At 40.6% G+C, this 72,089-nt stretch overlaps 3 protein-coding genes across 9 annotated transcripts in view; 1 reads left to right on the top strand and 2 right to left on the bottom strand.

Moving 5' to 3' along the window:
- slc24a5 (solute carrier family 24 member 5) overlaps nt 1-4,444 on the bottom strand; it is an 8,067-nt gene extending 3,623 nt beyond the window's left edge. Inside the window, exons 1-5 of the mRNA XM_028014769.1 lie at nt 4,093-4,444; nt 2,546-2,725; nt 1,215-1,298; nt 923-1,026; nt 672-772 (exon numbers count right to left, since the gene is read on the bottom strand). Of these exons, the coding sequence (XP_027870570.1) occupies nt 672-772; nt 923-1,026; nt 1,215-1,298; nt 2,546-2,725; nt 4,093-4,249 (626 nt within the window). The 5' untranslated portion in view covers nt 4,250-4,444. The remainder of the gene's footprint in view (nt 1-671; nt 773-922; nt 1,027-1,214; nt 1,299-2,545; nt 2,726-4,092) is intronic.
- A 2,793-nt stretch (nt 4,445-7,237) lies between these two features.
- rnf128a (ring finger protein 128a) lies at nt 7,238-9,943 on the top strand. Its single transcript, XM_028015400.1, has one exon. It carries the CDS (start codon nt 7,673-7,675, stop codon nt 8,756-8,758), a length of 1,086 nt encoding a protein of 361 aa, XP_027871201.1. The 5' UTR covers nt 7,238-7,672; the 3' UTR covers nt 8,759-9,943.
- A 25,395-nt stretch (nt 9,944-35,338) lies between these two features.
- sema6d (semaphorin 6D) lies at nt 35,339-58,010 on the bottom strand. Of its 7 annotated transcripts, none has more exons than XM_028015393.1 (20): nt 57,826-58,010; nt 51,569-51,737; nt 51,007-51,118; nt 48,680-48,740; nt 48,406-48,468; nt 48,206-48,307; nt 47,972-48,062; nt 47,618-47,737; nt 46,345-46,433; nt 45,346-45,563; nt 45,136-45,267; nt 44,376-44,531; nt 43,165-43,338; nt 42,720-42,860; nt 42,433-42,510; nt 42,259-42,317; nt 41,631-41,687; nt 40,970-41,152; nt 39,198-39,454; nt 35,339-39,102 (listed from the first exon to the last, which is right to left on the bottom strand). In XM_028015393.1, exons 2-20 carry the CDS (start codon nt 51,687-51,689, stop codon nt 37,972-37,974), a joined length of 3,345 nt encoding a protein of 1,114 aa, XP_027871194.1. In that variant the 5' UTR covers nt 51,690-51,737; nt 57,826-58,010; the 3' UTR covers nt 35,339-37,971. The 7 variants fall into 7 exon arrangements, with proteins under 7 accessions (XP_027871194.1, XP_027871193.1, XP_027871195.1 ...); XM_028015392.1 differs by lacking the exon at nt 57,826-58,010 and adding an exon at nt 56,889-57,168; XM_028015394.1 differs by lacking the exon at nt 57,826-58,010 and adding an exon at nt 56,889-57,167 and having other exon boundaries at nt 39,213-39,454.
- Between the last annotated feature and the right edge of the window lie 14,079 nt (nt 58,011-72,089).

Raw genomic sequence — 72,089 nt, 5'->3', positions numbered from 1 at the left:
TATCTTTTGACCTTTTACTACACGTTTGTAGTTATATTGTCATGTTGATTGTTTTATTTTTGGACTGACAGTCTGTAAGCAATCAAAGTAATACAAGAAGGGTAGGAAGAAGACTGTGCATTTCTTTTGACTTAGACTTAGACTTAGACTGACTTTATTGTCATTTTGCATGCACAGGGTGTATACAGAACAAAATTTCCTTGCATACGGCTCAGGACAATGTTTTGAGGTTCCAATGTTGTGAGGTTACTCCAGAATAAAATAAAATACAGTATAAAATTGAATATAAATATGAATATAAAATATAAAGGGCAGGACTGACAGTAAAATGGAAGTTATTTAGCTCTGTATATGTGCAAGGTATGAAGTGGAGACCAGTTTTTGAGTGCAGTCCAGTTAAGAGTTCAGCAGTCTGATGGCAAGTGGGAAAAAGCTGTTTCGGAACCTGGTGGACCTGCACCGGATGCTGCGGAACCTCTTTCCAGAGGGCAGCAGGGAGAACAGTCCATGGTGATCTATTTGTGATCTATTTTCATATTCTCTAGGTCACAGGTTTGCAATAAGCATCTGTATTTGTCTTTTATAACCAACCATTGTATGTTGTGCAAGGTCTGAAGATCATGTAGCCGTCAGGTGCAGTCACTGCATATAAATCAAACACAAAAACTCACCAGAACACTTTGTTATCGGAAATGATCCCAATAACAGCGGCAACACTGATTCCGTATGCCAAGCAGTCTCTGAACAAGGGCCAGCAGGTGAGTCGCCCTGCCTGATAAGGGAAACAAAAATAAATGGTTTATATTTTATACAGAGCAACATAGCCAGACAATCTCTGACCTAGTAAAGACGCTGCTCTCACACACAAGGAGGTGATAAGGAGGTAATCTCTACTGAGATCTTTAGGTTTGTTAAAATGTACCATAGAGGCCAAAAGTCCACAGGCTGCACAGATTCCGAGCAGGTTGTACACGGCGGATCCTACAATGGTGCTGATTCCAATGTCCCCCTTGGTTACAAACACCCCTAATAAAAGAAGCACACAACAAAGTTTGATGTTGGATCCAGGAGCAATGAGGAAGTATTTCTAAAAATAGTGAAAAAGACAAAGAGCATGCAAGGTTACTAGGTCACACCAGACCAGGTCGGGGAACATATATCCAAACTACATAAAGTATAGTGTATGTACAAATGTTGTCCCTATGCATGATTACCAAGAAAAGCTGTGACCAATTCAGGTGCAGAACTCCCTGCTGCCATGAACGTAGCTCCTGCCACATCCTGAGAAAGTCCCAGACCTGAGAGAGACCCGAGAAATAAAAAAATAATAAACTATTTGTCTAAAAACAAATAGCTAGCAAGAAAGATAATGTATAGATTTCTACTGTAATCCATTTACTTAAGTAGGAATACTGAATTTCTATCTGCAGTGCCGGCCCAAAACATACTGAAATCTGAAATTAAGCAGGGGGAAACAAAGATCGCTTTGGTGTCACATATATTTTAGAAAAAGGACGACTTTTAAGCTCGATGATTATTGTATAGCAGATTTTAAATATTCAGAAGTATTTTAAATTATATATATATATATATATATATATATATATATATATATATATATATATATATTCTTGACAAAACGTCCAAATGCATAAGTTGTAAACTTACAAAGAAAAATGTTCATAGTTTGATAAGTACGCTCTAGAGGTCATAATTTATCGCTACGGCTGTAGTCAGCTCTGCTGCTTGGATTTCTGCAGGGATCAGATTTTCCTAGGCAATTGTCTTGCAAATCATTGTAATAAATAATTTACAACTTGCTATTTGAATAATTGGCTTCTCCTTTTTGAAGGAGAGTAGAAACCTGTACTGCCACACCAAATGATTATATCAGAAAAACAATCTTATCTTCACAAATATTTTTACAGCTGGTATCTTCCAATCACTGCAACTGAGTTAATAAGTAAGGTGAGCTAATAATCACAAGTGCTTCACAATAACTTTATGCAACATCGATAATTTAAGTGGTTGTGTGAAATGCACAATGGGCAAATGGATTGAGAAACATCGGCGCTGTGGTGGCTGGTGAGGGACGAACAGGAACTTCAGCGCCAATAAACTGAGGTTAAGCAAAAGTCCTAAAACAATGCCAAGGACAGCGAGCAGCTTACACAACCAGCCTCTGTAAAACACGCTGGCAAGCACTTTAGTCCTGGCGCAGCAGTTATCAATGAAAGTCACGGGGCCGCCAGGCAGATTGAACACTAAATCGTTTTTAACTTAATAAAGCAAACATAGTCTGATTTGCACATGATATTAGGGTAATACAACCACTCCAAAGTAAGACCATTTTAAAGTTTTTGTCTTACTTTAAATAATAAATACTTTAAAAAATTAAACAGGAAATTATTTATTGATTGAAAGTAGAAGTTGATAAACTCTTGCTTGCCTAACAACTTAAGGACTAAATGTGTTACAACCACATGATGTGCCATTCGCACGTCTTCAGCAAACACATTTTCAATCACATATTCATGGCCCTTACGTTCACTTATTACTTCTAGAGATGGCAGAAAGTAATCGTCACAGACTATGGAAACGGCCAAAAGCATGTAGAATATGAGCATGAAATATATGACCAGGCCCCCATCTTTCCTCTCCTGCACCGTGAAGAAGCCTTCAGGAAACTCAGAGGCTTGTGGTGCGATGCATTCTGTTTCATTCTCTAAAACGACAGAAAACACACACAAACACACTCCTTTAGAGCCATTACTGGGAAAATCTGCTCAATCAAACAACTCAAGCAGTTTGGGGAATCTGGGAAGATTGTCTGAATTCTTGATGGAATTTACTCTGTGCCAAATAAAATGTCTGATTAATCTTTAGTCCATGATTAAATCTTCTTACAACGATACATTTGGTTATGTTTCACGTGTTTCTGATGGAAAAATCTAAATGTGCTCTTTGTACAAAAGGTTTACAAACTAGCTGTGTTATTATACAGAACTCTGCTGATTTTAGGTTACATGAAAAGTCTGTGATAAGCGATGACAGGGGTATTATATGTTTTGTATAGGACACTGATTTGTTAGTTATGTCATCTGATTAAGAAATATGTTAATAAAACGATATTCTGTTTATGGATGCAGGAAGATTTTCACCACCTGGGGAAAAGACAGATAACAAATAATGTAATTATGTTTCCACTTTCTCAAAATTGTACAAAGCCTTGATAAATTTCCAGTCGTGAAGTTAAGAAAACATCCTATATCATCCCAAAACCTTATATATATATAGTGTAATTTGATTTTTGCACATTTCTGTTTTCACAACGAATTTATTTCACAAGACCCATTTTAAAGTACTCAATGGCACCTTACAAATAGAAAAGCAATGCAAGATTGCACCCTTCCTCTTACTGATACCTTTGTGCAATGATAATGATCCTCTATATGTGTGTCACATTTACCAAAGATTCAAGTAGGGTAACTGTAAGTGCATCAATTTAAGCCAATATGACAAAATATGGTTACTGTTTCTTTAAGAAACTCATTGAACCACTACTCCTAATATTCACCTTCTTGTAATCCACTTTTTTGTCGACTTTTATTTTACTATTCCTGGGAATATTTTGGCATTGTTGTTTGTTGCGACTTTATCTTACTATGATGAGTCTCCATGTTCCTTAATTGTTTTTTTTTTACATGCAACATTTACTGGGGCAATGCAAATCTGGTCTTTAATGTATTTAAAGGGATTTGGGGAGCTCTCTCAAAATACCTTCGTAAAAGCAGGCCTAGATGCCATAGTCTGTCTGTGTTGTTTAAACTATTAACAACAAGCTACATCAGAATATTCAATTTCACTCTCAAAAGGATGATTGAACAAACATAATATTTTTAAAATTTAAGATTTAGTCAAGTTATTCCAACTCCATTAGTTTAAAAGAAAGAAATGATGACACGTTAATTCACATGTTCCTTTAAAAAGAAATCTTATGGAATTAATTAAAGAAAATCTATTTCTATAGGGTTTTGTGAGTAGACAAAACCTTAATCTACCACACAAATCCGAATATTTGCATGTGCTTACCAAGAGCCCGGCGCACCCTGACAGATTGGTTCTCCTGAGCAGTTTTTGCTGTAAATGATACAAGATGAACACATGCATACAAAAAAAGCACAAAGCCCAAAAAGTAAGGTATAAAATCCTTCCTCCTTTTTTTCTGCACAGCTGGAGCGTTATCCATAATAATTTGACAGATCAATAAAATAAACTGAAATTAACAGCTCTTCCAGAGAACCATGTGTCGTCTTAGTTTAAGCAGTTTTCAGGGATTTAAAGAAAGTTGAAACTGCTTGTTAAAGCTGCATCTAACTCTACTCTAAACTACAAGCTGCACAGAGAGGATATCAAAGCAGGGGAAGCATCCTTTAAGGTCTGGTGGTACCACAGTGAGAGTGAGGGGGGGGATCACGAGTTGCGAGTCATTCCACTTGACTTGAACGGACTCCTGCCTGAGGCGCATCAGAGAGTGTAATTCCTCATAAGCAGGCTTTAGCGCATATCTACCACTTTTTAAACAGGCGGAAACATGTTATTTTTTCAGTGGTGAAAGAACCACAGTGAAAAAGTCTGAAGCTGAGGATTTTGGGGTTAACGCTGCCATGGATTAGATTTCACCTTTATCCCAACTGATGGCATAAACCTATAAAAATGAGGATAAATAATTATTTATGGTCTTCATATCTTCGGCAATTGGATTTATCTTGACGTATATTGAGTTGACATCCTGCAAAGTCACCTTATTGACAATAAAAGTAAACTCCTAACTAACAAGACAGCCTATCCACATATTTTTCACTACCAGTCTTGTGCCAGAAGAGGGGGTGTGTTCAGAGTCTGATGGACAGGACTTGTTTGGACATGCCTCAAGTCACCCCGAGTTTGAGCAGGTAGCATTTCCGAAGCTCTCATTCCTGATCCCTGGTAATATCAGGAATCATTCAGCTAAGAATGAAGGTCTACCGCACTAATCCACAAGAAGCAGTGGGTGAGTTTGCTTGTTAGTTCTCAATGCGAGTTACTCTTAAGATTGCTTGTGTTTTGTTCTGCAGGAGCATATAATATCAGCAAAAATATATTTTAAAGAAGTAACGTTGATCAATTTATTGTGTGTGTTGCATGATGGTTGGCCCATAAAGCGCAGCTTATTTTGTTGTGATGGGTCAGTATGGATGTACTGTATGTAAACAGCAGTGTGCAGTTCCTCCGGTTCATAAATATCTCTGAGTCAATGGCGCCCCTTAGTGGACTTGAACCGTCATGTCGCTTGGTCTGTTGCTGAAACACACAGAAATGTTTGATTCAGTGATTCTCAATAGACAGACCCCCATTGCTGGTACACAAGGTTTATGTGACTCCTGAGATCACACCATGATTGAACCAAAAAAATAATAATTCCAAAAAATATGTCTGGCACAAAAACAACACTGGAGATTTCTAACAGAAAATTATCTTTACAGTAAGTTATGGTGGTGATAGGGCATCAAGCTCTGGGATTACTGTTTTTTTTAATCAAAGCAGATAGAACAATAAACAGTTTCAATACAAGTTTCAGTCCTAGAAAGCTGAAAGTGTGAGTGCAGTCATACATATATGGGCCAGCAAAGGAATGGCTTCACCAAAAGAAAGTACATTTTTAGAATGGACTAGCTAGTGCAGCGTTAGAGCTGACAGAAAACCTGTTGGGTCACTTGAAGAGGGGAGATTTCCACACAACTTGACAGAATTTGGGAACTTTTGAAATAGGCTGTATTGTAAAATATGTAGACAACATGTGATGTGTTTTGTAGAGTCCTGCTTCTACAAGGTGCTTCAAGAAAGTATTGGTTTACAAATACAATCTCATTCAACCGGGTTATACTGTAGCTCTTTTAACATTTTCTTCTAATATTACACATTAAAGGTGGAAAACAAAAGATTTGAATTCATTTGCCATTAAACATTCTTTTATTGAAAAAAAACAAACACATTTTAACAGACATTTGAGAAACACCGTGGGCCTTTATTTAATAGGTTTTATAGCTGAATGTTGTACTTTAATGCCCAGATGTCTTTGAATTGGTTTCAGTTCTTTCACTGGTTTTCTTAACATCCAATCAACTTAGTCATTGGATCAGCTAAAGTAATTGTCTTTTAGTGTGGTCCCCTGTTTTGGTTCCTCTCATGTTGTTATAATTTGAACCAACATGGGACCTAAAAAAGAATCTGATTGCTATTTCTCATATTTTGTCTCTGAAACTGAGGCATTTCTTCACTTCTATATATCTTGCCCAGAGGAATTTCTGCTATCTTTATTCCTATAAGTGCTTGCTTCTCTTGCCTGCCCCATTTCAATGAGTCGAACTGGCTACTGAAATGTCTCTAAATATTTGGACATTGAAACCACTCCGTTGCCAAGGGTTCTTATCTGGTCAAATTGTTCTCAGTGTGGCTTGCACAACAGTTTATTGCCCCAGTCCAGACCATTAAAAAAAACCAGCAGATGCCAGCATTTCAGCAGAAACCTGTGCTGATAGTCTAAAAAGTTTTATCTAATTCCACACAACAGGAGAAATTTATTAAGACAACAAAACATTGTTGTTTTAATTCATTGTACGCCACAACCTGTGTTGTTAGGAATTTTAGGGTCATAGTTTCTTTTGTCAAGAGCTGTGAGCTGCAGTTGCACAAAGAATAAATGCAAGACTTTTTTTATTTGCAGATATTGCTGCGGTCATGTTTTATTATAAGCAAGTTATTCAGACCTGCTGCCTTCTGTGGTTTGTGTTCTTGTTGGTGGGCTGAGGTACAATATCAGCTTGGCAGGAAACCTCTCCATCTCATCTGTCACTGGAATCCTCTGTGTGTGTGTCTATCTCTCACTGCTTGTGTGTTTTCACTTGTGCGTAAGAAGATACAATGGAAACTTAAACAATGCCCAGTTCCATCTCAGTTATCACCAGCGTGGTGAGCCTCCATTCGTCTCAGTAACCTACAGTCATTTATAAAATTGTATGATTGAAAAAACAACAAGAATTTTAATAAAGTCTCAAGAGGAGGCGGTCTTTGCTTGGCTCAACCATGACGTGAATAGTCACTATACTTGCCAGTTTGCTTTACATAACAGTGAGTCTCCCTTCTGAGAAAAAGGGGAAGGAAACAAGCCAGACGAGAAAAACTGGTCGAGTTGCTTTGGTCATCATTACAAAAGCAAGTCAGGAGCTTTTATTAGTCTTAATGTTTCGCTCTGAGTTACTGATCTACGAATTTCTCCTTATCAGTGGACTTATCCCACCTTTTCTTCTAGAACATCATTCCATTCCTTTCACTGACAGCCCACCTTTGACTGTATTTTTCGTACTTGTTGAATAGCACCACCCCGCCCTCTATGTGGATTGCTTAGTGTTCAAGGTTCAGGAAGATAACGAGAGGTGAGTGGCTGACGCAGAGCTTGTGTTATGTTACCAGAGGATCATATTACCGGTGACAGCAGGTTGGCTGAAACTTTAGCTGCCTTCAGATCGCTGTGACTTGAAGCAAAACAGGAACTGGGACTAATAAAAGGAGTTATTAAGAAGATTTTCACAACTCACAGACTATTTCCTGTTGTTTGAAGGCAAGAGTTACCATGGGTGAGAAGACACAACCGTCATTGTTGCTAATTTTGCTGTGTATGTCGGGGCTTGTTCCTCGTTCTGCTGCTTTCGTGTTTTGGACAGCCTTGTTGGAGACACGCTATTATCACAGCAGCAATGACACCGTGGTAAAGCTGTGTGAGTGTGGGGTGTATGGCCGTAACTCTGAAGTGGAGAAATTCTCAGGCTATGTGGCTGTTCCCAAAGGAGATCCCACAGGCTGTAACCCAGACACTTCCTACGGCCGGAACTCCAGCCAGGAATGGATCGCGCTGGTGAAAAGGGGGAACTGTACTTTCAGCGAAAAGATCAACACTGCCATGTACCAGGGAGCAGCTGGGGTAGTGGTGTACAATGTGGACGGCACTGGAAATGGCACCACTTACATGTCTCACCCCGAAACAGATGACGCTGTCGCTATCATGATTGGCAACATTCAGGGCACAGAGATCGCCAACTTGGTGAAAAGTGGAACTGTTGTGTACATGGACATTAAAGTGGGCAATCCTCACGGGCCTTGGATGGACACGTACTGGCTCTACTTTCTGTCTATCGCCTTCTTCATCGTGACAGCCGCCTCAATCGCCTACTTTGTGTTCATCTCCGCAAACCGTCTGTACAGCATGAACAGGCACAGGCGCACCGAGAACAGGCTGAAATCTGAGGCCAAGAAGGCCATTGGGCGCCTTGAGGTGATCACACTGAAACGAGGGGATGAGCTCACGACGTCTGACGCTATGTGTGCCGTTTGCATTGAATCCTACAAAGCGGGCGAGGTGGTGACGGTGCTGACCTGCGACCACGTCTTCCACAAAGCCTGCATCGAACCCTGGCTGCTGGAGAGGAGGACCTGCCCCATGTGCAAGTGCGACATCCTGAAGGCTCTGGGAGTGGAGGAAGAAGTCAAAGTCGACATGTCTACGAGTTCTCCACCAGAGGTCACTGTGATCACAGTGACAGGAGGAGACTCTCTGTATGAAGTCCCACTGAACGAGCCCATGAGCCATGAACCAGAGCAACAGCAGAATCTCTATGACAACATTGCCTTTGTGGAAGACTCTGAGACTGCTAGAGGATGAGCAAAAACAACAGGAAGGAAACAATGAACAAGAACAACTGTAACCCTTTACAGTTGAATCAAGGTTCCAATCAAAGAAAATGATCTTCCAATCCAGACATACTTAAAAAGAAAACAACTTGAAGAATTTATGTGAAGAATAAGCATGAATTAGGAATTAGGTTTCTGTTATTTTATTCCTGTGGTTATAATGCATGAATGACATGTTTTCACAGATTTATCAGTAGATGGCTATGAAAACCAACAAGCTGCAGAGTGACTCAAGTGTCACTTTTCTGTTTTGCATAGCAAGCACAGTCATTGTTTATGGACTCAAGGTGTGTTTTAGGATTTGAATATCTGTTTGCTGTTGGGGCCAAATTTCTTCCTGTAGCTCGAGTTACTCTCAGCTAATACACTGATTCCTTATGAGCAAACCAAATGTCTGTTCAACTTGATTGTTTCACTTTGTTTCTGTCCCTGTTAAAACTGGTTTGGATCTTTCCATTTTCACTCAAGCAACAGGACATTATCTACATACACTCCCTCATGACCACGCCCTTGAGTGGAAAAGCAGGATGGTTCACGTTGCACTGCTACGACCAAAAAAAAAACAAAAAAAAAAACAACACCTGAAATCTGTGAAGCTTTAGTTAGAAATGTTTGTTCTGGAACTGGCGTAAGCCTAAACACGGCAGTGAAATGAATGTCTTTTAGACTTTAGAAGACCTTATAGAATTGTTTTCTTGGGTAGTGGGGAAATAATGCATTATTGTTCTTTAAATTATGTATATTTAGACCTGTTTGTAATTTATAATATACATTTTTTTTGTTATTATAAGACGATGCAAAATGTTTGTGTAATCTTCCATGTCTAAAGAACAGATTTCCAAGCACAAAATCTTTGTCTTCCTGGTTTTCATTTGACATTTTAGAGTTCATTTGGCGAATCTGGTCTACCTCTTAATGAGCCGATATGAATCTCAATACAGGCATGTTTCTCTGTAAATGATGGAGCTTTTTCCTTTCTTTGATTGCTATGAATGTGCTGAAAATGGTACTTAACAGCCCTTTTCTATTGCTGATTTATTTTCGCGGGTACAAGTCTTAAATTGACTTGTAAACACAAATATTACTTCTGTATTAAATCACATTGATGTTTATAAGAATTCAATAAATCCCTCAAAATGAGGCCAACTCTGAACAACAGATGTCTGCATGGATCTGTGTGTAAACGAGGGGAGAGTGTATTGTGTGCATCAGAAAGGTGTGTGCGTGTGGTGACGTTTGTACTTATTTAGCGAGTTTTGGGTTCAGCCGTTGGAGAGGAGGGAAACAATAATTACCTCTCCCCAGGTGGGAACAGAAACCATGAACTTGAGCTGGATAATCATCACACTGCACCAGTAAAGGGGGCCTGACAGGACAGGTCGAGATATGCAGCTGCATGCCGACCGAATTATTAAACACAGAATGTTTCCATGAGCTTTCTGTCAAGCGTTTGAGTGTCCTCACAGTCCAGCCGCTAATAGACCTGAGTGGTTATGAAAGCCTCTGGTAATAATTTATTAAAGAACTTTAGGTGGGTGGTGTTTGATCTTCAGACTATTTATCTTGTAACGTCATGAGTTGTGGCCACAAATGCGAAACTCTTTGAGTCATCCCTTACTTCCTTATGTTTGGCTTCCAGAAAGTCCAATAACCCCAGTAATCCCTTAATGTGACCTTCAGTAACAGTTCTACAGGCTTTCTTATGGTCTGGCGAAACATTTATTTAGAGGTTGGCAGCTTTCTTTTTTTTTTTTTTACTCCGTAAGCGTTAGCACATGGCAGATTATGATCAAGTAAAATGACACAGCTCTCAGGTGATGTGTCAGATCTTTTATGAATTTCCCAAGCGCATGACTTTAAGATGCGGTTCATGCGCTGTAGTCAGTTTTTTTTAAAGCTTTATTCTTCCCCTTTTTTCCTGCACTTCTGTAATTTTTTTAAGGTTTTTTTTTGGCTCTAGTGACCATTACTTGAAAGTGCTGAGACACTTTTAAGTAATGAGAGAGAAGGAAGACATGTGGTAAAAGTCACCAGGCCGGGATTCAAACCTGCGACGGCCACGTCAAGGACTAAGGTCTTCTTATGTGCCATAACAGCACCAACTTTTCTCATTTTTAAGTGTACACTGCAAAAAACAAACAAACTAAAAAAACATAATCATGATCATGAAAAAGATGTACTTTGAAAGATCTCCAGAAAACTCAGACAACTTGTACTTAGGGCTTCTAATTAGGATTTGTCTTGGAAGCATAATAAAAAGGGCTGATTTGAAACTTTTGCACAATACTCTGCTCAAGTGTGAACACAAAGTGAGCAGTCAGACAGTTAAGGGATGTTTCTGGCTGTTAAATTCTATTTAAACATTTTATTGAGAAACATAAAGAAGGAGCCACAGTTTTAAAGTTTAGAAATGCACCAATCAGGCGTGATGAATGAATAATGGAATTATAACTATTTACATGTCTGCAACAACTATCTGTTTATCCATAAAAAAATAGGATAAAGAAGAATTACAACCTCTCGCTGATTTATCTGTGCTTCTCAACTTAACCAATCCTGTCACAGATTCTAGGCGAAGATCACACGCACAATCATTTCCTATTAAATAGTACTTTCTGTGCCTCAGGGCCTTTCGGTACAAGTCAGATGTTGATTCATTTCAGCGCTACCTGTGCGAGTGCTGAGAAACGCTGGCTGAGAGGTGTTGAGGCAGCAGCAGGTAGAATAACAAGCCAAGATGTTTCCTGTGACAACACTACAGTCGGAAAGCACAGATGTGGGTCTCGCCTCTCATGGTGTTTCCTCTTCCTTTCTGGGCAGCATGTTCTGAATTTCAGTTTTCTGCTGCGAGTCTTACGCTCCCTGGTCAGATGGTTATATTGGCACAACATCAAGACAGAGAATCGATAGAGAACTAACTGGCTGGGTTGGAAACAACTGGCAAGCTCCGAGTTTAGAGGCACTGCTCGGCTCAGCAGTGTCGCTCCTCTGATTTATTGCCGTTGTTAAGGAGAAAATTGAGTCAGAAGGTTTTCATTTAATGGCACAGTGGTTGGTGGCTGTGCCTTAGTTCCAAAACTTGACCTTCAGTTTCTTGATAAGAGTCAAAATGCTGGAATTAACTAGCTTATCTGCTTTTTTACAGCACAGGAAATTCAGTTGTCAACAAATAAACTTGAATGGTGGCTTGCACCGGGGTGACAAATACAGAAAATGGAGAAGTGTTTATGTCTAAATACACTCAAACCTAGGTCTTCCTTCTCTGTGGATGCAGTTATGGCTGTCTTGCAGCACCACCTAGTGGAAAATGACTTGCAATGCATTTAGCTGCCTGGCCTTCCTATTTTTGCCATGCAGGAATACCAAGGGATTTTCCAGTCAAAATGCACAGAATAATCACATTTTCTGCAGTAAAAATAGAAAACTTAATTTTATGTAGAGTTTAATGGAGTTGTGCCGGTCTTCATCTTTTTATTTTTCTCGTGAACTTTAAATCAGCTCACAGGCCTCCCTCATTTTCATCTCTGCTTGAGCGCACACCCGCGCACACACACACGCACACACACCCATATTTGCGTGCGGTCTCTCTTTCTACTGCACTGCTTCAGCAAGGCAAAAAGACAGTCTTCCTAATCAAATTACAGTAAGTCTTGTCTCAGCCTCTCTCGTCCCAGACTGTCTTAGTAATTATCTAAACGAGGCAGAGAAATTAGATTACAAAAGTGCAGTAAGACCTAAATGGATCCATTTTGTCATGCACTGAGTAATTTACAAACCCCAAAAACATTTATATTCTACTCAGATAAACTGATGGATCGCAAGCCTCTTGTTTGTGCGGAACCAACTTATCTTAGTAATGAAGTGAAAATGCACAGAAATAAAGTTACAAAGAATGCCACACAAAGCTTTTGCTCACATTGTCGGCTAAACTGTAGCTTTGCTGCTGGTATCATCGATGCATGCATTTAATGAACCGACTACAGGTGCTGAATTTCAGGTTTGTCCAGGAGGGAAACTTATAGCCTCCACTTGATGTCTTAAGCTCTTCCTTCCCATTGTTATCTGTCCAGCAGAACAGATACTGCTGAGTGCACCGGACAGGGCAAATCTCATCCGGTGTCATTGTTGCTACTTCCCCCTGCTGCCCTGTCCTTTACATGTTTCCCGCCTCAGTCCGCACTGCTCTTTCTTTCCTGCTGACAGAAAAAGGGCAGGAGAGCAGGGTCAAAGCGAATCAGAGGATGTCTGAGGAAGAGACACCTCTTCCCCTTTGACTCAATGGAAGGAAGTATTGTCACAATGTGAGAGGACCGTGTAGTAGGTGGAAAAAGCTGGCCCTCATCGTCTGTTTGTCTGCTTCTTATCATTATTGCTGCTCTGTATTCATTTGAATTAAATCTAGATTATTAGGAGTCCTTAATAGACTACAGATATTTCTAGCCTGCCACCTACTGGAGAAAAGTAATTGCACCTCTTCTGGACTGAAAAGGTGTTTTCCACCTTACAAATGTGTTGTTTTTGCTTTTTGTCATACTTAGATCCCCTAAATGTTTTAGATCATCCAACAAAGTTTTAATATGAAACGCAGGTCAGCTGAATTCGATTATCAAGGGAATAAACAAGCCACTTGAATATGACCCTGTTAGAAAAAGTAATTGCCCCCTAAACCCAAAATGCGTCCTGGTTGACAATAACTGATATTAAGCGCTTGAAGTAATTGGGAATGAGTCTTTTCCATCGTTGGTTTGGAATATTGACCTACTCTTCTTTGCAGAATTATTTTAATTCAGCCATTTTTTAGAGTTTTAGTCAATATTAGAGTTAAAGTAAAATAAATCCTTAATATTGATTAAAAAAAAGTTGTAGTTCCACAGGCAGATTTTTCACTTATGAGAATAATGTACTGTTATATGTTGAGCTGAGATGTTTTGGGCATTTGATCAGGAGGCCTCTCCCGTTCGCCTGCCTTTGGAGGTTTTCCCAGAGGTAGGAGACCCCAGGAAAGACCCAGAACTCGCAGAGGGACATTACATCCGTTCTTGTCTGGGAACCCCTTGGGATCTCCCAGGTTGAGTGTCGCCAGAGAGAGGGATTATTGGGACTTGGATCTGTGACACCCAAGATCCAATCTTGGATAGTCGGAAGACGATTTATTAATGGATGACTAACTTAAAATAAGTCCAGCCAAATTTCATGACAAGCAGTGAAGAGAAGTAGGTTATGTATGTTTTTTTCCACCTGTATGTGTTGTAATTATGTGGTTTCAGCTGTATATTTACACTGCAGGTCATTATTAAAATGCTTCCTGGTGTTTACAGATAATGTAGGGGTTTTACAGCAGACTACTGTGATAGTTAGTTTTGAGATTATGACCAGGCTTAAACTGTGTAAAAATTTTGAAAATGTAGTTAGACCCTATATGGTGTCTTTCCTGATGTTGTTCACCCTGCTGATGCTATGAAAGCAGCATGCCTCATCACAGATAACAATGAGCAAGAGGAAGTGAAGCTGCAGGTCATGTGGTGCTATGAAAACAGTTTCTCCTTGAATGGGACGAAAACAGAGGTTGAGATTCATGGAGTTCAGGAAGCTTTGCAGGGTGCACACGCCCACTTAGCATCAGGTGATACCGCTCTGAAAAACGTCATTAGCAACAAGTTGATGACGGTTCCGTCTGTCACGACTTGGACTGCTGTACCGATATTTAAGTCTCTACCTAGAAAGCTCAGATTGCTGAGAATAGAAAAGGCAAAAAAAAATACTTTTTTCATCAATTTATTACAACAACGTATAGCTCTTAGGAGCCAATGTCTCACTCATCATCTCTAGCTGTCACAGAAAGCATAATGAGAGCAGAGGACAAGCACACCCTGACATGGTAGGGGTGTTATAAGATCAAAACATTTGGGCTGACCTCTTTCACCATTCTCATTATGCCTTTTCATCTTCTGCCTTTTGGAGCCGGGCAGTCCAACGATGTGGACCAATTAAAGTAGTTTTAAAATGGAAAATATAAGCTCCAATACACATTATTCATCTTGTATCAACTTTTAATTAATCAATGTTAAGTAAATAGGAATGTAAACATCCATTACCTTTTACTGAAAAGCAGACTTGGAACACGCGTTTATTAAAATTTATTAAAATGTATATGTGTGTGTGTGTGTGTGTGTGTGTCACTGGTAGCAAAGTGCCACGAAGTAAAAAAAACCCAGAAACATTTTCATTTTTCTGCCAAATTTATCAACTGCACAATTCTTGTTAGGTAGTATAAAATAAGTAGTATTTAAAAAGAGCAGAAGAAATCTTATGTTTTTTGAACAATAACAATATTTGTTGTTAATCTGTTGCTAAGAGATGAGTCTGTTTCCTGGTAACCAAGTGCCACAAAGTAAACATCTGATTTCTACTTTTGCAAAATTTACCAAATGTAAATTTCTTGTGTCTAAGCAGATATTCAAAAAGGGCTTATGATTTATAAACAATAATTAATTTGGTGTTGAAAGATGAGTGATTTTTTCTGGTAACGAACTGTCACGAAGTATTTGTCATATTTTTATTTTTGTGTTGAATGTCTGTTTTATACTATATTTACCACCAATTAATCACTTTTTCGCAAAATTCACCAACTGCAGAAATCTTGTTAAGTACTATATAAGTAATATTTCAAAAGAGCAGAAGAAATGTTGGTTTTTGAATAACAATATTTGCTGTTGATCTGTTGCTAAGAGATGAGCGCGTTTTCTGGTAACCAAGTGCCACGAAGCAAACATCTGATTTTTACTTTCAAGTAAAAATCAGATGTTTGCAATAACATTAGCACAAGCATTGCTAATGTAGCTACTGCCCACATTAGCAGTAGCCTTTTCAATAAAGTAAACGTTTTATTATTTACTTATTAGCCATGTTTAGCACACTGAATGGAAGACGTCGATGTAAGACAACATGCTAGCGATACCCCACATGCCACTGGCAGCATTTAGGCTAACATTAGCATTTTGGCTCACTTTAGCTTACACACTAATTTTAACATACTAAATGGAGTAAGTCCATGTTACTCAACATGCGTGTGACTCTCCACATGCTATTGAGTACATTGTAGCTAACGTTAGCATTGATGCTAATTTTTAGCATCACAACGCTGGGTTCCACAGCGTGGCACACTTTAGCAGGCCCTGTTTAAATTTTTAACATTTTCTAATAAAAACCTAATCTTTTGTTTTGACCCATAAAGTTCCACATCAATTCCCAACTCAGTTGTAGCAACATGATTCATGTCCTTCTCCTTACTTTACAAACAAGTGTCTTTGCTGCTATTGTCCCAAATGGGCAAATTTTAAAAATGGACCTAATTTTCACATCTATTGGTACTTCAAGTTTTAAAGTATAAAGGTGTTTTTAAGGATAATTTTAACTAAATATATACACATATTTAAAAAAGCAACCTACATTTGTTCAGATCCCATAATAATAATAAACATAACATTTTAAGTGGATCAAAGTTTCTTGGAGTTCCTGTATAGTAGGACATGTTTAGGAAGCGAGTTAAGAAAAATTAAACTTTTCGGTCCAACCAGTGCAAACGTGGATTATGTAATTGTCCAGTTGGGTCTGGCATTTAAAAAATGAAGAATATGTGGAAAAACGCCCATGCTCTTTGTTGAGTAGGTTGGAGGACCTGTGATGCTGTGGGCCTGGTTTTCTTCCTTATAGTCTGCATAAATTCAAATCCATTTGTTTTGCATAAAGTGATTACTGTGCTTGTCATTGAGTTTGTAGTTCTGCCACCAGTCCAACCGTGACTAGCTGACAGTCGATATACTGTATCTCAAATGCGACATTCCTTGTTAAATAAAAATAAATTTTTAAAAATCAAGTGCGCAAGTGTGTTTAAAATACCAGCACATTTTAAATTAAAATCCGCAAAACCATACAAGTGGCATGAAAATGCAAGATGGTGACCCAAATTAACACAGAGATAGTTCACCAGACAAAACCTGTCGGATGAGATGAGACTAGAAAAGCAGAAGAGCGATGATCCAAAAACAAATGGTCAGCCTTATGCTAACCTTGTGAAATGTAGCAAAGTTGCATTCACAGCAGGAAGCTCAATAATTTTGCCACTGATGATTTTATTCAAGATTTTTTCAAAGTTGAACTTTTCCATTTTGTTCAGGATCTGTATTTATTAATTCATATTAACTAGTTGACCTATATGAAAGGGAAAAAAACAATTGAACTGCAAGTTTCTAAATGTAAAAAAGTTGAGATACATTTGAATATTTTTTTAAAGACACAGGACATTATAGGTCACTATTTTCCAAATAAAAAATGATCTATAGGATCCTTAGTTTGAGTCAAACTTTGCGAAAATGTTTCACAATCACAACTCTTTGTTCTTTCTGGGTGTTGATGTTCCATCTGTGATTGTCTTCTCTTGGTCCAAGTGCTAAACATTCCCAACATTTGTTTTACTGCCTCTGTCGCCATTAAACATATTTATTGCACAAATGTGATCCACATCAAAGATGGAGGGAAAGTTAATGTCAGTCAACAAAAAGAAAAGCTCTGTGTGTCTGTACAGAAGCCCATCTTTAAGTCAGAAACACTTTTAAGACATTCGTCTGCTTTCACAATAAAACTCAGCCCAAACTGATGCCTCAGCACTGAGCTGTACTAACAAGTACTGTACTTCAAACAATATAAATCCAGTCTTTAGAAATCCTGTTTGGCTTTTCCCGTCAATAGTCTTATTTGTATACGTTGCATAAAAACGATTTGTCAGCACGGTTTAGCCGTAACACTCAACAGCTGAGCCGAGAACCATCAGGAGCAAGAGAATATCTCCTTTTTACTCTGAATTCTCATGGCCTGAGGCGAGGATTCAAGCTAAATTTCCGCGTGGTAAAAACTGCCACTCAGCACAGTTTGACAACAGGAATCAATGATCAAGCTGCTTTTCATCAGCTCCTGCCATTTGCTGTAATTTTATTCATGCACATCTTACTGGAGGCTCCCTTCTCTGAAATATCAATAGTCGGCATTCGAGGGTGTGTATGTGTGTCGCCGTGTTTCCCAGCAGTCCATCCATCCAGCCTGATTAACTCCTTGTGTGTCCTGTTGCCTGCAGCGATTAATTAATGACCCATTTGCCTAATTGCAAAGAGCCGGGAGGACAAAGAGAAAAGCAAAAGAGTGATTGCGTGGGGATTAGCAAGGTAATGTTTATCCTTTGGTTTGGCTGTAAGGGAAAGTGGGTGTGATGCTGATACGGATGCAAAGCTTAAGATCAGGTGCCAGAAAAAGTAAACTGGCGTGTACAAGTCCAAAAATCTCCTGATTGCACCAGGGAGTGTTGCTCTGTCGCAGCGTGCATGTGCGTGCCTGCGAGTGTGACCCGCTCTCCTGCGAGTGTTACATTTTTATGTCTGTTGCGAAACTGCAAAAAGCCTCAGGTTTTTCTCAGCCTCCTTGCGAGTCTTTGTGCTGATTGTGCTTTTCTAAATGCTGTGCCCATTCTCAAAAGTCACCCGTTCACTCTGACCATCTGTCGCAGGCCTGCTCGGGCTTTCCGACACAGTTTGTCCACAAGCTGTGTCTGCCATTTGGTTCATCACTGGAAAAAAAACAACAAAAAAAACACAACTCTGTGTGGAGTTTGTCCTAATTTCTGCTCAGTAAGGGTCACTGCTAAGAAATGACTCTACTTCAATCTTAGCTTGAGGAAATCGGATCATGATCCAGTAACAAAAATAATGTATAGAAACAACATGGATTATTTTCTTTAGGAGTTTAATTTGAAGAAATAGATTTTTAGGTGTAATCAGACTCAGCATGTACTGTAACTTCCACACTTACTGACTCTACTAACAATTCCTATAAAATAAATGCATGCACTGATGCGCCGTCCTGGGGGAGCTGAGATCTCCTGCTAGCAGCAGGTGAAACTGACTGTGTCAACCGCAAACAAGTGGAAAACCTGTCAGAATAGATGAGGAGGGAGGAACTCTACCTGTTTGGCAAAACGTCTCATTGTTGCCCCAACAGTGGACAGGTGAATTCATTTCAAGTCAGGAGCTGAAACTTATTTACAACTCTTTCTGACCACATTAATATGCAAAACATTTACCTGATGTAATATTAAAGTATTATAAATTTAAAAAATGGTAGCAACAATAAATTCAAATTAATGATCTTTGAAAACCCCAAGATTGTTGTTGGTTTTTTCTTCATTGATGGTTCAGTGAGAGCATCAGTAAATATCAATAAATGTAGCAATATGATTAAATGTGATTGCTGTGTGTGTGTAGTAGTGGAAAGAATCTCACTTTTTTATGTCATCTGTGTCCTCAAGAATCCTGATGTGCTTTGACTGCAGTGATATGCAATTGTATAAAACAGACTGAAAAATATTTATAAATACTTTATTGCCACTTCTGTTGTAATCGCAATAAATTCCACCAAATAATAATAATTCCACCTATCTCTAAATCATGCTTTTCTTTAATTATTGCATCAACGTTTCTTAAGTGCAGGGTTATAACGTGCTATAATCTGCCAGGATCAAATTCTGCTGAAGCAGAGAGAAAGATTGTTTTCTCTCACTGTAACCTTTGTTTATTTGAACAAGGATTTTTTTTTTCTTTCTCAAAAATATCAACCAGCCAAGAAAAGAAACAGAACCTTTTTTGTTTAGGAGTATTAAGGGGGAATTTGCTCACTGGCATGAATAAAGACTCAGTTCATATGTATGTGATGAGGATTGTGGCCTTGTTTAACACTGCAGATTTTCCATGTAGTGCTGCAGGAGAAAGATATGTTTCTTCTCGAAACTGGCAGCAGGTTTGGGAGTTTGGGATTTGCTGTCCATCTTCCTCTTAAATGGGGTCCAAGCAGCTCATCCTTAATAATAGCGACTTATATAGTGCTTGTCCTCCATCTTCCTTGGGCCTGACTCAAAGTGATGCCCTCTATTCAGCCGCTAGCTCATCCATCTGCTCCTTTAGAAATTGATTTTTACAGTTTTCCAACTTTGCAGTCTGTGTGAGCTCTGTGAGGTTTTTTTTCCAACTCAGGTTACAGGTTTGCAAAATAGTAACATAAAAAGGTGACACAGTGTTAGCATGGCTAGAATGTGTAATTTAATTCCTGAGGTATTCTGTTTGTACCCGTCTGTTGTCCACTGCCCAGGTCATGGAGAAAGGTGGGGACAACTTTCAAACATGATTAAGTTATAAAGCAATATACAAAAGCTTTGAATATCTCACAAAGTGCTGCCCATTGCTTTCTATGAAAATAAAAAGAGTATGGATCAATTACCAACCAACCAAACCATGACCTTCATGGCTTTAATTGACAGGCTTCGCAAGGAGAGTATTTGTCAGAGAAGAAGCAGCCATGGTAAACAGTAGAGCTCAGGTGGAAGAATCTGCAGGACATTTATTACTGTAGCAATGCATTCCAAAATTCTAGCCATTGTAAAATTGGCATGAAGAAAGTTTTTGAAGACAAAAAACCCCCCATAAGTCACATTCGCGGTTTGCCACAAATCATTTAGGGGACAACAAAAACTTGCGGGAGACGCTGACAGATCAGATGAGATGAAAAGTGAATCCTTTGGCACACATGCAAAACACACTGTGTGCTGTGGAAAACTAACACCACGCATCCATCTGAACACCTCATTCTCACTGGAGCATCATGCTTTTATTCAGCATTATGCTTTTCCTCAGCAGGTATTGTCCCTTTACTTACCATCTGCAGCCCTGTCGTATTTTTACAACTGTAAAATGTCTCCTGTTCATAACACGAAGCATTTTCACTCACGCCGTTTCCTATTACACAGATAAGCAGAAAACAAAATAAATGAAAGAACGTTTTTGTGATTCGACTCCTGTTAAAATGATGTGAGAATAATTTGTTGAATCTGTGTGTTGAAGGTAAAATTCATAACACACTATATGGGGCAGTACCTACATAATGTCTGCCCTGTTAAACAATCGTTCTCTATGATAATGTTGAAGCAGGTGTAAAATGTCTGTTTTCTTCATCCTCTATTGTTCTGTCTCTCTCTTTTGCATCTGCCATGTGTTTCTTTTAGCAATATCAGGTTCCTCTGTGCTGATACCCATGCCGTGCCAGCCTGGGGTTATGGTTTGCAAATGCAGCAGATGCTTCCATAATGTGAGAGCTTCCTTCTGTTTTGTTTTTTTTCTTTGTCGCACGTAAATGTTTCAGATTATCATTTGCAATTTTAATATCCGGCAAAGGAAACATGAGTAAATGCAGAAAGCAGTCTAGTTTTCAAATCATTATTATATATTAAGGAAATTCTGCCAAACCTAATTGGTCTAATGTGAAACAGTAACTGTTACATTTTTGGATCACTTTCTTAAACCAGCCAAATCAAGCAGTCATCTACATATAATCTATCTAAACACATGAGGTAGACTAAAAGAAAATCTCAAAAAGACACACCATGCCCCGATTTAAAGAAATTCCTCAAACTGCAAAGGGTTACAATGTTGTTACTAATTCATTGGGACTCCGGACAATAACAGTGAGAACCGTTTTCCACAAAACAGGGAAAACGTGGAACAGTAATGAACCTTTTCAGGAGAGGCCAACCTACCAAAGTTACTTTAAGGCAGAAAAAATTACTCATCCAGGAAGTCACAAAAAAAAAAAAAATATCTGGATTACTACTGGAAGCACTGAAGGTCAGTAGCCAAAGCCATTGCTGATAAAAAAACATCAGTAAGACCTTTGGGAAAGTATTCAGCTGACTAACAAGACAAAAATGCTACTTTGTTGAAGCCTCTTGTTATATCTGGCGCAAAACTAACAGAAAAACATTTGAGATGACATTAGTTGTGAATTGGAGCTATCTAAGTACACTGCATTAAATTGAATTGAGACATGGGGGTGTTGTAATGTCTCGGACTGTTCTGCTGTTTTAGGATCCTCTATTTTCTTAACATGACAAGGAGTTTTGGTCTTAAGCAGAAAGTCTTGTCCTACCATCAGTTTGTGAAACACACTCAGGTTATGCAGCAAGTCAGTCACGCATAGTAAAACAGCAAGTGCACATTAAAAATAATGAAAGTTTTGGGATGTTCTAGTCAAGGTCTAAATTGGATTGAGCTATTGTAATATAACGTCAAGTCATGCTGAAGCAAAATGATTCAAAACTGAACAAAAATAGAAACAACTTCTTCCTCATATAGAACCAGCTTAGTTTGGATTGCTTTTCTCCTTAACAAATGTAATCACTATTTGAAAAGCAAGGAGGCAGATACTTTTTCCTCTACACTGACTGAACCCTGGATGGTGAACAAGGCTGAGGTAGTGAGGCCTTCAGTTTTGGTTTTAATATTCTGAACTCCTCGACTCATTTTTGAGAAACAGCCCACAGTGATCAACATCTAAGTAGCATTTCAAAGGGTGTTGTCTCAGGTTCTTTGTGGAAGCAAAATTATCATCACGCTGCTTTCTTATGACCTCAGCATTTACGAAGAGCAATTTCGTTTGATTCTTGCACACATTAGTACTCACGTGGCAATCAGATAAACGGCAGGTGGGAATCCAAAGTCAAAGATGAGATTGTGATACCAGAAACTCAGTGTTATTTTCTCTTAAGATATTCTGATTATATATTAAATTAGCTGATGTCTGATAAATGTGAAATGTTCTGCAGTGTTCTGTGTTGCTTCCATACCCTGATCGCTATTTCTTTTTCTTTTCCAGTAGATTTCAAATTTGTCAGAGGGGAACAATATGTGTTGCTGCTGCAGGAGAACTGGAAGCTTTGTTGTGACTTATCATAGGTGCAGGCAAAATTACCTCTCAACAAAGTCTTTGTCCAAGCAACAGGATACCTGGTCTATGGCTAAGCTGAAGCCTGGGCGGGGTGGAGGGGTGTGGAGATAAATCTGGGAAATGGATAGCTTCAGGTCGGGTCATCGAGAACAACCCTGTGATGCTGCATAAATGACGAGGATCATGGCCTCAGGCTGGGAGACCATTGTTACATCAATGTCACACAATGGAAGCGTCACCTGGCAAAGTTTGTTTGTGTTCACCTTCTCTTCACCACAACCGCAGCTATTTATTAGAGTCCCAAGTGTGGCCGAGACAGAACAGGGATTTGTGGTTAAGGTGACAATAGGTTGGGACTCAAACCGCAGATTCTCTGGGTCAAAGTTTTCTAACCACCAATAGATTTCAGGTTTTCAGTCATTATTATACAGCTAGCATGATGTCTGGAGGAGAAAATTTGATGATTTGTTTCAATTGTCCAGTATTGCACCATTAGCTTAAGAATGCAACAATATTTCAGTAACATGCAGTTAAAAAATAAAGAGTTTTATTGTTGCTCACAACTGTGTGTAGTTCAACACAACCATAAAATCTACATAGCGATAAAAATGGTTCATTTTATAATTTCAACAATGTTTCCATTATTAGAAAAATAATACCAATCACATGATGATTGATAATTTAAATTTGACAAAAAGTAATGCATCTGTACAATTAAGATGAAGGTCCAATTTAAGTCATGAAGGGTTAGATTAATTAGCCAGCATTTTACTGCTTACCATACCTGTAAGCCATTTAGCTTGCCACCTTTTTAAAAAAACTAAATAAGATTAGTGACTGTCGATCCTTTGGTTTTCACACCATAATGCTCAAATCTTCCAACTTTTTTCTTGTAAATTATAGAAACTGGAATTGCACTGAGAACAGAAAAGAAACTGTAAGAGGAACCGCTGGAAACTTGACTTACTTTGAAACTTTGTTTTGAAAATTAGTAATGGTGCTTTAACCCATAAGGAAAGTATGACCAGAATCTTTGGTGGGTTAGAAACCTTATTTATCCGGGACAAAAACTCCTACGTTTTGAGTCAACCGCCCCATGAGTAGTGCATGGGTGTGCATCCATTTGGGCAGAACTCTTCCATGGAAGCAAAGAGGAATTATGGGTAAGTAACCACGTAGAACCAATAACACGTGTGGTCTGTAAATATGACACATAACACAAGGGTCTTTTGACTTTAAAATAAAATAAAAGGAAAAGGTCTAAACCTGTTCTTGAGGAAAGTATCCCATCTCCCACTCTTTCTCTGGCACAAGCAAAACAAACCAGGCAAGCTGCGGTTCTGTGCCGCATCCTGCAATTTCCAGAGCTAACTGGGTCTTGGCTCTAGCTTCATTTTGTCTTGTAGATATGCTTGTGGATTCAGTTGTTTTTGCAAGCCAAAGAAAAGTGGTGAAAGGCTCACAGTTTCTTTAACATACTGCCTACAAAGACAAAGCGGCTGTCAGGAGGAGGAGGATAAACACTGGATGTTTTCACAACCTGGGAACCCCAAAAGTTGTTATGTTGGTACTTTAACTTTCAAAGAGGGTGACTTATTAGAAAGGGGCTCTGACTAGGCTTGAACACACACGGCGCGGACACCGATATAGCACCGGCACATTTTTCTCCTGCTCCCGATCCTCTTCATAAATAAATCTAATTTACAGCTGCTGAGAACAAGAGGTCTTCTGAGTTCAGGCACAGCTAGCCCAACTAAATCAACTTTAACGGCAACAGCTCCCGCAGCAGGCCGGTCATCGAGGAACGGTTTGGATACCAGATCAATGGCAACAGAGGAACAGATCAACAGAGGAAAAGAGGAGAGACAGACAGAGAGAGACGGCTTGAATTGTGGGGGAAGAAAGTTGGGAGGGATAGCTAGACGTCCTTCACTAACATGCACACACGTTTGCACACGCAATCTCACTCATATCGATAGCCCGAGGGTGTCAGCAAGAGTCGGCGAGGTCTCCTGCACAGAAATAGTCGCCATGGCCCTCTGCGCTTCTTGATTACTGCTTTAGATCTCAGCAGGTGAAGGACAATATTGTTCAGACACTGGAAGAGAAATGTAGCTTCAAACCCACAGCTGTACCTCACATTTGCATTTGGGTCTTTGCTCGTGAACTCATGGATCTCCAGGCTTTTGTGTTGAAATCCCCTGGGAGAATATATGTTGTTTCATTATTCATACTTTTAAAACTTGTCCTGAGGGACATTTACTCACTGATCAGCTTTGGTAATGATTGCAGGCGTGTGTATATGTGTGTGTATGTGTTGTACATTAAACAAGCCAGCCTTTCTGGGCATCCATGTGAAGTGATCTGTAACTGTGGTAACTGCAGGCTATGATGGGACATTTTCCCTGTGAGTGACTTGGCCAACTTGTCATTCCCTCCGGCTTTCTTGCCCTTCAAGTCGGGCTGCATGTGTGTGAGGGGTATCATGACTTACTTTAAGTGTGTGTGCGTCTGTGGAGGGTGAAGAAATGGGTCTGTCAGAAGTGAATGATCAGATTAATCAGGTGGAACGGAGCAGACAGCAGGATTAAGACATGGTGGAGAGGGAAAGCCCAAATACAAGCAGGAAAGACACATTCATGTGTTTGAAAGAAAGAGAACTGTAGACCCCCTAGTTATTCGCTCGATAATAAGTCCTTGTTTTCATTTCCTACTGTATGTCTTTAGGATATGTTTAAAACATGCTGAAAAACCAGCAACTGGGTCTATAGTGAAACATCTATAATACTTAACCCCTTAATTGTCACCCCAAAAACACCAAAATGTTATCCAATAGTTCCCTGAGGACACTGGCGTCAACGTGACAGTTTTCAGGTTCAGCAAGGTAACCCTTTTCTAGCAAAAGTTGAGCTAGAAAAGGAGGAAAAGGAACCTATTTACTGTTTTATTTTGTTTACATCACAGACCATATTTCTTGAGTTGGGAAGTGTTTTTCCAACTCAACCGGAACAGCTTTGGCTTTCTGGAGAGCATTTAGCTTTGTTCTAATTCAAACATAATATTTTCAAAACCATAACCAAGGACATAGTCCTAAAAAAAAACCAGAAAAAAAATGCAATTCCACTCACATTTGCTACAATAAGGGAAAAAAAGCTGAAGCTTTACTAAAAACTATGAACTCAACAAATCCACTGAAACGGCATGACGTTTGCAATTTTATTACTGAAAATCCAAAGGGTCAGCTCATGTTAGCTATGGAGGTGGCAGGTTCAGTTTATTATTAATAGTTTATGCGCTGTTGGATAACACATGAGAACTAGAGTTACACAATATAATGACCAGCAGTCTCTGGAATCTACGAGTGGGGCTATTTGATGATGGAAAAACAATAACCAGGATTATTGCTTTGAGACATGAACATTGTCTGATACATTCTGGTTGTAACTTCCCCTATATATAGATATATATATAATCCCACTTGAGCACAGATTTGGAAAATCGTGTTTTCAGGAAGATAGAAAGTAAATGTGCTGCAGCAAGGTCAGGTTCATAGACAAAACGTTGCACCATCTGGCCTTAATAGCATTAACTGTGAAGCAGAATGACTTTTACAGCAGTAACGCCTTACATGTTGTTTACCATTACAGTCAACCTGTTTAACATAAATGAACTTTGCTAGCTTAAAAGGATAGATCATCAGGCGGGGTGAGATAACAGCCTGTGTTTATCTCCCCCATCCATTTAGTCTTTAGCTGATGAATGTACACCTTGGTACATTTATTGATGCTTCTTTGTTTGTTTGATTTTTTTAATTTAATGAACTGGATTAAAAACATTCATCAATATTAATGACCAGCCTATTTTTGAGATAATGCTCACATTCATTACAATCCATTAATGTTTGTTTACCTTATTTTATTGGACTATAACCTTCACACATGCATATAATGCACTGCTCGGCTTGCCTGGATGTGAGTAATCCTGATGGAGTGGAAGCTAATTGAAGGGGAAGTTGAATATATTCTGCCTATGTTACTTCATTTTTCAGTCGGCGGGATACTATCATTTGAGTCAACCTTGATCAGATTTTACGTACTGTTGTATTCATCTAGTTACATTACCAGTCGGACCTGCCCAGAGTTGCTAAAATGTGCAAATTGATTTTTGTTTCTTTTGCTTTTCACCAGCAATTATGTTGGGTTTTTTTTTCGCTTCTTATTTTAATCTTGTCCAACCTGCTCATCCTTCTTCATCTACTTCTTCCTCTTAGGTTGTCTCTCTAAAGCTGCTCTAATTAAATACAAGGTCTGCGGTGGTGCGGGGTCTTCCAGCCGAGCCGAGGAGAAAGACTCTAATTCCAGCTCTCAGGATGAAACTGTGACACACAATGGCCCTGCCATCCTCTCTGCCCTCCCATAGATTCCCAACTGAAAGTCCTCTCCTCAGGCAGCTTTTTAATAGGCCTCTCTTTCCTTTGCTCTAGTTCATATACACACATTCATAGCCTGCACGCAAGCACACATGCACCTGTGCACCCCCACACGTGTACAGTGCGCGGCATGCATGCACACAAGCCCGTGACCCCCTGCGAGTGTCTGTCACTTGTGCTGCAGCTCACACTGCTTTGGGCTTTTTGAAGTGTTCTTAAGGCCAGACGACAGCCTTTTTACTTCCCACATCGTGCAGAGGCACAAACGCCAAGCCAGATTCGGTACTCCACTTGCCAGCATTGTAAAGGCAGCACTCAAGGGCATGCAGTCGGGGCCTAAAGGTTTTGGCCATTTTCCCTGCATTATGTAGTTTTTAAAAAGCACTTGAAGCATGAAGATTTAGCATGAAATATATTTGAAAAGCAGGTATTTGGAACTAAAAGGAGTTTTCTGGTGAGGGCATTAGGTTTTAAAAAAATCAGTTGCTGTTCTTCCTAATGGACTCCATTTATTCCAACACAGGGTGCAAATTTTGCTCTTGGCCAACATTTAGTTGTCAACAATGCTGCTTTTTCCAGGTTCAGAAGTCACTATATTTGAACACAAAGTTTTTGTTGCTCGAAATCAGATGGTGTCATGACAACGAAATGTAGCAGTGGATGTCTTTGTCAAAAAACAAAACAAAAAACAAACATTTTTTAGCCAGGTTGTACTAGTGGTCTGCTTTAAAGGGCTAGATTGTGAGGATTTGGTTTTTTAATGTGTATTCATCCCGGATCCGCCATGACCTTCGATTGTTCCTGGCTGTGTCTCATTTCCTTGATTACCCTTTGTGTATTTAATCCTACCTGTGTTCCTTGTCGAGTCCTCGTCTTGTCTTCCATCTATGTCTTTGTTGTCAGTTCCTTGGTACCAGTTTCTACCAGTTTTTTTTTTTTCCTTATGCAACTGCAGCAATGAGAGCCGATTTCGGCCTGACCATGCAACGTCCCTTAGACTTAAAAGAGCTCCAGAGTCACTGCTGTGCATGCTGGAGGCCATGACCTAAGGAAGCCATTAAAACTATATCATATTATGATATAGTTCTGATCCTAATTTTCCCAAACCAAACTATATTGTATGTGATTTTTTAAAAGAGTGCTCTGTAGTAAAGTTTGATTGGTTGACAGATTTTGAAAGGAAAACACATTCAATGATTGTATTTCATTGAATGTATTGCTTTTATCTCCTTACTTGGGATATGTTTGTCATTACTTCAAATAGGAAGGAGATGCTGTGGAAAGAAGCAAGATAAGAAATTTTCTGCCTCAACTGCAGACATCAGAATGGCTGGAAGCTTCTTTTAGATTATGTGTGGGTATGTGCTGGCGGGGATGGGGGTGGCGTTAAGCTCTATCCTGTGCACCCAGGGTTTTTGGATCTGTGTCGATGTGTTTTTGCCCTGAATGATAATGCTGCCTGTTGGAAAGACTAGGGCTTGTTGTGCAACATCTTGGCGCTCAGCTCTTCCCTCCTTTTCGTGCCATCCTCTCTCCCCTCCTTCGCTCTCTGTCCCTGCTTCTTTTTCTCCTTCCAGCTACCCTTCCCTCACTCTTTTTTTTTTTTTTTGCGCTGTCTGAGGCCGTAGATGTGCCTTAGCAGCACAAAGAGACAGTGTTCGGAGAGGGTGGGAATAGCGAGAAGGAGCTCATCTGCTCAGTGTGGCGCCCATTACGTATTGATCTGGACTTCTGGGCAGGGCGGCGAGGGCAAGTTTATGTTGGTAGCTAAATAGATAAAAGAAGAAAACCACAGGAGGATGTTGGATGTGCATTTGCCCCAGTGTGCTGCTATGATTTTGTCTCAGTGACGTGAAAGGTTGTTTGCCGGATGACTGCAGAGTTGAGGTTGAAGTTTTGGATACAGTCGCCTGCGTGTAAAATCTGCCCGTTGGTGCATGTAGCCGTCTATGAGGCTTTTGATCTGATGGGGGAATTAATTTGCTCCAGCACTAATGCAGAAAGGAGCAAACTTCATGTTACTAGTCGGCGTCTGATCAAGGCTATGTTCACTTAAGCATGATAACAAAGGGAAAGGAAAGCATTTAAGACCACTTTATCTGATCCATGGGACATAATTAGATCTTGGTATATTCCTCACTCATTAGTAAATAGTGGTTTTCTTATTTGTACAGTTACATACATTTATAGATTTGGCTAGAGTAGTAATAAAAAAGTTTTAGTTTTTTTTTTAGGTGAAGAACTATTGCTTTAATTTACTGTAAGCCGTTTATCTTCATTAAGGCGTGCTGCTCACTCAGCCAATTTATTTGATTGAAGGTGGTGTCACATTAAAAGCTCTTTATGGGTGTTTTTGTGCTTTCCCATGCGCAGGTTTTTACAGGTGATGACTGTCCGTTGCCTAGCTGCGTGAATCTCCTCGTTATCCCTCGAGGCAGGGCGTGTCTGTCGGTGCGTCTCTTGGATGTGTATCTGGGAATATGCAATTTCCCAATGACAAAGTCCCGTAATGGTAGGGTAGGTTGTAGTCATAAAGCAATTGGGATAATCTACTGGTTTACCAGCAAAGCTCTCAGAACACCCACACTGTAAATGGTCTGAGTGGGTTTCGCTCGAGGGTTGAGAAAGACCTAAAAAAAAAAGGAAGAGAGGGTTTTATATCTTGATAAAAACAGATTAATGGTCACAGTGTTATATCTTCTAGATGCTGTGTTGTGATAATCCTAAATCAGGTGGACACATGATATCTCTCACCACAAGCGTCGGACTCTGTGAGGTGTTTGAGTCCCAGCCAGTGAGTGTGAGCTTGATAGGCTTGCTGCAACTTGCTCTGCTAGCCCAGCTCTTCTCCAAAGCCTACACTTTCATCACACACAAACACATTCACACATCTTGGTGAGCAGATTAAATCTGACAGATAAGCACCTTTCCTTGCAGGTGCTGGAGCAGGTTCTGCGAATCTTAAAAGAAGCACATTGGACAGATATTAATCTCACTCTCCCCCTCTGTGCTTTGCATCGCTCCCTCGCTTTGTCTGTTGGTTCTTTTTATTCGGTCTGGTATACATCCTTGCTTAATATGTTGCAGCAGAACGTTAAATTATTTAAATCCTGACCAAATAACATTGTCAGTATGAGTTTTCCCTCTTGTTGGCTAACCTCTAGACTAGCAAAGAAGAAACAAAAGTATTTTTTAGATGCACCGATTTGGGATTTCTAGCCAATACTTGTTTCTGCCTATTCGATTTTTCAACTGTTCATTCTGCCTTCTAAGGACAAAAACCAAAACATATGTGGCAGACTTCAGAGCAGGGAATTTTGAATTCAACAAAAATGAAAGGATCACAATACCTTGAATCAAAAGAAAAGCTTTTGGTCATTACCTTCACAGACCAAAACTAGATGTAGTTCTTATGATGCTGGTAACTATTAGGGAGACAAATGGTTTCATCAGTATTTTTTTTTTTTTGAGTTGATCATCAGTCTGATAAATTCAGGGGAAAGCTGGCAAAATCTACTCTCAGGTGAATTGACTGGTGCATGTGTAGTTTTTCCAGTCATGTTTTCTGCAGAATCCGTTGTGCTTCTATGGCTCACATGTGTGGGAGATTTCTTCTTGCTCAAGGTAAAGCAGGGAAATTTCAGCTCCTTTGAGGTGATCTGTAATGAGGAGGAGGAGGTGGCGGGGGGAGCGGTGGAGGGCGTCTGTGTTTATTGCAAAACAATGAAGATAAGCTAGCATCTCACTTGCTTATTTGAATGCCCCTAGTTTAGAGAAACGGGAGTCGTTTGAATGGCAGGATCAGGCTAGGCCGACAGCAGTGGAGGGGCTTATGAACTATCATGCAATTAAAATGACATTTGTTTTAGAAAGGGCAAAATCTGATTTGAAATCTGACTTTAACTCTTCCATCCTGTTAGCTTGATTCTCCAACGAGAATTTCTGAAAACTGTTTCTAAAATGTTGTCTACCACAGATAAAACGCTTACCGCTAATGACAGCTCAGTAGAACTCCATTTAAAGAAATCTCTGCCGCATTTTGTCATAAAATGTTACGATCTATTTAAACAACGTTGAACATTGTCTTCTCCAATTACTGATATCAAAATAAAAACAACGTCAATGTGAGATATATGTGTCCCAGTTTTTTTCTCTGTCCTCTCTGTCTCACTGTTTTTATCTCTTGTGTCAAAGGAACTGATTGTAGCCGCTCATTTACAGGGGAGTAAGAAATGTGAATGCCAGCAGCGGTTTTTTTCTCTTATTAGTTTGCTTTGTTTATAGTTTATATAACTATAAATTATTATGAGTTAATTCAATTGCCTGAATTAACTCAGAAAAGCCCAGGCGGTGGGCTTTTCTCTCCGTGGTTCCAGTCCTTGCATTTCAGCAATCTCCCGTCTTCTCTCTGCCGCAGCCTTTAAAGTCACTTTTGAAAGCAATGACTGCCATTAACCAACTGTCAGCGTGAGGTGGATGAGATTGTGATGGGGTATTTTTTTTTTTCCATGGCTGTGGATGCTGTACTGCAGAAGTGTCAAAACTTTCTTCAATCCAGCTTAAAGGACTTTTGGCTTCTCCTTCCCTGTCATTTAGTTCTACTTTCAAATAACCCATTTCCTGAACACTCGGATTTTAATGCATCTAAAAGAACGAGCGTTCTTGTTTAGGCTCACAGAGAATCTCTTTTACTGTCACTGTGGCATATAAAAGTAATGGTGGGTTTTCTCCTCTGGGCTTCTGAGGAAAAAGGACAGGAAGAGGAGCAGATAGTCTGGATGACTTTTAGTTTAATCATCATCCTTTTCTCTTGAAGAGATGTGGTGGGTAGAGTCGTAAAGTAAAGATGTGGCGCTGACTATTTCCCTTGAATGCGCTTTTTGTGGCTTGCAGGCCTTTATTCTTCTATTTTTGTGTTTCGTGTTTGCAAGAGAGGCAGATCTTAATCTAAACTTTTAATGTAGACAGCCACTTTCATCTGGCTCCATTTAAATGAGTGACCTTGCTGTGTTCCACTTATACGTAATGAAGGGATGTGCTTTGATTTTTTTTTTATATTACATCTGCTCTGATGTCCTTTGGGAGACGGAAAGTACGCACTTGTCCACGCAGAAACGTCTGCATGACAACATGCACATGCTATTTGTCCGGGAACGTTCGTTGCTGGTAATGAGACTAAGTGTGGCGAGGCGGACAGACAGATGAATGAAACGGCTACAGAATCACTGGCTCTGTTTGATTTGCCTCCACTAATTCAAATAGACCATCTGATAAATTGAGAGGATGGGATGTACATCAGAATAGCAAGAGGCGTCTCTTTGTTGTTCCCCATTCACAAGCAAATCACACCCCAACCCCCGCGAGAACACCCCGAGGGGAGAATGTTTCCTTATGTGTGTGTCTCGGCGTGTGTGTGTGTGAGAGAGAGAGAGAGAGAGAAAGAATGAGCCTGGTTGCCAAGAGGTGCGAGTTTTCGGGAGGTCCTGTTGAAAGCAAATGAAGGAGTACTTGTGTCAACATTCTGACAGCAATGATGAGCCACAAAGCCCCCTGGCCAAGCAGCCGAATGGCTCCAACACCAGCCTGTAAGAAAGCAGGAGGTGCTCTCTCACGGCGCCTGACGTTCACCGCGTCCTACATCATCGGCTCATTATTGATCTCAGGCTGCTCTGCCTTTCCTGTTCTGTTTGAATAGGCTTGCAAATTTTGTAAGAGAAATGGGAGAACAAACGTTTAAACATTAGAAACTCAAATGCTTGTACTGTAGAAGAGTAAATGTCGAGTTAGTCTGCATGCTACTTTTGAAAATGGCTTGACTTTGAGGTCACTTCCTACAAAGACGCTGTAAAAACCTCGCAGTGCCTTCCCTCTCAGCATGCAAAAAATTTGGTATGCTCTTCAGGAACTTATGCAAATTTTTAACAGCAAACTTAATCATCTGCCATAAGCTTTCCATACTCTTTTTTTAAAGGATCTGGCAACTACAAGAACTAACGTATCCTACCACTGTTCCCAAGGGTCTGAAGAAGATCATCTGGGTCAGAATTTACCCAAGATATTGACCCTACTAAGGAGCATTTTGATTGTGCAACTTGTTCCATTTTGCTGTTGTTTCTTTCTCGCAGTTTCTGTTTATCAAAATTCTTACGTAATGTGGGTCACTCCTCCCATAGCAGGAATCTTTGACAGTGTTTTACTTAGTACCTGAATGTGAAAGAGATAGAGGTTCCTGTCACAAAAATACAACAATAACCAATAATTCTCTCAGCAATAACATTTTATGACCCATATAAAGTCACAAAGTCCACATGAAGGTGAACTATGACAAACATTATGGGGATTTTTGCTGATACGGACTGCATGTTATTTTTGTTTTTAAAGAAGGAGAGGAGACGGTTCTGGTTGACATGGATTTGCAGAAATATTAGTCACAATTTTTACCATGTGAAGCTGAATTATGATGGCTGCAAGGTCAAAAGAAATTTAAGACATTCACCTAGATAGCATTTTTTATAACCTTAAGCATTTTGTCTAGAGCTTTAGAAGGTAGAGATGTTTTAACAAATGTGTTTCAATGAGTTTAAATTCTTCCAGAGCACATATTTTATTTTGTTAACTTTAACTGCATAGGTCTTAAATAACTGGCTGCTGGTGTCAGTTATCTGTGGAGACACAAACTAAAAAGAAAACAGATTGTTAGCAGGTGTTGATATTGAAGCAGACCAGGCACACAACCATTTAGTGACATGTCCAGCCTAATTTATTACAAATGTGATAAGGTAGCATGTTCCTTCTGTTTATGAAGGGATTCTTGTTTGGTTTCAGAGGGTCATTGCTGTAAAGAATTCAGAAGCTGGGTGGTAACTCAAGAATCAGGTTGTTGTAATTCCGACTGACATTTTCATTCATCTGCCTTCCGCAATTAAAACCTTTGCACAGCGTATACAGTCACTCTGTTTCAGTTTCCCTGTCAATTGCTGTGAAATTATTATTATTAGTTATAATTTAATTGCTGAAAATCATGTCATTCCATTTTCACCCGGGGAGTATCTTTTTTCCTTCGTCCTCATTATGCTGTCCAACAACCATAATGAGGCAGATTGAGGAACAAAAGTCTCGATATCTATTAGTTATCGCATCATAAATGACGCTGGCAGTAAAAGTCCAGACAATAAATAGTCCAAGAGAGGATTTAAGGGAGGGTTTGAGGTAGTTTATTTCTGGCGGAAATTGCTTTGTGTTTTAAATATTTCAGGTTTTCTATAAGTACAATTATTTCACAGAGCACACTAACCTGCTCTTAACATTTTGGAGACTATGTTTCAACAATAGATTTGCTCAGTTCTGAGTGGTGAAGCTTACTGCTCCACTCTGAAGGAAAATACGAATGTTACTCCTGTGCAATTTATCTTTTACACCACGTTTGCATCCACACGTCAGAAAAAGTCTCCTCTCGAGGAAGTTAAGTTTTTGACTAATATTCATAGCAGTTATCTTGGATTGAAGAAAGGTTGGGTTTTAAGTTTTGTCTGATTTTTTAATCTGTACACAGATTATGATTATTTCTTTGACACAAAAGTAAACATAGTTATAAAATCTGTGAGTGTTGGAGGGTTGCGAGAAATGAGACTTCATTCAATGTCTTCTCACTTTACTCCTGTGTCTCAGATCTCTTATGAACAATTATATGCAGCTGTTGGAATCAATGCAGATATATCTGTCTACTAAATGTCTGTGTATATATATATTCTTAGATAGATTTTCAATTCACTCGGTGTGGATGCATGGAAAAATAATCACCAGTTATCCACTCATCTTGCCTTTTTTTATAGATGTTCGGAGGTCTTCTTAGTAGAGAAATGTCTGTAAAATCATGCCTGTATATTATCAGTACATGCATCTGAAATGACCACTGTTTGTACATTCCTCCACAACTCATCCGGGCTTAGATCTTAGGCCCTAAGAAGTAGTTTGTCCAGATGTTTGGGGAGTAGAAGAACATATTACTTTGGAGTATTTCCCACATGCTGTGTTGTGTGGCTGACTCTGTGCTGACCTCAAACATCACAACAGCCAACATCTAAAAATAGGCTTAATCGTTCTTCAGTCGTGTGTCTGATGGGCTCACAGAAACCAACTGAGACAAAGCATCAGGCCCTCATTTTCATGCAATAACAAACCAATACAAATTATGGTTCCTGTGTCAGATTCTAAGGATCAGATGCATTATTGGTATTTTTTTTAAATAAATGCAATTTTTTATTTTTTTTATTTTGTTGGCTGAAAAACACCACAGAGAAACAATTTCTGTGCAGTAATATTTTATTTCAACTATACGTGCCGAGTTAAAAAAATCAACAAAAACATGAAACAAACAAAAAAAAAAACATTATTATTTACACATTCACAGTACAACTTTACACATATCTACACGCCCAAATACTCTGGAGATAAAATATACAGCTGGCTGTGCATAGCCATTATACACAGTATTTAAAACAAACATACGTGAGATAAAATGTTTCATCTACACATACATTAAAGTCTGACTGAAATATAAAGGCTTCAGTTTGGATTGCAACGAAAAGACCCAGGTCATATTGCAATGTACAAGGCAGTTGAGCAGTGTTTGATGAGTGCATGTCTGTGATGTCGGTGTGCATGTGTCGAGTAGAAAACAGAGCATAAACACTGGTTAGATGACAGGCAGAAAGCCTCTACATACAATCATCACTTGTAAACAAAACGTGGCTTTGGGCTAACAGGCAACTGACACTCAAAAAAAAAGAAAAAAAAAAGACTGCAAAAGTCACCCAAATCATGTACTCACTGCTACAAGAAATGATCCCCCTAAATCGTCCTTTCTGGCAAACAGAAACAATCCCCTTCCCAACACGTCTCGGGAATTACAGAATCTGCACCACTGCCGGCTATGCCAAGGGACAGCTTTCATCTGAACATTTGAATACTGTGTTAATACATTGGCAGTGAGCAGGACGGGCTGGACGTCGAGCCTTCTACTCAACAGCGCAATGTCTTGACCGCCCCTACATCCCGTAGTTATGAAAGTACATTCACTGCATGGCACCACTTTGTCGTGGAATATCACAAATCTTCGCAACACTGGCAGTAAAAGGGAATAAATAATTTTAACCCAATAAGTATTTTCCACTGTCCTTTTGGGGGACTTAAACTCCCAAGTGGAATTAGTTAGAAACTTTTTTAGACAGACATCCTGCTAAATTTCAAATTGCTTGTATAAAAACATTTGCAGAACATGTGACACATACAGAGAACCAATTAACATTGCCAACAATATATACTGTACTAATTTGTTTTGTGAATAAGGCACACAATGCACAGATTCAGGTTCAGTTGCCTAAAAATATTTATACCCTTTATTTATATTATTTAAGTATATACAGGACCTTGTCATTCCCAGCATGACTTATTTGGACACATTAGTGAATGTTGAGTTGATTGTACACTGGCCTTTTGCAGAAAAGAACTGCACTAGAAACACAGGCTGTGGAGCACATGACAAGAATATTATGTTGTTGCACTGTACTGAGTTCAGATTCGTTTTTCCTCCTTAGGTTTATTGCAGGGGCAAACTCCTGGTAGCCTTGTGTTATTAGGGGGTATAAGTCTAAGAGAACAGAAGTAAGCTGAAATGTCAACATTGTATAAAATTATTTTGCTACTTTCACAGTGGTACATTTAATGAGAGACAAGAAACACTTGAAAATAATGTTTAAAAGTATTTCAAAGCGGGGCGATATTATGTATTTTTAATACTACTACTACTAATGAGAGAAGACCAGTAGAACTCCTAGACAAGGGCAATTAAGAAAAGGATGCATTTCAGTCCTGGAGAAAAATATTCTATCCAATGTTCTAGTCTCAACAGTGTGTTGATCTGTACTTTTCCACCTCTGTTTACAGTATAACACACAGACTCAGACACAAGTAAATGTCTACACCCATATAAGCTGTCCTAGCATTGGTTGAGGAAACAATGCATTAATGACAAATGCTCTGTCTAAAACCCATAGCAGCAAATGTCAAGAAGTCAAATTTCCCAGTGAGTAACAGAGTCCCTGCTTTCAGCATACACCCAACATAAGCAACTTCAGCCCAACCCAACCAAATGATCTTTAGTGTGTGACACAAAAATGGATGCATCCTCCTCGATTCAGATTATAATGTTGGAATAAAAGACAGTGACTCAAGTCTTCAACCCATCTTAAGGTGCTTTCACTGACACGTGGAAACTCAAGACCAAATATATACGCTACTTTTTCAGAAAGTTGCTTCTCTGGTTGACCGAGACACATTCAAGCATTCACATCCTTTTTCACCTTGCCTGGTACTCAGTTTAGTTGCTTGTAGTCAGATGTAGCTAAAGCAGAATGCACACAATGAATATTAACTTTCTTTATTTCCCCAGGCGTATCACAACCACAGTCATCGCCTACCTCTTCTCTGATCAGTTCACATTAGTGGGAAATCAGTGCTCAAGGGCAGTGACAATTGAGAACATTTCTTCAAGTATTCTACTACTTTTGCCCACACGTATGCCACACTGGCCTGTTGAGGATGCCCTAAACCTTGTACCTTACATTGGAACAGGTGGCACCAAAACCCAGGAACAATGGTGAGCAGCAAATTCACCACTGTCTGCTATTCATTCCCTTGTGGCTACTGGGTGCAGGGAAGCCGTTGGGGTTGGAGGGAGGCCCAGTAGGTTTCTTTGGCCATGTGGTGTCTTGCCTTTCCAGTGCAAGTTAATGCACATGCCATTTAAAGAGCATTTAAACACCTCAATGTGATATACAAACACACACAAGGCCTTATCCCATCCAGACATCCCAAGCCCTTGAGCACAAAGCTCTGCAGACCAAGAGCCTGTTTAGAAATGTCCATGGTTGTCCATGTTAATAACTGTACTTGTTGACCACTCGCATCTGTGGAGTCTGTGGAGGAAACCCATTGGGTTTTGGGGGCACATCTGGCTTTAATGATGGGGTCCTTTTAAGCCCTGTTCGGGGAAGCGAGCCATGCCCACTGTAGCTGCTCTGTCGAGAAACAGAAGGTGGGTGGGGTGAGTGCATCCCTGATGCCACCATTGCACCATGAGAGTCAAGTCTAGAAGGGGGTGTTGGGGGCATATATCCCCCTCTGTTCATACTGTGCTGACGAGACACAGACACCCCCATGGTTACTCCATTTGGTGAGGTCGATAAGGACTGCCTGTGAGAGGCACTCCGGTGGAGTTGGTAACCCCCTCTTTGCCTTTCAAGGGTCCCACCCATGCTTAGGCTTCCTGTGGGTGTAGTGGGAGTGGAAGGCATGGGAACATCAACCCTTTTAGTGGGACTGTGCCTTGGTAGAGAGGAGGAGGGAGAATACAAGGAAGCTTCACGGCTGGGCACAGCTGGCGGTACTTCAGTCAGTTCCTCCATTGGCTCCAGCATGAGATGAGGCCTTGGGCGAGGCCCTGATTCTTCTTGTAGAATGGCCTTTGGGTTGGCCACAGAGTCATTAAGATGTTTTAAAAGATCATTCAGGGTATTCCTGGCATCCACAGACCTCTTCTGATCTTTCCTGTTTCCTTTACAATCTGGAATCTTCAGTTGCTTTTCAGAAGAATGTGGCAAAGTTTCATCACCATGGTCAAGGTTAGGCTGGTCATGTGTAGCATTGGGCAGCACAACTGCACTGGGGATGTTGGAGTGTCCCAGGGCAATATGAGGGTGGTTGGAACTTGCATTAGCAGGTGCAGGTGAAGAAGAAAGAAACTGTGGACTCTTTGCTGATGGGTTGGCTTCCTTATGGGGCCCGCTGACCTTTCCATGAGCCTTTTCCCACTGGTTCTTGATGGGCTGTAGGCCTTTCTGCTGAAGTACAGGAGTGGACTCTGGAGTGGGTAGAGCAGCCAGTTCCGGGGGCTGACAGCCATCCCGCAGAATCATTGTCTTGGTGTCACCATTGGGCGTATTCAAGTCTTTACCGTTGCTAAGCAGATTGGTGAACAGCTTGGGAGAATCGATGTTGCTTTGGTATTCCTAAGAACATAAACGTAAAGGAAACAGTAAGATAAGACACAGCTTTGCTTAATTTTTAGGTACTTGTTGCCAAAACATGTTGAAGGATAAATTACGTTTTCTTGTTGTACCTTTACAGGGCTGTCAAATAGACCATTGAGTTTGACAAAACTCCCAGTTGAGTCAGAGCAGGATGGTGCAGACTCCATGTCCTTGTGGACGTGCCTTGGTTTACGAAGGACAGAGTCTCGATAGCAGAAAACGATCAGCCCAGCCAGGAGAGCCCCCATCAGAAAAGCAGCAAAGACGCAGGTGATGAGGATATTCATGTGGACCATCTGGTTACTGTCACCAGTACGGATATCCCATACACCTACAATACAGTGACACAATGGTTAACACCTCAACGAATACACTTGCCATTGGGGTTATTGAATGACACACACTTCACCATATACCAGAAGAAATGTTTGTGTGTAAAACAATCATGCTGAATTTTTCACTTTTACGTTTCTCACATACAAAGCACCTACATGCAAGTCAACTACTTTCACATTCTTCAAACTAGTAAAGCACAATAAAGGACACATATGGTGAAATTTGGCAGTCACTGGTCTGTACCTGCATCCATTTCACCATCAGGAAGCACTGTTAGTTCAAAAGAGTTGACTTGACCAGCATTCCACAAGAGGCTATCATGCTTCTAAGCATCAACAGGAAAAGAGTGCTCTCTTATCTGAGATGGAGCCAAATTGACTTTTTTTGCAGCAGCAGCAGGATCTTGGTTGGAGAATAGAGATGCAATGTTTGCATTCAGAGCATTCAGGAAGCTTCTGCTCTACACAAGGTTTGTTAGTAACCACAGACACGGAAGGGGGTTAGTGATCCACTGTACAGCCACAGCAGTGGTGTGGCACAGGAGGCCCAGTCAATTATCTACCAGCCAGGATAAAGTGTCACTAAAGCTAGCCAAAAGATTTCTAGAAAAAAGGATAGAAACAAATAAAGAAAGAAGGTGATAGGAAGTAAATAACTTGACAGGAAACAAAAAAAGCAAAGAAAATGAAAGTGGTGACACAAAACTATAACAGACAAAAGCAACACAAATAATGTAGAAATTCTGTGCATTAAGTGCTCTCCACAATTATTGGCACCCCGGGTAAAGATAACGACAACACCAAAAATCATGGAAACACATGTTATGGAGACATTTGCTGAGATATGTGCTGTTCTTTTTTGCAGTATTCAAACAGGTGAGTTTGGATTTTGTATGTTTTTCAGCCTTTTTCTAATTGAAATACTGCTCTGACTGTGGATATAGATAAGTTCAGATGAGTATCTATTATAGCCATTTGCTGACTTATTAAGATCAACACAAATTTGCCTACCTTTAAAGACACTCTCCTGTATGTTCCTTTCAGAAAAATGACTAAGAAAAAAAGGGTTGAGTGTCATGTAATATTTGTACCCCAGGTCGTGGATTACCCTTTAAATACTTCTAAACTTTATTATCAACTCAATAAAAGTATAAATAAATATAAACAACTGATTTGGTTACATTTATTTATTTAAGAATAGGCATATTCATGAACCCAACATATATGCATATATTTATATACCTACACATACTCCCATAATACACAAAAAAAACATTTAATATGATTTTTGTGTAAGTTGTGACACTGGGTATTCAGCAAGAAAGTAATTTGATAGCACTGAATAAATGTAGTCAAATTAAAGTTTGTTTTCTAAAAGCTAAGGCATTTTTAAGGCTTTCAATCTATCTCTACCAAGGTTGCCAATAGATATGAAAGACGCTTCTTGCTTTTTGCTGGTAACTATTAGACCAGCTTTAACGCAGCATTTTTGGCCTCCCTAGGAGCCTTACCCTCTGGCCCCCCTGGGAGAGAGTTTAAAGAATGGGATGTGGCTGGGTCATCCTGTAGCACAAAGCCTGAGCCGTAGAGCTCTGGACGAGGCCCTGAGCTGGGGCTTTGACTGGGTATGAGTACTGGGGGCTGTATGGGCCCACTGGGTTGGACAGTGACTGGTGCAGATGAAAACGCCATGTCTGTGGTGACAAACAAACGGTTAACAAATTGTGCAGGAGTGTAAAGCATACTGTTATCCCAATTAGTAGGCATGAGCAGAGCATTTGTGAGAGAAAAAAAACTTTAAAAAGCAAAACAAAAAAGAAAAAACACATTTACAGAGCCAAAACAGTGCATCATTGAATATTCTAAACAAGAAGAAAAATATTGGATTAAAGTGTTGGAGTTGGTACACAACATTACGGATGCTAAGAGTTGAATGGTTGGCATGCATAAGAGAAGATGGATGAATCAGGAAAGGAAGTGATGCTATGAGTGGTTCTGTGCTGTGGTTAGAGCACCTATGTGGACTACGTTGTTTGTGACGGTGAAAAATGAAGCGTTAGCATTCAGTAGTTGTTTGGAACAAGAGATGAAAAGTAGCAAGGATGGAAAGAATAAGGGTGGGAAACGCTGAACTCAAGGAAAGAAACCAGTTGAGTAAAAGATCAAACTAACCAGAGGTAGGGTCGCCAAATGATTTGTAATCTGGCGCTGAGGTAGTGCCCAAAAACACTAAAAACAATTAAAAGGACAAGAAATCATTATAAGGGAATTCAGAGGTAAAAATAAAACTGAACACTTAAAACCTGCTTTGACAACTAATATTTAGCTTCCTAGCAGCTTTTTTTTGTTTTTTTATTTATTCTGACTGGAAGCCCTCTGGTTCTGATCAATACTGAGGTTCAGCCTTGGTCATGTTTAGCCAATACACATGAAGAGAAAAGTGCATTTAAGTGAGATTCCTTAGGATTATAATTGTCCACTCATAAAATGTAATAAGACTTCTGTCATTTGCATGAGCTAAGCATGACCTTTTAATTGTACATGTCCATGTGTGGGCCTTACAGGCAGCCATAGTTACAGGTGGCCATGTACTGTATGTAGATGTGTGTGTTAATAATGCGAATACATGTAAGTGGTAAAGTTACTGGAGTGGTTACTGGTTGTGAGTGTGCAGGCTTATGGTGTATGCAGAGATGGGTTTGTGTTTCATTTGTGTACAGTCTGTGTAAGTGTGAGCATAAGTGAATGTGTTTGTCCGCGTTGCAGGATCAATGGCACGGCATGGCGATGAGAGTCATACCTTGACAGTCTCCAAGGTGAGTGGTATTTCCATATTCAACATCCTGTTCATATCCTTTCCTGAAAATATGAAGGGAAAGGCTTGCCTGTTACTTAAAGAGTTGCAACGTGCAGTCTTGCTTTCTCATATTTAGTATTTTGTTTTCTTTTTTTGGAAACTGGCGCTTGAACTCACAAAACACCAGGCTGTATCCTCTCACAGGCTCCATGAGGCTTCCAGCCACAGTAAGGATCTCTTGATGCAATGCATGACCTGGCACACAAACACAGTGAAAAACGGGCTTAATGATTATGGAAAGAACATTGTTATCATTTGTGACTGACTGAACATTAACCATACGGCCGCCTAAGGTCAAACCGCTATGATGCCCTTTATGATGTTTACGTGAAAAACGCCTCAAATAAGGTCAAACACCTATGAGTGACAGTACAACCCCGTGCAATGAGTACAGTCTCACTTACTTTTGGCAGGAGGAGTGCCTTTCACAGCGACTCAGGGGAATACGGATGACACAGCTTGAAAAGGCAACATAAAGGCTGTGTGTGTTATTGTCCACATGAAGCGAAAGGACACGCTTATCATCCTCACGGTTAGACGGGCACCTGGAAGGAGATGATAGAAACCTGTCAGCAAACTCAAGCCTCTAAGTGACAGTGGATGGGGACACTTAAGGTGTAACCTTTTGTCCAAGCCTAACAGCAATTTAATCTTTAACATGTGACGCTTCATCAGATAAATAATCACTTGCACTGCAATTGTGGAGAATGCAGGCAGGCAGACGCCGCCATGTGTGCCGGGCGCTTTTATTTTAAGAGTTGCTGACTCACCAACCGAAAGACAAAAATGGGAAGAGAAACAGAGAAGAAAAGCAAATACAGAGATGGAAGAAGGTTAACGTAGACCTACTTGGCCCTATTGAAGACATCAATCTCCTCCAGCAACAGACTCTCATTCAGGGATAGAAGGGAAGTCTTCGCTAAGACCTTAAGGACGACCCCCGACTCAGCGCCGATGAAGACCACCGTGTAGTTCTTGTGGGGTCCTGCTTGGCCGTCTACAGCCAGCGCTGTTAGTCGGTACCTTCATAAGTAGCAGAGAAGCATCAGTGAAATTATTATATATCTAAATAATGTTTAATCAAATGCTAAGAATCAAAATACAAGGCAAAGCAATAGCTCTCAAGCCAACACTTTTCTTCATAATTCACTGTGTGTCTAGTCCATTACTGCATACTCTTACTGCTATTTAAACATGAGGAACTTCAACTGAATGCAGCTTTTCCTGAAATTGCAAAACGGCTATCTATTTGGGAGTGAACCAAAGATCTACAGTGGGAAACATTGAAGGCAAACAGAAGTGTCACATCGCACATCCCTGCCTCTATATGGACCCTTCATCTATACCACCCAAAGGGGGGTACAGCCCAATTAGACGCACGGGTGTCATCTTTTATCTAGGTGAATATTTTGTTTAGCTTTTAAATAGAACCAAGATTTTATTAATTCCCAGTATTTGTAAGTAAAAAATGTAAACTGGAAAACATGTTGGATAAACTTTGGGCACCAAAAAGTCGTGATATTTACCCCATAAAGATAAGAGCTTGTTTTTTGTGCATGTTTCATGTGTGATTCCAAGTTTTGTGAACTTCAAGTTGGGGTTGTTTTATATTTTGAAAATACTGCTTTTCACTATAGACATTTTGGTGAGTATATATCCATTACTTGACTAATGAAGATCAACACAAACCTGCCTTACTAAAAAGGCATGTTCTTTTCCCACAGCCATCTAAACTGCACATAGTTTATACTAATGCGAGACTGTTATGTACAGTCTTGTTTTTCTTTTTGATTTAGAAACCTTTCAGTCCCTCTAAAAATAGTCATAACACAAACGACGTAAAAAAAGGAAGAAAAAGAAAAAAACTAGAAAAACATTTAAGGTTTCAAACAGGTCAAAGGAAGCCTTTATCCACAAAAGTGACATATAAACATGTCAGTAATGACATAAAAAACTTGGAACCGTACTGTATATCACACTGGCACATACACCCATTAATGTGTGTGTCAGAGTGTAGGTCTTGTGTTTCCATCGACAGATGTTTTTCCATGTATGCTTACCGGACACGTGTCTTGGTGAACCAAGGCTCGTCCCCAATCGAAGGCACAGCTGTGTCCATAAGGGGGTGGGACTTGATGAACTGCAGGGTGTCGTCTGGAAACTCCACAGAGCTCTTAAAGGATGCAGCCGGACCATGACCTGCACAACTCCCAGGCCTAAGATATGGAGAGTGCACATGCACAGAGGGCAAAAGGTCAAAGATCGGGTCTATACCGTCAAACCAAGGAGCAATTATAACATACAATGAAATGAATGAAAGCGCCGGGACAGTTTAGGGAGGGGGGAGTAGCAGGTGTCTTTTGGGGTATGGAAAAGGCCTCAGCTGGAAACATAAAATATACATATGCATGATTATCCCTCATCAATGATTTACAGGGGTAATGAGGTGCAACGCGGACTTTGTGTTTTGGACTCAGGGCAAGGCTGCCGATATAAGCGCCAACACTAAACTAGCTAAATATTCAATGCATTTAATTATGCCAAATTAATAATTTAATCACCAGCAGATGGCAAGTGTGTGTGCTGGGTCAAAGCTAATAACCCGGTGGCTTGCTTGTGAAAACGATTTGATTTCACTGGGTTTAACCATGACAAAGAAGGACTAAGAAAGAGAAAATTGAGGTGGTTAACAGCTGCTGCTCAAAAAAACAAAAGTTCAGTAATTCATAATACTCTTTAACCACCTTACTGCGCATGCCCTTTCCCTGTTGGGATTGTGTATTGAACGGTGGGCGTATTGCCTTGAGTTAAAATTCTAACCGAGGTTTTGGCAGCTTCTCCTCTGGAAATGGCGTCCACACAGAGTCAGGGGTCTTCTGCTCCTTGAACCGGCCCATGAAAACTTTCTCTATATCAGTCATGGAGAAGGCACACACTGCTGACCCCGGAATACTGTGGAAGGGATATGACACCAGTGAATAGGGATGTTTGAAGAAATATACAGCCCAAGATCCTCCCTCTGTGGCTCACCTGTTCATCTGTGTGGTGAACACGCCCACCACAGAGGGAACTCCGTTGACGTCGATGATGTCGGTGATGGACTGAAGCACGTCGAAGTAGAAGAAGGACTCCCCCGGCACGGAACAGTTCAGCCTCGCCTTCACGAAAGAGGTCCAGTGCTTCTCCAGTACTCGCTGCGACCCGCCGACGTCATTTTTGCAGATCCGGGCCACTCGGGAATAAACAACCTGCGGGGGGATAAAAGAAGGTTGGAGAGAGGACTGAGGCGAGCGGAAGAGGACGGCATCTCCATGAGTGTCACTAAAAACACTTCAGGTTCTTGAATAATGAATAACTCCATCCTGTAGCAACTCAGCACAAATCACTTAACACACACACAACTCATATTTAACTCCGTGTGAGGAGATTGTTCACCCCGAATGAAACAAACGCAAAAAAATGTACTTAAAGCAGCACTGTGCGAAAGTGTGTCTGATTGCACATATTACAGGGGCAGAGAGCATAAATGAGGTACATGAAGCAGTCGGCTTAGACGCTTTAATAATTCACCAGTGCAAACCTCCATCAGAAGCCAGGTGTCACCCCAGCATTAGTAGAGGTAAAATATTTAGTAGCTAGTGGCTGATGGAAGACGCCGGCTTCCTGTGGCCGGCCCAGCCCAACCCAGGGTGAGGTATGGTCAAACGCAAAGCTGGTCTCCAACGTGGACCGTCCTAATTCCCATTACATGACTGTTTGTTGGAGTGTGAGGGAGATACAAAATACAAAGCCTGTAGGGGGCAAATCCTTTTACTGTGTAATGGTCTTACATTTGAAAGTCATTCCCAGTAAACGCTGGATGTTGAAATTTCCCTTTCAACTGGGATGTGATTTATAGCCGTCTTTCCATCACCACTGAGGCTCATTTATCGCAGCGATTCTAACCTGTCCACTAAAGCAGGGACGTCCTGCACACTGTGTTTTGGAGGAACATCCATGGTGTTTAGATCAGAGGTTGCACTGTCTTACCTTTCCCAGGTTGCTGTGTTCCACGGCAATCTCCCGGTAGAAAAAGTACACGTAATTCCCAAACTCGGCTGCATGCAGGAAATGAGGTTCTGAGGGGAAGAGAGAGAGAGACGGGGGGAGACGCAGGCAGAGAGTTAAAGTGTATTTCTGCACCGTCACCACTGCTGTGGATGTTGAATATTTCAGAGATTTGTACAAGGCCGTATATGACAGGGGTGACCTAGATTGCCTGGGAGAGAACAGGCCATACTCCCGTGAAGCTTGGCAAGGCAGGAAAGCTCTCTATCACTCCAAAAACAGCTCTGACAGTCACATACGTACATGCACCATGGCATTTAGTTTTTTGGCATGTATTTCCAGAGAAGAATTCAGAGTGACGGATGGCTTTTTTTTTTTTATTATTAAATGATACGGTACTATAGTTTTGCTGGAAATGTTTCCTCCTCTGCAACAATATTCTCAAGACTTGGTTGAAATTTAGCCAATGACATGAATCACCTTCCCTTTAACAGGTTTAGTTTAGAGCTTGATTTTTATTCATACAGTTCAGTTTTTACGTGAGTAGTTTTTACATCTTTTTGATTGATCACAGAAACGGCACTTTATGGAGCCCAACCAAACATGATCAACCAGGAGATGAATCTGTATATCGTATATAATAAACCTCCTCATGCATTGGCCACACAATGAGATTTCTGGTAACTGTGTCGTAAATTATGAAATGGACTTGTAGGGGACTTCATAAAACAAGCATGTGTGGAAGTAGTTTAATGAAAAAGCTTGGCATGCAAGAAACCTCAGCTGAAAATTGTCTCATTTACATTTCCTGCACAACATTTCAAGTTCAAATCAGTACATTAAAGTATCCAAAATGGATATCTGGAATCTTGTCGTCCAAAAACCTATTTTAAGATCAAAGTAGATTTTTACGGATGCCACCAAAGTGACTCTCCTTAACACCTCAGCAGTCAAAAGCTCATCATCTGCCATGTTGGTTTCCAGCAGTGGCCAAACTATCTAGTAGACTGTATTAGGGTTATTTGTTTCTGGCTTAATATAATATGCAAACTTTCTGAGAAATTACACTTTTCATTTTTATTAGCCACAAGATGCAACCATCAAAGTGAATAGAAATGAAGGCTTGAAATGTTCACCCACTGTGTGAAGGAATCCACATGTGTTAAGTTTAACGTTTTTAAGATGTTCTAATTGACTGACGTCCACCTGCACTGTTCCGTACAATTGAAAAGCACAGAAAGGGCCATTTGCTCACCTTTCAGCCATTTGGAGTCGTATTTGATGGTTCTCAGTGCTGATCCATCACCCATACTACGGTAGATGACAGAATCACTGGCCTGGAAGTCAGCAACTGTTGCAGAATACAGCTTCCCCTCTAAGAAGCCAAAAACAAATACATAAACGGTCACAAAAAGTAGAAAGAACAGATACCACTGCTTCTCGCTGCTTTTTTCTTTTATAACACTTAATTGGGTGAGCTGTTATCGCCGCAGGCAGTTTTACCGTAGCAAAGACACGGAGGTGATAATGAGAACATAAGTAGAAACACATTAGTTGTTCTCCTGCAAGACTACATATGCGCGCCGGCGGGTGTGTGTTCGACCCGTACCAGCGAAGAGGGCCACGTTGGTTTGCTTGGAGTCGAACGGGCACCGCGCCAAACCATTGATCTCTTCCCCGTCAAACTCGAGGTTATCCAGCTAAAGGAAACACAGAAATCACCCACACATCAGAGGAGACCCAGCGGAAACATGGGCACATCTAAGCGGCTGCATAAATTTGTCAAATTTGTGCAGCTAAGCGGGTTTCAAATGAAAAACTGAAATCGTCCCGGTCCACTGACCCTGTAGTATCTGCACATGGGGTTGAAGCCATTGGTGCCACAGATGAACACCAGGTCATCATTTCTGGGAACCAGCACTTTAATAAAGTTGTGGCACTCATCCTGGAAACAAACACACGCACACACATATAATGAAAATCCACCCGCTTCTTTCCTCACAGTGGACACTTTGTCAAGTCCCTTTTTTTCCCCATACTTACTCTATGTTTTCCCTTCACAGCACACATCTCTCTGTCACCTTGGCCCGATCGCCATGTTAACTTCTGTAAAGACGCACACAGCGCATTAGACATGTGCATGTCAAACAAAATACACACACTTGCACTCAGATACAGCCCCCCTTCTTCCCCCACCTCAGTTTTTCCACTCTCATTTTACAACCTGTCCAGTTTGTGATGAATGTGGCTCAGTATTTTCTGAGGAGCCCTTTCAGAGTCTGTGGATTGAGAAAGCAGCTTGTGGCGAGAATCTTACCCGGTAAGAAATGATCTCATTCCTGTAGGATTCTCTCAGACTGACGAGGTACACCTGATCCCTGCAAACACACAACAACGTCACACGCACGCTTCCGTCAGAACAACAACAACGAAAACACTGAGAGGTTCAAATGGCGTGGTTGTTTTAATCTTCTTTTTTTTGCGATTTTTCTGAGGCTCTGGGTCAATTCACAACTTCATCAATTTGGAACCCAGTTTACATTACAATTTTCACTATTCTCAATTAGATTTTACACCTGTAAAAAAAAATGAACTCCTTTTGTAACCTCAAACTAAAACCACAAAGAATCAGAATGTTAGCTTTTTAGAAAAAAAAGAAATATACTTAAATAGATCTTCGTCAACATACTTTAATCTCATTAAAATTTTAATGCAACCGAAAATTACAGTATGAACAAAACACAATATTAAACTCTAATCTCATTGGCTGCAATTCTAATTTGCATTGTGATCAGTTGTTTCTTCATGACAAGTTGCGATCCCCACATCAAACCAAAGTGGTCTCCAACTGGTAGACAATATTCATTTAAGTCATGGTCTAAGTAAATATTCTGACAGAATATGGAAAATCAATATCCGGTATGAAACATTTTTCACACCTGACCTTATTTTAATTTTAAAACTAAATTACAGATTCAGAACTCAGTCCCAGAAATGCTCCAAATTGATACTAGGTGGGAAAAAAACACAAAATAAAATGGTAAATATATTCACACATTTGAAACCTCACAAGTCTTAATATATTGTTCCGGTTTACTCCATATTGTTGAAGGTGTAACAACCTTCAACAAGGTTGAACCTTCAACAGCACAGAAATTGATCTTGAAGTGGAATAAAACCAAATTAAAATGTTAGCTAAAATCATGTCCAACTGGACTACAAACTGTCACTTTGTGGTTTAGCTAAAAACCACTGATTGTTTGATGTGCTGGAAAGACATTGCTTATATATTTTGTACAGTCCATGGTGTATAAACATGCCTCCACATATAATGGCAAATATTTTGCCTGTTCAACCATTCAGTCTTCATTGAAGGAACTGAGCGGTGTTATTTTGGAGTATCCCATTTATAACTTAATCATGTCAAAATGACAATCATACCACCCAATGTAACTATGCAAGTGAAGGATGAGTTTGACTTAGTAAATGATAAACTAGAACTGCCCGACTTCAAAATTCCCTGATTATCTGTGTCCTATTTATTGAGAACCATTTTTTTTCTTTAATCATTACTTTTTCCATGTTTGATTCATATGAACTATGTTTTGTTGATAATGGTGTGCCAATAGAGACCATAATGTCTCTCTTGGCAGACAGAAGGTCTTAGGACTGCAATGTGGGTAGCATATGTCTACAACATATTTTATCTACACCTGCTGAGCTAGATGTACACCGCCATGACTCAATGTTAAAACACAAAGGTCAAAGAAAAATGAGGATTTTAAATAACAAGCAAGAGATCATCAGCACACAGGGAAACTTCATGTTCAGGATTACCTCTCTGAATGTCCTGAACGCTCTCTCTGCATGAATATTACCAAGGGTTCGATAAGTTAACTCAAATGTCGATGGCTTGTTTAAGGTGGTCCGTATAAACAAGCAACGGCGGGTAGATACAAGTAGATAATCAATGAATTATAATTTGAAAAGGTTAGTAAAAACCATCCCAACACAGCAAACAGATCAATATGGTTAATGGTTTCTTTAGTATAAGGAAATGAAAAAATGCATCCCAGCATGTTGTCTACCAGTGAAATGGCTCTGAAGAAATAGAGACAGGCAACAATTAGGGCTCGCTTTGATTGCTCTTGATTTATTTTCATTCATTTGACGATTGATCAGCGCTTGGACAACATATTTCTTACTCTTTTTTTTTTTTTACTGAAGGCACAAACTGGCAGGAATAGGATCACACCTGACAACAAAGCACCATGTGGTGCCTGCAGGGACTTTAGAGAGATGTTTCATATTGTTGATGTCAAAGCAATTTCGAGCAACAACATTAGTGCTAGCAGTCACGTTAATTCCGCTGGCCATAAATACAGAAAAAGACATGTAAGGATGCCAAGAAACCCCCCTGAAAGCACGTCAGGCGGGCGTGATGGATGCCTTCATTGAATCAATACCAGCCATATACATCAGATGCAGGGCTGGAAGCCACAGATCCAATAACACTAAGAGCTTTTTCACCCGTATGCTTGTGTTTACGTGCCAAGCAGTGACTGAGTATATTGATGTGGGGGGATGTGAGAAAGGGAAAGACGACAGATCGAGATGGCAAATGTGTGTGTGCGTTAAATATACCTGCCAGCGATGAATAGCGTGTCCTGGATTTTGGTCATCAGCTGAAAGTCGAGGCGATGCTGGGAGTCGTTGACAGAGGGCCTGCCTCTGAACACAGGGTACCGCCGTGTAACTGCAGAGAAATCAGACACGCACTTTCAGTTGGAATAAATAATCTCACTCCGTTAACGTGACTGCTCTGATTAAAATTAAGTTCATACAAAGGCTTGTATTAAGACACACTGCAAATCACTATTGCACTGTTGTGTACGTTCTCAACAATCAAACCTGCATGTCATTAGTTTCCTGTGTTAGGTGGAGGCTGCTTATGTCAGCGTTTTTGCTTTGTTGTTCCAGTGCGTAGCGGAAATGGAAATGAAATCTTCCCAACGCTACAACTGGCCGTATAGCAGAGTGATTTTATGAATGTGGCACCATGGAGTGTGAACTGCTGACAAGGCAAAATGGATGGGACTCTGCCTTTTGTGTTAATTCGGTGTAGTAAATGAAATGAATAAAAATGTGGAGCCTGAGGTGAAGAGGTATTACATGTGATATGAGCGTTTTGTGCGTGCCCACTCACAGTGCGCGTCAACGACGTCTAGGGGCACGATGTCCTCCGGGAAGCTGACTGCGAGGAGAGTGCGCGAGGCTGCCAGCAACAGCAGAAGCTTGCTGAGCAGAAGCGCAGCTCCCTGGCCCATGGCTGCTCACAGACGACGCTTCCTGTTGCACACTGCTGGAGATGTTACCTGGAGACATGGAGAAAAATTCAGGCTTGTTGTTTCCTTGGATGTTGGTGGATTTCGTGCTACGGCTCAACGGTGACGTCAACTCTAGTCCTACGAGATGCGTGTGAAAAGCAGGTGAATGTATTTTTTTTTAAAAAGTTCAGCTGTGACGTAATGATGCACACTTAACGTTGCCTCTGATTTATTGATGACTGGGTTGTTGATGGCGAGGCTTGGCCACTTTCCTCCCATAACCTCTTGCTGCATCTGCTCTCTAAAAGGAAGGTCAGCCAAATAGAGTGGTGGGGGCGTCTCTGTGTGTGTTGGAGACAGCGGAAGTCCACCCTGCGAGGGACGCCTGCTGTCGCCGTACATCTGTGCTCTGATTCATTTCACTTGGCCGGGCCCATCACTAATCAGCGCATTGGCGCTTTATCGCCACTGGTAGTGCAGCCTCTGCTCTGACCTTAGCAGAGTTTTATCAGTGCTCTGCTGGCAGGTGTCACTCTGGGCTTTCCGTGGAGCTGGTCTGCTCTATTTTTATCGCAAGACAGTGATTCCCTCACTTGCGTCTGCACTGCGACATGTGTACAGTTGTTTTGACACGGTTGTAATTTTAGGAGATAATGGTTTACACAGTGTCTGATTGGAGATATGATATGCCAACGGTTGCAATGGCAATAATTTATCGTGGGCGTGGCGGGGGGTTTAATGTGTGAGTCGGTGTGTGAAGGAGTACTTTAGGGACACACTCTGTCTGTGCATATTAATGACTGGTGTACATTCAAATATTTATAAGGCAAACAAATTATTCATGGAGGTAAAGCCTGAACGGATATAAACAATTTACTGAGAGACGTCACACAGGCAGGGGGATGGATTAGCTTGGAGCACACTGAGATACCCAGACGCATACATGAGGCTGCGCATGCATAATCGCACTTTCAAATGCTAGAATGCAAGGGCTGTGTTGGACGCACAAATAGGAACGCACACACAGAGAGAGAAAGTATCGACTCATTTTTCAATTAGCCCCAAAGCACACCTGCTCCACTGCTGTCTGTGTGCCCGGCCCTGCCAAGCCATTAGCACTTTGATTGATCCACACAGGAAACATGGCTGATCAGCGGCCAGAGAAGACACATCTATAGCCCTCACCCTAATCACTGTAGCAATGTGAAGACATTGTAAACTGAAATCTGATTGGTTCAACTTTTCAAAAGAATCACATATTTGATGCCGGCGCCGCCGGAGTAATTCTTCAGGTATTAAAAAATACCTACACCACATGGTTGTCAGGTACCAAATTAGACTGTAAAATCAAAGTAAGAGCGTCATGTGAGCATGCAGAGTGCATAAAGACGGCCTTTATGCTAACACATTGATATAAAACATGCTGCTTTTTCACCCTAATCCTGTGTTGATCTAAACAGTTACAGCTCGCTGATCAAAGGGAAGGGTTGTTAGCTGGAATCAGAGTAAAGCCCATGTGTTTTAGTCATGAGCAGTGTGTAATCATGGCTATTCAGCGCTCTGTGGGATACTGAGGCCTTTGAAAGAGCAGTGTCATTAACTCTGAGTAATGTAATGCCTGTATGAGATGATGCTTAAGCTTCATCAGTCCACATAATAGTTAAATTAGGGGTTTGATGTCTCAGCAGAAATTGAAAGATTTCTGGGACCAGAGGGTTATTTTCACAGAGATCTATACTGAGCACCTGTTAGGATCCTGATCAGAAGGAGAAGTGATGTTGCTGCTCTGTAAAAAAAAAAAAAAAAAAAGCCTGCTGGTGTCCCTTAAAAGCATCACATCTTTTTTTTTTTTGAACTACCTTCTTTCTTTGGATGCACTCTTGCACTGAGAATTGTGCTATTTTAAAATCTCGTGCAATAAACTGCTGAGTTTCGAAGAGAAGCTTGAGACAGGAATAGATACCAAATGCTCAACAGTGGGGGGAAAAAAGCGGGAGAGCTATGAAAAGTAAATAAACTGAGCTGTGCAGTTCTACTTTATGGTGCTTTCATGAAAGCTGCAGGCTGTACACATATCCCAAACTTGGCGGTGTTCGCAGGTAGATCATTTCTTCACTTGTCAAAAATTTTTGCAGCGCTGCTATTCATTGCCTCGTCAAAAACATTCCAGTTTTTCTTTTTTTCTTTTACTAAACAATCCAGGAGGAAAACACTTCAGGGTGACACTCGGATATAATCTTCCTTGCACGGCTATCGCCACCGAACTCTGAAGGAGCTTTCTATAGAAACTTTAGTATAAGGTCAGTGATCTAAAATTACCTCTTATTCTCTTATGAGGCCCAGTTTGTTTTCAGTTGCCTTCGCGCTCTCTGGTTCCTGCCCTCCAGTGTCTGCACGGGGCCATGTGCACGAGGCCATGTGCACGAAGGTGTGTGCGTGCGTGCGTGCGTGCACACAACGCCTCAACAAGTCTGGAGACGCTCGGCTTGTCACGCAACTCAGTGCCATTCAGCGCTGCCTCGCTCTGACTCTGTTATTACAGGCTTTTCAGTGTCCTACAACCACGCACTTTCACTGCCGACGCCGCTGGCTCCGGTCCACGGTGTTATACATGGGGAGGGGGAAACAGAGAGGGGGGAAGGGATCTGCTGGATTTTTGTTTCTACTGACAGTGGGTGACTTGGGTCTCTAGCCCAGTTATGGTGGTTGCAGCTCCAGCTTTAATGTTCCAAGCTTAACGCGACAGATTAACACTTATCCTCCTCTTAGCTGTGTTTTCACTGGCACATGTAACCTCACCTCCATTGTGACACTGGATGGAAGTTGTTTTTTACTTGCAAGGAGGTCCTTCTCGGAGGGATTGGGGATCATAAGAAAGAGTGGCAAACAGCAGTGCATGAGATTTTGTAAATTGTGTGTGAACTTGTGGCGTGGATGTAATCCCAGCAGAACAACGGCTGCTGTTCGGGGGCTCCTCCACTTGTCATCTCACACTACGTGAGCTGTGAACCTAACACAGGAAACCAGATAACTAAGGAGTGGGGTTTCAGGCATTTCTCTACCCTGTGCATGTTTAAAAACACATGCAAACATGCGTGACTTTTCAGGCCTAAAGCTGTGTACATCCTGTAACGTGGTTTTTGGTGCTCTCCTACTTGGCTTGGTGAAATTAATCCAGATGCAGCTCCACTGGAAGGCTGAGTCGGCCAGATGATTAGAGCAGCTACCAAACACGCACAGAAACGAAATCTATTCCCTTCCCACTTCAGTAATAAGCATAGCACTCCTAACTGCCAGCTATTTATGCCAGGATTACGTCTGACGGGCTTGGTCGGACTTGTTGCTTCAGAGATTTGGCATAAAGGGAAGTTTTTTGCTTCCTTGAATGCATGCTTCCAAACTTTTCCTCCATAGCTCGACGAACAGGGGAGTGAAACAGGAGAAAGGCTGCTCTCAGCGGTAGTTCTGCACAAAAGCCGTACATTGCAGGTGTGACGAAGACACAAAAGGGGGCTTTGGGCAATAGAACACAATAGAACCGCACCCCCCTCTGGCCTGTGGATCCATGTTTATTGGATGTTTCTGATCACTAAACAAACAAACTGGAGCCAAATGTTGCACACATGGTCAAGCTTTTACCACTCTGTCTACTTAGCCCAGGCAATCAGCGATCAGCATTTTAGGGACACCATAAAGGGATAAAAGTGGTCACTGTATGGTTTAATGGCGGCTGTTCTGGGGTTACGGCCGGCTGTAGAGGAGGTTAACGGTGGTCGCTCTGGTCACCGAGCTCTGACCCTGTGTCCAGCCAGGCGAAAGCAGGACACACAGACCAGCTGTGCTGTCCGGAAAAGGTGGAAAAAATAAAAATTAAAAATTAGGGCTTGTTCTGATGTTTCATCTGGCCCATGGTGTGGTGTTCCTCCACTACATGCAGTTTGTAATTACAGCATGAGCTAAGCTCTGTGATCTCTGTGGCAGGAGTTCAGATCCTTTAGACTTTTGGGGATTTAGATGTATTTCTAAAGGAGAGCGCGAGATTATTTGGCAAACATGGAACCAGCATTTAGATCATGAGTCAACTATCATCATGCTTAAACATTCATTGAGAAAGCAAAAAGAAGAATCAGGTTAGTTTAGGAGTAGCTGTGTGCATTTGTTAAATAATAAATAAAATGATATGAAAAAAAAACACAAAACAATATAAGCACTTCTTGTTGCTTTCTTCATCAAATTTGCCCACATTTTCTAACACAGCAGATTGTGGAATTACTCCAGAACTCTTTCTGAAATCCCAATCCGCATATTTCTTCTTTCACTCCAAATGTTCCAACTTTGCATGAGGATGTTTCACCCCTGTCCTGACTACAGAGTCCATGCTCCAGCCCCTGCTCTAATGCATGCATTGTGCAGACCGGAGCATGAAGGCATTCGAGTTTTGTCCGTGGTAAATCCTTTCATAGCCCTTTTAGTCCACATGTAGGACTCATACAAAAGAACAACAAAGACTCGGGGGACAGCGGTGGAGTGACATCAGCAGTGATGGGGCTGCGTTTGGGTTTTTTTCTTTAACTGCCTTCATTGCGCTTTATTCATGCCCAGAGCTGGGCTTTCATGCCCCCTCTGTCTGCGAAAAGGTTAGCAGCGCTTCTGCTGTTTACTATTCAACGTCAAGATGGCTTTGAAAAAAAAGGAAAAAAGCTAGGATGCTTTAAAAATAGCAGAGGCATCAGAAAAGGAACCACCTTCCTGGTAACTGTCCGCCCATCTCCTCTTATTGTTTAACAGCCCACTCTTTACCAACCCCTCCAGTCATGTGCACCGCCACCAGAAGTTGATTTTAAGACATAAAAATAAGAGAAAACACTTTCATAATTTCACTCAACATTTCATCAGCAGTTCGATTCATTCTAGTAACAGCAAATATGGATGTTTGTACAAAATAAACGTTGAAATATACGAATTTTACGCACAGCTTCAACGGGCTGTAACCCTTTTTCCACAGTCAATCATCAACGAGAAATACTTTTAATTTCATGGACGTTCCAGCCATTGATTAGCTTTTTGGATTTAAAAAAAAAAGCAGTAAACCGTCCAGTTAGAAATTTAAGGTGCGCCTTGATGATCGCACACAGCTTTGGTCTCAAAACGCAGGAAATTAGACACTTTATCCTTAAGAAAACCCCACATGTCACCTACCTTGAGCAGCCAAATTCACGCATGAATGAGATATTCCGACTGAACGTTATAATCCTTTGATAATCCATATACGAGGAAAAGCCCAGCCTGTGATATTCCTGTTGTTTTAAGCTCCATCCGGAACCCCACTTTTTTCTCTTTTTTTGTCCCTCCTTCATCCAGATGCACTCTGTGATTTTTCAGCTCCGCTCTCCGCACGCAGGAGCATTCTGACTCGGGCTCGGTCTCCGTTCCCCGGGCCCCCCTTGCGCTCTGATGAGTGATCTTCAAAGCTCTGCCACGACCACACAGCCCCCACTATACCACCATCCCCTCCCTCTCTCTCTCTCTCTCTCTCTGCCTCTCGTACGCCAATACACCAGCCCCTTCCACTACTATTAACTTTGGAAACCAGTGAAGAAGGGCATAAACAGGAACGATCGTTTCCTTACTATCCAGCTTTCTGACTTTATTTGCACGAATTCATTTGGAAAGAGCAGCGCGCAGGAATGGCTCCCATCCACCGATGTTTATCGCAAACTAATCACTTTGTTTATATAAAGCAGTCCAAGTTGCATGTTTACATCAACCGCTTTCACTTATTTAGTTATCTTATTAAAAGTTGCATATCAGGGTAAACAATTCAAACGTGGTCCCGTCTTTCTCCAACGCTCAGTGGGAAGAAGCGTCCGAGCTGAGCAGATTAATTTTGTCACCTAGAAATAAATAACAAACAGACTCTGGCTTGAAATAAAAACAGTCCAGAGTCCCACTATTCCCCCCAGTGTTTTTTTTTTTTTTTTTTTTTTTACAGATCAGCACAGCGCCCCTGTCAGAGGGAATATATTATAGTTTTCCTAGGAAAAGACTTCTCTAGTTTTCCTCCCTCTTCGACTTACACCGTACAGTGTGTGGCGCAACAAAAAGTACATCCACGTATCATCTGCAAGGGACTCACCTCATCTGAAACGGCTTATATATATATATATTTTTTTTATGTATATATATCCTTTTTACGCGCCGCTTTTGGTAGTCCAAAAAACAGAAAATCTCTTGTGCGCCTCGTAGTGAATCAACTTCTCCTGGCTGGGAGAAAAACAAACTAATGCACGGCAAATGGTGTAATTCGACCCGAGCAAAGTCAATCCATCCACTGCGAGGACCGCAGCCTACCAATAAGCAGCGCTCTTGCTCCAGTCCCTCCCCCCCACAGTCATCCATCTCGCCTCGGTTGGTTTTTGGGCTTTTCTCTCTCTCTGCTTTACTCTGGCTTCATTCCCTTTCTTTCCTAAAGCCTGGAGAGAAAGGAAAAATTGACCCCCCTTTTTTTCAGTTCTGCTTGTGACCCTATATTGCCCCCCTCCCCCTCCTTTCCCCAACTTCCCAGTGCTAAACCCCATCCCCCCTTCTTGAAGTCAGAAAGAGAAGGGATCCCATTTAAAATCATTTCAGCTGAGTTGTGTCAAGTCAGTAAAACAGCTTAAGACCTGTTTGGGTTAAAGAAAGAGAATTATCTTAAATGTCCTTCTTCTTCTTGAGAACTATGTTTTTTTAAAATGAAAATAGTGACTGGATCACTTAGCTAATTGAAATGAAATTTGAAGTTTTACCAGAATTACTTTTATATGAATTCCTTCCTTTTTTTCTCTGCATTGTTTTAACATAGACGGAAAACAACAGACACATTCAATCTCAAAATAAGAGCTGTTGCAAACAAGATCTTCAATTTCTGTTTTAAGGTTATAAGTGGGCCATGTCTTATCAGTCGAGACATCTCTCTTGACCATTTTAGGTGCCAATGCAAATCAGAAGATATTCACACTGATCCACATGTTTACATACACAAGAGTAACGCATGTGATTATCTAAAGCTCGCTGCAAAAGTGAGATAGTTCATGATTTCTCAAGCGAGGTTACGTGAAAAGGTTAGAAGTAGTTAATATGTTACCTGAAGTAAGTAACTTATTTGTCATTTTCATTTGTTATAAATTCAGATTAGCTGGACCTGGAAGCCAAAGTTAACATACCAGGATCCAGTTGGACACTTACAGTCTTGAGCTATGCTTAATACCCCAAAGTCTGACTCTTTAGACCAATTTGAACCTTTCTAAGATATTTTTTCGCCAACAGTTTGAGGATCACAAACACAAATTGTTCTTGTAATTCAAACCCAGCCTACATGCTTGGCCTTAAACCAGATACATATCTGATGTATTTAAACGCAGCCGCAGTCTGTGTGACAGCTAGACAACGTTTCCGGTGAAATCTCTCACCTAAAAGTGAAATGTTGGGGAAACACTGAAATATTTGATCAGTTAAAAGAAATTGTATCTTTTTGAATTGTGAAAATGCCTTGTTTTCCTGGATAATCTGGCAGAAAGCGCTTTTGCATATTTGGTTCTTTGTTTGTGTTTCAGAGAGGAAGATAAATGGTGGCACAATGCCTCCTACAACAAATTATCCATATAAATAATCGTCTGCTTCTCTCTAAATAAGAGCTCAATGGTCACATATCAGCTTTAAGGATTCACAAAACAACATTCACAAATTATGTTTTTAATGTATAAACATTGTTAACATGGTAAAAGTCCACTTAGGCCCACTTAATCCAAGAAGCTGCTAGATTCGTCTAGAATCAACGACAACTCTGGATTTATTCTAAATTAAGCTATCAAGAGTGCAGTGGGATAACTTATTTAAAAGCCTGAACTATCCCTTTAATCAACCTCTCTTTGTAGCCAGCTTTTACACACACACGTCTAGCGCATTTTTGGGTGTGCATGTAAACATCAACGTATCAGTGTGAGCATCTTCTTGTTTGCATGCGAATCTGAAACGGCCCCCGAAAAGTGACGGGTCGTTCCAGTCGGGTCTGCGAGGCCAGACAAAGGAAGCCCATTTGCACCGAGTTAGAGAATCAGGTTAGCAGATGCGTGAGAATCCACCCGCACTGAACTTCCTCACCCACCGGCACACATGCTCCTGACAGCCCCCATTATTTGCTCCAATACTCAGATCTGCATCTCAATACTTGCTGATCCTGGTTTGGCATGTTTTTGCCCTGGCTTGCTCCACCCTCTTCCTCTCTTTTTGAGTCTTTCACAATATTCTATCTGTTCTGATGCAAACCCTTTCTTCTCCTAAGGTGCCACATGCTGTTGTTCTCAAACACGGTCTGATCTCGCTGAGGTTATCTTAGCTGATGCGCTTTCTTTTGTTGTTTATGTGACTTTCAATCAGCATCTTATTGTCGTTCTCTGCACCATCTAATCATTCCGGTGTCGCTGTCAGTCCTGGTTACGTCTGTGTGCCGTCCCGGTTTCCTGTGGGGACTGAATCAGCATGAGACTCTACGTGGGAGAGGATGTATCACATAGATAAATCAATGTGTCTAGCAGAGGGAGGTCTTATCTGTCAAAATGGATGAATAAATATCTGGATCTGTGGGTGTGCAATGATTGGCTTATTGATTGGCCTTTGTATTGCGGGGAATTGGCCATTTAATTGGTTATGCAATGACAATGTGATAGAATTTCAGTTGCTGGAGTATCCGTTTCAGTCTTACTCTAAATACTTAAAAGCCCCATTTTCAGACAAACCAGCTTTTACACAGATAAACATTTCACATTAGTCCCTTGCAAAAGTGCTCAGTGTATTTATCTATGAATTTTATATGACCCACTTAAAGTGTGGCATCATTTTTGAAATAATTGCAAATGGATACCTGGGGTTTTCTGTTGTTGTTTTTTTTACAATATTGTAAAGATTTCGTCGTGAATCTTGCGTAATTAGTGGTGCTCATGGTCACTGTAGAGAAGCTGCAGAGATGCACAGCTCAGCTGAGAAAATCTGCAACTATTAGTCTTTCACTCCACATGTCTGACTGATGTGGTTGAGGAAAAATCAAAAGAAATCTCATTTGTGGTTTTCCAAGAGTAGTGTGGTAAAAAGCCAACAAAGCAAATAAAGCAAATAAAAACTTAAACTGAAGGTTTTGGTGGAAAACTAACTTATCTCCATGGACACATGGTGGATCATGTCGATGACAGCATTATGCTTCCTAGCTTCCTATAGAAGGTAGGAAAGTTGGTCACCAAATTAGGGCTGCAGAACAATAAGATGGTGGATGTTCAGTCTCCTATCGAGTGATAAAGAATATTCATGTGTTCGAGTGGCCCAGTCAAAGTCCAGCACTGAATTCATTTGAGAATTTGTGGTGAAACTTAAGAATGACAACTCTCCATCAAATCTGACTGAACTTGGAATATTTTGGTAAGACAAACAGGCAAACAAATTTTTGAATAGAGATGCATTGTAAAAACAAAAAAAAGTTTGAAAACCATTCATCCTCCTTTTTTCAACCAACTACTTTCATTGGACTACTCCAGAAAATCCCAATAAAATTAAAATCTGTGGTGGTAACACAATAAAACCTGTCCACTAATTTGCTGTAGATAAACTGTGTGCTAATTCGACTTGCTGAAATCTCATCATGTCTTTTTATTTAAGAAGTCGAAGCGATCTCCTGAGTGAACGGAGACTTGATTATTAAACGGCGACACAGTTACAAACATGGCGGCAATAAAGGTGAAACAGATGGGTGAATCACAAAGGTCCTTAAGCCTGGGAGGCTCACACAGATAGCGAGAGTGGACAGATGAATGAGTTGATATTTGGAGATGGGGGAGATAGATGGTGGGAAAGTAGAGTTATGTGCATGGAGGTTGGAGGGGTGGACAGAAGACAGAAGGCCTGTGCTACTCCCTCTGTTCTGATAAGCTCCCCCTGGGACCTCACAGTGTCGGTCGACCCCTGGGGGTGTGAGTGGGTTGGCCCAGGGGTGCAGAGCAGAATGTGTGGGGCTTGGCCTTAAGATGCCTGTACAAGAGAGGTGTGCTACCCTCCACTCCGATATTTACTGACTTCATAGCTCGTCCAGATGGCTTTGAGTCAAAGTTCGGTGCCAAGCTTAACCGCGATCGAACTTTCATCAGCTGACTAAACAGCTATAGAGTATAAAATTTAAACATATCACAACAGAGCGACCGATTAGAAAAGTCACTGAATTTAATCTCAAAAGGGGAAAAACAGAGGGACAAAAACAACATCCTTAATGGTTCCGCACTGGCTAGAGTAAAAGCTCCTGCTTCTTGGCTTGGCATTAAGTGTTCTGTCAGATGGCTGCCTCTGACTGTGGAGACAGTCTGGATTGAGCCTACACGCTGACCCCTGATTGATTAAGAGGCCATTTCTGGCGCTCGCCTGGCCTGGGGCACCATTTGTCACCTGACTGTGCACTCCTGTCGAGATGCCTCACGTCCTCCAGTCTACATGCAGACTTCTTTCCACTAAATCCCCATCCACCGGGGCCACCCGTGTCAGAAATCTGTCCCATCTCTCTGGTATTTTGGATTAGAGCAAGCACCAAATGCTACTCTATGCCATAGAAATGTACAAACGCCGGAACACTTTCCCTGCAAAGGATGCGTCACCGTTGCCGTCTCAGTAGTCTGGAAATTAAAACGGGCCTAATTAGGAAAGAGTAAATATTATATGTATCTTTTAAGAGTAGTAGCAAATTATTGAGCACTTTAGCAGAAATGAATTGCATGAAATCATGGGCAGGCTGTTGAGGTTATTGGAGTTGTGCAAGCATGAAATTTGACAAGTCAGACATTTGGTATTACTAAACACTCCTGCGTGAGTAGGAATTTCCTTTTGAAGAGGTATAACATGGGTTATTGGAGATATAAACATTTATCCTAACAAAGCATCTCTTAAAACACTATCTGTCATCAGCAGATCAGGAAGTGCATTATTATTTTGGTTATTATTTCTGCCATTTTTAAAACAACATACAAATTCTCTATTAAAACATTTCACTGGAATATTCCTTCAGTCATATCCTTCAAAAATAATAATAACAACAACAATAAAACAAAATGGTGCTATGAGATGAAATGTGCAATTTGACCTGATTTTCATGGACCAGCTTAGGTTTAGATTAAGTGGCCAACTGGTTTTGTCATATTTAGTCAAACCAAGTGGGCCTTATATAAACATGTTGGTTGTGGGTTAAAATTTATATTTTCTTCTCAAAATGTTGTTTAAAACTTAAACAGAAGTTTATCTATGCTTAAAATTAAATTTAACTGATATGCATCTTCCAGTTGATTGATTTTCCTGATCTTTTCAGCTAGATGGGAAAGTTTATGAGCTTTTTTAAAAAATAATTTCTAAGGATACAAGTGAACAACATTTTAAACGAGGCACCCGATGTGCCTGTGATGTACCTTCAGATATCCAAATTGCCCTTTTCCATGCGGTTTGAAACATTCTTAATGATTCAGTGTTTAAAAAAGAAACTTCCTCACCAGGAAAGCACGGCATTGCCAAAAGTCCAGAAATAAAGGTTTATCTACTTCTCAATAGTTTTATGATTTCAATTTACTATGACTAGATGTCACTAGTCACAGTGTCAATATGAACAAAAGCCTACAAGAAGATAAATCAGAGCAAAAGTCATAGAGCTAACCCAACAGGCTGCCACCATGAGTCTATCGCAATTCTAGAATCAATAAATTATTTAGTATTATTTAATATTAATCCTAATGTAAAAAAGAAAAGTGAACAAAAATGGAAAGATTTAACCTGACCTTCAATCATGAGTTCATTATATTTTCAGGATTCGTAATGACTCTTTTTATGAGGTTGTGTTGTAGATTGATAACAAGTCTATCAAATTAACTATATGAGATGCTGTTACAGGAAACGGCTCCTTTACAAAAAGTCTTCTTTACAGAAAGTCACAGGAACATGGTTGGGTTCACGCTTTGTGCTTCCTGTTGTTTCATGCTTTGACAGCAGGTGGAATCGAAACATATATCTATAATTTACAAAATGACCTGCGCTCTCCTTTCCCAGATTGCTCCTTCAGCTCCGAGATTAGATTGAGGGAGTGACGAAAGCAAATCTGTTTTGTCACAAGTTGTATTCTGCTGTGAACCTGAGGAAATTACAATATTCCGGCCCGCCTTGATATCGGAACCACGTCGACTGCCACATTAACTCCAGGAAATACACAGAAAGGGAAGGAATAAATCCTGATATGATGTAATTGTGTTTATCTGAAATTTTCCAGGGGAAATGAGAATGTAAATTGTATTCATAGCTGCTGCTGTGGGCAATTTGCCACCGCAGATGAGCTGGGGGCCGTATCGGTGAAATTCTGATGATTGAGTGGCACACATGACATTTTTTGACTCATTATTTATTGATCCCACATCATTTCCCACCTAAATGTTTAAATCCGCTTGGCCGTCGAGAAGCTCTCGCGCATGTGGGAAGGCGTGCGAGGTGGGTCGCGAACCAGAGTTGACGGTGACGCGGTCGCGCCGTTTCACATGTAGAAGATTGTTGGATAAATTGTATTTTTAGTAATTATCAAATATTCGTTGTATCATGTAGCTTTGTAGTAACATTTAGATAATGTTTAATTATATGCTTTTTCTCTTTTTCCTCTATTCTAAGTAATGTCTCTGTGTGTTGAATAATTATGATTCCTTCCTGTGACCTCTTTGAGAAAGAGAGCAGTGAAGCCTTCATGGAGATAGCGGAGACAACTCTGTCTGCTCTCCTGTGGTACTCGACGCCGTGTCTGGTACTCGACTGGAGCAGAAAGATTTAGAGTGTAGATAACATGTGTCTAATAGTAAATGTCATTAGCGCTGCAACAATGTGATAAATTGTTTTCCCCTCCCTTTGAGAGTTAAAGCGCTCAGTGTAAGAGGGTCCCCTAAAAAAGCAATAAAATAGAGGGAGCGGGAGATGTGTTTTCAGAGCGGTTGGAGATTTGTAACTGAAAGCATCTCTCTGTCTGCTCTCCTCGCGAGTACAAAAAGAATTTAACTCTCTTGTCTTTCCTGTGTTTTGTTTAATAGGTATTTAGACCCAACAAAGATGAATGATGAGAGGCTGATAATGTTCTGCCACCTTGGCACCATTAAGATTACATTCCTACCAGTTCAGACAGACCTTACCTAACACTGACATTCACCCTGCGTGGGAGGAAATCCGACGTTCAGGGGCAAAACTTTTATTGCTCCTGATAATGATAATAAATGCTTCCACCCACACACTTTGCCCTTTATTACAGCATTGATCTCTTAACATCTCAATAAAAATCCATCACTGTAAACCAGTTAATGAATCCCCTAAACATTGCAGTGAACCACACAGATGATCTACGACCTTCTCTTTTGTGCTTGATAATAAAAGTAAGAAGTTAAACAACTCGGTAGGAGAAACTATGACTTTTTCTTTTTTTTTAAGTGTAAATAAGATTCCCCTTGTCTGGCCTGAAAGCGCACAGATACAGACATTCACACCAACTTACACATGCAGACAGGTGCCGTGTGCTGAACTGACTGTACAACGAACAGCTGGGCGTTGGAGCGCCGACCTCAGCTGTGGATGCAGACAGACACATGCTCAGAGGGCAGCTGCAAGGTGCCAGTCAGGAGGCCCCCAAAGGCAACTGCACCCACCGCAAGATCCGCCTGCGTCATTTGCCCCAGTCGTCTTCTGCTTGTTATCTGTACCGTCAGGGGAATATCCGTCAACTGTGTCCAGTCACCCAAAAACCTGCAAAGGAGCAAACACTGTAAATGCTGGTCTAACTTACTTTTTTTCCCCCACCTGCTTCCACAACAGCAGCTCCATTCATGAGACCCCAGTCCTGTCCCAACATCCCGTTCTTGCTGTCACTCACCAGTTAAGTCCTTGGTGCTTTGGGACTATCTGGGATTTGAGGGAAAAGCCTTTTATCCTGGACTTTCTCCACAGCAAATGTCTCATGTCAGCAAAACACCATAAATACTGCAAATGGCATCTTTTGCTGCCTCCTAAACCTTCCACTGCCTTTTTACTTCCACAAGCACAAACGTATACACGTGTGTGTGTATAGGTTTGTGATTTTATGAGCTAAATAAATCATCAGAAGCAGCATGAAGTGACTATTTACTCTCACGATAATAAAACTGATTAATATGTATTTGTTAAATATCCTTGCAGGTATTTCTACTTGTGTGGGTGTACGGGGAAAATGTGCTGCAGGGATGTGATGCTACTTGCCGATTAACCCTTAGGTGGATTTTAAAGGCTAATCTAAGGGAATTAAGTTCCCAGATCTCAGGAATGCCGTGGGCTTTGAGATCCAGACCAGGTGTCCACACATACTCAGCAGGGCGGTGTGGGGGTGTGTGCGTGTGGGTGTGGGGGTGTTGGTGTGTTTGTTGGTGCCTTTGTGTTGTTGCCTGTTACTGCAAATGACAAGAATGGCCTCGCCTGCATGACAAAAGCAAATGGTGGGTCTTTTACGACAAGGGGGAACCGCTATGCAGGAATTCGCTGGACCGTCCTCAGCTCCCATCACATTCACATCAACTCTTTATATAAACGAACATGTTTTTAACCGCAGAGCAAATGTTTACGCGTACGCCCACATCGTATTGCGCTACCCCATTTCTCGCTCTGGATGTTGCCCACTCCACCAGCTCCATTACTTGTGTAATCAGTTGCACAAGATCCCCACTTATCTTGAGCCAGCATGCACAGACAGAACCAGGTGAACCTGTGAAGTACTGAATGCCTTCAACACAGTGTCACATATTCTGAGAGCAGAAAGTAAATTAGGGCTGTGTTTGTTACCCAAGGTTCCTGGGATTAATCTTGCTCTGTGCCCGGTTAGTTGGCTGTGACAAACCTTTCGGCCCCCACCGCGACGAGGAGGAGACGGTGCCAGCATCTCCTGTCCCTGCAATAAACGTGGCATTAGTAGAGGCAGCTTTAACAGGGGCAGCTGAAGAAGGTAATCTCTCCAGGTCAGTCATCACACAAGCTGCAGCAGGCCCTGTTAACTTCAGCCTAATTAACACACACCAACAGGGAAATCTTCTCTACTTAGGCCCACACATCCAGTCCTCCAACCAGCTGTTTCAGGGTTCTTACTTCCCTGGCTACACACTCAGGAGTTCGACCAGCTTCAACTTGCTCAGCTTTCTGTGTCATGCCTCCTCGGGGAATCACAAAACACATTGATAAACTACGATAGTAAATCGCGCATGATTGAGGTTTTCCAAGGAAATTTGTATTGTGTGTGTCACAATCCTGCAGGCGTGTGTGTGTGTGTGTGTGTGTGTGTGTCAATGTGAGACCAAATGTTTTCACGTATCCTTTTGGGTCAGCCATGCATTTTAAGCACTCTTTTTTTTGTGTGTGTTTAAAGGAAACATTCTTGTGTTTGTTTTGAAGAAGCTGAAAGTAAATCCAGTGAAACATAAATACTGTGATCATCATTAGCTGATATTTTTTACATAAATGTCAGGTCAATTTGAAAGGAACTTTAGAAATCTAACTAGAAGGGGTATCACATGGTGGAGCAGTAGACTATAGATGCTATAGTTCTCAACGAGACCATCCCGCGTTCGATTCCCAACCTTGAAACCTTTGCTGCTTCTCTCTCTACCTATTTCCTGTCAATTTAGGACGCTAAAGCCCCCCAAAAAATCTGAAAAAATATATACGGAAAAAGAAAATGTCACTAGAACGAAATGTGAATACAGATCTTTTTTAGCCTTGTTTTGCCTGAGTAAGTAAAACTGAATATTATTTTATCGACCTCGGCAGCTCCAGTGGGGAAACAGGTCTGGGAAAGAACAGTGGCAAAGTGTTTTGGTTTGTTACAGTCAGAGCCAGCTCAGTGCCACATCATTTCGTCACTAAAAATATCCGTACCAAAATTTGTCTCAAACAACCTTAAACTCACATCTTAATGCCAATGCTAATTTAAGCAAGATGCAGTGCTTGTAAATGCAACACTAACCAACATTTTAAATCTAGCTTATAAACCTTGGTGAGGAGTTACACACATTGTTTTTAAACAGGATTTATAAACGCCTCCTGGTGATTAAAAAAAAGATCCCAGGGTGCGCATGAACATACTTTGCTTATAAACTCAGTTTATATTAACTCACTTTGTACTTTATTACTGCAACTCTGTTTAAACTTTGATTATAAACTCAGTTGAAAATAGGGACTACAAACACAACTTAATGTAGAGGCCTGACCTACATTCACCATGTAAATGAACAATACTGAAAGAAACAAAATGAGAAAATTGATGTTCTGTTTGTCCATTTCATTTCATTTGTTAATGTCAGAATCAGAGCTTTTAGTTTTGCAGATTAAAAACAAGACTAAGCTAAAGGTTTTAAACATTTTAACTGGATTTTGGTCCCAATTAAGCCTCGTTCACTAGCACCTTTACAGTGCGGTTTGACTCAACTTAGCACTACTGTACATAATTTGAGGATTTTTGTAATTAGAATTAAGTAACAGCTCTTGTGGGTTTATCGTGGGCGGCCCCAGAGTGAGAAAAGTAGTGGGACGTGATCTGTATGGGACATAAACACAAACCAACAATGTGGACATGGAGGCCATGTTGAACAGTTTGCTCAGTCTGTGGCTTTTTGTCTGACCAGAACCAGAAAAGGCTGCTGGCAAAAGACCGCCAGCCATTTCTCCTTCTAGCGATAGACACGTTTGTTTTGGTTGTATTTACCCAGAATACCCTGGGTAAATACAACACAGGGTATTTACCCAGGGTATTCTGAAGCAGCCCACTTCCTGCTTCAATTTTGAAAGTTTAGAAAACAAGAGAATATGGGCCTAGAGCAGAAATTATTAACACTTTTGTTTGTTGTTTTTTTTTTTTTGCTTAGGAACTCCTGTGAAACCAAAAGATAAATTGGTTATTGGTTAAGTCTTTTTTTCAAGAAAGGAAGAGCAAAGCAGATGAGAAGTTTAACAGATGGGAAACCACAAATTCTGAACAGCTGATGAGTCAGAAGATGTTCATCTGGTAAGACTCAAACTGTGAGTAAGTCACTTTTTCTCATGGGTCAAAAAAAGAAACCCCTGTGGTAAGGAATCCAAAGACATGGAATGATGTGCATGTTGTGCACAAAATGTAGGACTGATTAATTTGCTATCAATGTCAAGACTCAAGGTTCTTTTACTCCAGCATGAACCAAGAAGTAGAATGAGATCTTTATTTCTAGTAATTTGTTTATTCTCAATCAATAATAAAACCATCCAGTAGGTTACCAGTAACTGGAAAAAAACCCTAATATCACCATTTACTTTTGAACAATCTTAAAACAACAAATAGTGAAGAAAATAAAGCTTCTGGGTTATTTTAAGATCTTAATAATATGTCCAGTGTTTTGGTTTAGCTGTTGAAAGGATAGAGGACATGTCAGTCTATAATGGAAGAACTAAATCTTGAGGAAAATCGAAAATATTTTCTGCAAATATTTTTTGCAATATTTTCTGCAACCCTGTAAAAAAGACAACTGTGTATGTCTTATTTATCCAGATTGTGAGCTATTGCGCAAACAGAAACTGCTGCATATTTATGCATTTCATTATATGAGTTTTCATGTCTGGACCCATCATTTTAGAGTCACATCAAGGAAGCATAGAAATATTTTGCCAGCTGAAGGAAGTTTTATTGCTATGGTTTAACATTAACATGCCCCTCAAAGCCCAAAGGCAGTGAAACGGTCCCTCTCCTCTGTTAAGGGCATGTCATAACATCTGAACTGCACTGCTGTCAAAATACCTTAAAGTTTCTGAGATTTTACTCAAAGGCCTACTGTTAAAAATCTACGAAATTACGTTTCCTATGCCGTCTAATATGTTTACTCATGTAAAGCCTAATTGTTTGCAGGTCACCGACATGTTGCAAGGAAAGAAAAAATAATACGTTTTTCATTAAATCTCACTCTTCACAGCAGTGAGAGTTCATTCCCTTACTTTTACATCTGCTTGTACTTTCTATTCACGCAGTTTCTTGTTCATTTTGTACACCAGTGTTCAAGCTGACACACCTTTGTCTGCTTAATGCACTGTGAGAAAGGGCATGGGTTTTATTCGGAGTCAAAGTTGAGCAAGATTCAAAATTTGGCAACAAAGGGAAATAAAAAGCACGTCAGCGTGCAAAAGTGAGTGAAATCTGATTTCTACATCAGCCAAAGACGTGGCTTACAGTTCCGGTTGTTTTATGACTTAAGTAGCTAAAAGAAAAACAGTTTTTTATGCAATAAGGATCCACCAAAATGCAAGGATAGTTATTCTGAAATCTGTGCTGGAAACAGGCTTTATTTGCCTCTGATCAAATACAAGCTCACATCGTAACTCTTCTGTCCATCACAGAGGCCCAGTTTTTGGGAACGGGCCCCTGTGCATGTAATCCCATTGCCCTGCTGGAAGATATAGGCAGGCTGCAGCTGTGAACCCATTGACCCGCTTCCTTGTTTTTTGCAGCTGTTTGAAATTCCAGCACACAACATACACACAGAAAAAAATAAACAATGGTTTTCTAACTATCTATAAGCTGCATATTTTGGTCTCTGGTAATGATTATGTTATACTGACAGTATTTATAGGTCAGCCTTTTTTTCTCTGCTACAATAAAATGTTACCTTAATCTTAAAAATGGATTCTTCAGCCACTTAGTAATCATTACTCTTGAACTGAAGCCAAAAATTGCCCTAAAACTGGTGAATATTAAAAATGAATGGAAATAGTTACACAGAAAAGAACAGCAATTCTGACTTGTTTTAACCATCCACTATTTACTTGTTTAATCCTTTCAATGTGTTGATTGTAGTGTCATGTTTTGCGATCATCTTTTCAAAAAAACTAAACAAAAAAACAACAAAAGCATTGATATTTTTGGGGTGCATGCAGTCACCAGTGGGATGTTCATAACTATGAACCACCCAGGCCTCCTGCATGAGTGGATGAGGAAACACTGATGCATGCAGCTTTAACCAGGCTGTTGTTTGAACTCTTTCAGCTGTGATGAATGTTTAAAGCAGACATCCTTATTTACGCTGCCTAATTTCTGTAACCTTAAATAGACCTCAGCTGTACAATTTCTGCACAACCAAGTCAGTCTGAGACGTTCACTCTGACTGTCACACACCAAGAAGAGTGGAGACACTTGGAGACAGTTGAATGTGGCGGCTGGCGCGGGGATGGAGATGTTGCAGCCCTGGCGTCTGATTTCCCTCTCCCCCCTGTTTTAACCCTCACTCCTGTGTAACAGCACTCAGCACCCCCCACATCCCACAGCCCTCTCTCTCCCACACAGGCGCTGGCTCAATGACGCTGCGGGGAGGAGGTGTCGGGGTGGCGGTGATGGTATCAGGTGTCATTTAAAAAAGCAGTTGTCAGGGCTGGCTGAAAACGGAGCATGACTTTATTCTGTCTAAATTGCATCCCGGTGAAACAGCGTGTCCTCTCGGTGCCCTCGCCATAGTGGAGTGGCCATTTCTGTGTAGCTTCTAGATTCACTTTAATGGAACTCTATTAAGTGCTCTGTTTTTATGAGATTGATTTGTCCTTCCTGTTGTGCCAAATGAATATTTCTATAGATTTTTGGGTTCCTGCAGAATGCCAGATAATACTGAATAAAATATAACATTTTATGTCTCCCACAGGTTGGTTGTGTTAAATGATGCAAACCTTACTAGTTGTTCTCTTAAAAGGGGCAGTATTGTGTATTTTCTTAACAATATAAAATGATAAATATCTAAAATTAATGTTTTAGAAATTTTACTTTGTAATTTAACGCCTTGAAATTGGGTCTCTGCCTCTTTAAAAATGCCTGCTTTTTCTAAAACTCTGTCTTGAGGAAATAATCACAACATGGCTCCTCTATTAACCCTTTAATGACGTTTTTACCAGCGTTGGAATGAGTAATAGCTCGTATAATGAGCTCAGCAGAAGTGCCAGTTCCACCAGGTGTTTGCTAATTGCTGCTGGCTAGTCTGAAGGAGCTGAGTGGGAGGGTGTCACGGGGGAGGGCTGCTCTGTGAGGCAGAAACTCAGAAGCATGGAAACTGCAGCTCTGCGCAGGAGCTGCGTCTGGAAGGCGGCACGAGGTCCAACCAGACATTTTGCATATCGGAATGGTTGCCATGGGAGATTAAAGGATTTCTCAAACATGCATGAAATAATCAAAACAACATGCTAGGTATATTTTTGATGAGGTAATAACATTTTAACAAGATGTAAAGCTAAAGGAAAAAAAAAGTCAATTTTACACAATACTGCCCCTTTAAGCTGACTGATTTCAGCAGGCGTATGAAACGC

The sequence above is a fragment of the Xiphophorus couchianus genome, chromosome 4 (assembly GCF_001444195.1).
Source record: "Xiphophorus couchianus chromosome 4, X_couchianus-1.0, whole genome shotgun sequence".
Classification (NCBI taxonomy): domain Eukaryota; kingdom Metazoa; phylum Chordata; class Actinopteri; order Cyprinodontiformes; family Poeciliidae; genus Xiphophorus; species Xiphophorus couchianus.
Note: the sequence above shows the minus strand (reverse complement) of the source record. Positions and strands in the feature narration are given on the sequence as shown.

Bases quoted from the DNA above. Each gene is read 5' to 3' on its own strand.
- rnf128a (XM_028015400.1), top strand. From the start codon at position 7,673: ATGGGTGAGAAGACACAACCGTCATTGTTGCTAATTTTGCTGTGTATG.
- sema6d (XM_028015393.1), bottom strand. From the start codon at position 51,689: ATGGGCCAGGGAGCTGCGCTTCTGCTCAGCAAGCTTCTGCTGTTGCTG. The intron at 45,268-45,345 runs GTGAGCCACAGA...TCCCTTCCACAG, and splicing joins TTCACCACACAGATGAACAG to TATTCCGGGGTCAGCAGTGT. The intron at 42,861-43,164 runs GTAGGTCTACGT...ATCTCCTTCCAG, and splicing joins GATGTCTTCAATAGGGCCAA to GTGCCCGTCTAACCGTGAGG.